The following is a 64,233-nucleotide window of genomic DNA, read 5'->3' on the forward strand; positions in this document are numbered from 1 at the left end:
CGTACCACTGATGATTAAAAATAGAAAGATACAAACTTTACATAGTTTAATACATTTATTTTAAATAAAAATGTAGTAAAATACTACAATATAATTATTATTTATTTATTATTACAAATTTATTAGTGTTTAAAAATTAAGGTATGAATTCAATAACAAATTTTCAAAGAGAGCCGTGGATCTGAAGATTTAATATTAGCGATGAAATATCTGGTTCAGTGTTACTGAAGGCTTTCCGTGTGCCAACATGTAGTCTTTCGCATACCACAGTTTGGGAACCACTGATATACTATATACATCCATTCGAAAAACAACAATATACCTATACTCAATAGGTATTGTAAACATTTAGGTACGTATTTATCGAATGTTGATACCTAATAAAATGTAATATTATCGCTTTAACAACAATAGAGTTTGGAACACGAAATCGTAACCACTATAGAAAAGCAACCTTGTAAAATTGTCTTGAGGACAACATAATAATATGATAAATCAAACAAATATCTTGTAGGTAGGTTAAACATGAATATTGTACAATATCATTGTAACTCAATTTTAACCGTTTCGTGAATACGTGACATGGAAACTCATTAAAACTCGACATGGCATGGCTATCAAACTGAAGTACAGTGGAACCTCGATAAGTCGAAATTCGAGGGAAATGAAAATTCTTTCGACTTGCTATAGGTTTTAGGTTCGGTTAGGCAATTGAACGGCATTTTATTCGACTTACCGAAGTTTTCGACTTATCGATGTTTCACATAATATAATACATTATAATTATTTTAGTGTATTGAATACTTGAGTATTATATAATGTTATTGTAAAACGACAGGGCTGAATCAGACCCAATAAATGTATTAAATATTATTTAATCTATTATAAGTTATAACCGTAGTCGTACTTTAACGTCGCGTGTTGGAGTACTATCGGACCGATTATGTCGAATCGACCAATATAATATAATCCTATACCTATACATATATATATATACTCGGAAAGTCCAGTAAACGCTGCACGGGTTCACGAAGAACGTCCATTATAATTTATTAATTTATTAAGTTTATTACTTCCAAAATACTTTCTACAAAAAAAAATCCAAATGAGCAGTATTTTTTTGTTATACCATATATATTATAATATATATCATACTTTAATTACTATATTATCTATTGTTTTTGACATTTTATATGACGCAGGGATCGTTTTCAATCAACTCTGGTACCATGTCGATTCTTATGCAGTATTATGCTTTATAATAATAGCATTAAGATGATCAATTAGCCGAAATAGTTTGGACTAATGGCTAATAAAAATTAAAAAAAGATGATCAATGATTATTATAGAATGAGTGGAGAAAAAACGCCATTAAAGGTTAAACATAGTGTGGTAAAGTAATATTTATCTTAAAACTTAGTCGTCTGGTAAATACTTATTCCAATACCTACTTATTTATCTATAAGTACACTGGACTACTAGATCCGCTGTTCTAGCTAGGGTCAGTAGAGTAGGTTATAGTGATAATGATTTAGATGTGTCGACATGTTTCTGTAGTTTATGCATAAATATGCTTACATTGATTTTGGATGAAGAGAAAACCTAAACCTAACAGGTAGGTACACTCAACCTGTCAGGTTAATCGAGTTTCCAAATGCATGGAGAATATTTTTATTTGACATTTATCATAACCGGCGGGGCCCCGGAGGCGGTGTTAAATATTTTATACCTATAATGTAATGTACAAAAAAAAATAAAATCAAAATTAAAAACACTTAATATTTAACATAATACCTTTGTCTGCTGAAAGTAGGTGCCTATATATATATAATATATACATATATGTGTGTGTAGTGTGTATAATATGAGCTGAGCATAATACGCGCGACGGACCCGTGAAAACGGTTTTATCGAAATTAAATTCGAAAAACAAACACGCGGGCGTCGTTCGAACGCATGATACGCACCTCACTAATCACTATAATATGTGTATATAATATACATAGGTATACAATATGTAATAATCGTCTGACAAGGTCGATCGATTATTATTATTATTATTATTGTAGGATTGTCGGACTGCCCGCTGGGATTTCGGTCGTCGAGACGATTATTCACGGACCGCGGGTGTCCGACCTTAAGACAAACGCAGCGTCAGATCCATCTTTGGGTAAAGACACGTCGAGACGGCTCGGCGGTGGCGGCGATAAACATCCGACGGACTTGTCAACTTCCTAGGAGATCGGACGTGTGAAACCTCACGTCACCTGGAGGAGACGCTGGTCCAAAAGCGTAGGCGTCTACAAAATTTTGGAATATTTAAGTAGGTACTGCACATGTATAGGTATTTTATTCGAGTACAATTTCGTACACAACCCACAAAAATCCGTTTAGGTCTGATCAAAATTAACCAAACCGTTTTTTGGCGATAAAAGGAAATTCCCCAATCCCTCTGCGAACCGAGTATATAAAATAGTAAATACACAGTAGGTGTTGTATAAAAATGAATTACTAAGTGTCCTTAGAAGTAGAGACTGTGACATGGCATCTCCGCTCACAATCAATTTTCGTGTGCGATAATTTAGCAACGGGTTCAAATTTAACACATTTACACATATTTTATTTTTCACATCCATTAATGCTCAGCACTGCACTCAATGATGAGGTACACTTGAAATTCATAACTCACCACAGTGGTTAAGGTATAGACTCGTATAGTTCTTATTTAGAGCAAGATCGTGGGTCCTATTTGATTAAAGTCTCCAAGTCCTGGAGGACGCTTAACAAGAAATTTACTTACGTGATATTCAGTATAAATATCAGTTTTTATTTATCTTTTTAATCAAAATATAAAAACAAAACAACTATAGAATTGAAACGCTTTTTTTTGAACATGTAAGGCTATGAATTGCAATTTATTTTTACTGAGCAGGCATAATATGTGTATAGGATCAATTTTCTTGATAGGAAAATATTTTTTTTACATCCTATTAACATAAACTTTTTATATGAACAAATATAAGTGTGTAAAAGGCAAAAATGACGGAGGCTTAGACCTCGCGGGCTTCTCAAAACAGTTTGGTTAGATAATATAAACTTTGGTAAGAACTCGAGAACACTCCTGAATGTTTGTTGACTCTCGTCCCTCTTCAACATTTTTTCCGACTTTAACCAGACCGATTTACCATAACCATATGCAGCAAACTGACTTTTTTCCGTTGTAAACGCAATTTAGGTAAGTACATAAATATAGTGTACCTACATTATGATAATATATCTACTAAACATAAATGTTGTAAAACGAACGAGAACACAAGTGTCACACACACAATACAACATGGTTTCGCGACCACCGTCATTATCGTTCGACGTCGTACAATTTATATCATAAAATAACGTACCTATTTCATGCGGCCGCGTAATGTTATTCATTATACTCTGTAGACTATGGGTCGAGTAGACTGGTGCGTGCGGCGCGGTAAAAATATAATATATTATTATTATTATTTATATACTCGTAGTATTATAACGAACGGGCGGACGAGCGGAGAGACTTGGCGCCAGGCGCCAAACGATGTCGTCGTCGGCGGTGGCGGCACCGGATCAAAGGGACCGCTGAGCCGTAACGGTTGCAAACGGTCCGTCCGCTGCACCGGTGCGGTGTGGTATGGCGCGTCGTAAACGGTCCGAAAAGGCGACGCGGCCGATTTACTCTCCGAACAGGATATGTGACGACAAATACGATGATGTGCTCGCCTCGGTGCAACAATAATAATAATATTAATTATACACACCGTACAATATGTGATATTATTATAATGTATAATGACGATGTTGCTCACCCATCCGACTTATCTCTCCCCGTAATCGCTCCAGAACGGCGTCGTCGACCACGTACAATAATCATATTGTTGTACTCCGGAGTCTTCCCAGCAGATGCGGTGAATATAATTAATGTTTCGTAAAAAATATTTTTAGATTATATAATTTTATAATAATTTTTGTATTATATTAAAAGACAGCGATCTTTGCCTGGTAACCAATACCAATACCTAACCTGTACCGTGAAACCAATATGCACCATGCGTACGATGTACAGAGTTTTTCTTTTTTGACGAGGAAGTGTAGTTAACGAATTGGCTAGTACGTGGATCCGAAATGGTGTTCATTTTCTAATTTCACGTGTTGATCGATTGCACGTCTCGTCAACTATCACACTGTGTAATACGACATAAGCTGATTTTTTTTTTGAAAAAAACTTTAGAATTTGCGATTTGAAGAAGTAAATATTTTCGTCGATTTAATAATCGATACTAGATGAGAAATTCTATTTTTTACCATCCCCACTCTCTTTGATCAGCCACCACTATAAATGTTTGTTTTTATTTTTTTATCAATTTCAATCGATATAAATCCCATAAATAAACGCTTGAAATAATTTGTCTTGAATCATGATCATCGTCCGGACTCACAGTCCAAAATGGCAGCGGCCCATCGGTACAATTCCCTCGTCCAACTACCCTGTAAGGCCGTACCACAGCATAGGCACTGTGCCGGAAGCCCATGAAATTGTCCAAGTATTGTATTCATCATAATATGTCTCCATATCGTGAATAAAGCGCTTAGGGTCCCAAAATGAATTAATCCGGACCTGTGCAATATGTAGTATTGTATAAGGTATAACGCAGTATTATTCGATGCGCGTAACAGATATAACTAAAATAATATTATATTATTTCCATTAATTATTTCCATCGCGTTTGATTGGTACTCAATACATTATTATTATTAATGTATAATAAGTACATCATATTCAATTAAACATTAATTTAAGATATACACGTATAGTATCGGTGTACATAAATGTATGCAAAAAATTGTTTTTTTTCCTCGTGGCGTCAAAACATAATTTTCTTTTTAGATTGTAGTTTTTTTTTTTTTAATTACCCGATTGCCATTTAATGCGACATTGATTCAAGAACTGATATAATACAAATACGATATGTATGGCAACTCTGATAATTAATATACTACTTTTTTTTATATTCGTGCCGTTTGCGTAAATTGTTTTCATATAATATTTATTTCTTGGTAAATAAAAAAACTGTTTTTTTTTTTATATTTCACTCTAAAACGTCTGCTATATATGATTTTTAACTCGAAGTCTAGAACGTATTAATTGAGTACCTAACTTATCATCTATGGGTCTACGTCAATAACTATTTTTTTTACTATTTATGATTTATATCGATTGCGATATTGATTGCATATTTGATGAGCTAAAGATAGATTATAATACCATTATAAACCTTTTAGAAAAAGTGGATCGAATGTTGATACCACTTGCTTGTATATAAAAACATATCGACTTGCTGTAAAAAATAAAATAAACGTCTATAATGCATAATATAAATGTATTATATGTATAAACACAATACAATTTCTTTACTTATTATAATTGACTAATAAATAAGCAAGCAGGGTTTTGGTTTTTTTGTTTAGTTGTTATTGGTATTTCTTTGTAAACGCGCTCCGACCAGTTTATATCATAACCACTTGTATGGATAACTAATTTTTCGTATACTTATATTACGTCATATTAATATGCGCAGTATATTATATAATATTGTTACAATTATTATAGCTAAATGAATTCTGAAAATCACCAAAACGACAGACATTTCCTAACTATCTTTGCCGTATTTTATATATAGGTGGGTGTGAGTGCACACTAGGCATTCAAAATAATCAATTTTAACATCACTTTTAAACAAATATGATGAATACAATTTTATCATACAATTTTAATATTATTTGACTACTATTATTAAATATTGATCATAATATATACACTATTCTGCAGTTGAACATTCACACGTGGTAGGTACACATAAACACATTTACATAAAATAATATGAGGTGATTTTTAAAGCACGATCAACCCTATTTTTCAATTTAATAATAAATTTTATTCAAATACTGATTTATAGAATTTTTAACTTTTAAGTACACCTAAAGTACATATTTTCGAATTTTTCGACTTGGATACATCAACATTTTCAGAAAAAAATCTTCTGAAAATCAAATACTCCGAAACCTGAATAATTAAAGAAAAAAATGAGGATTCCTATTTGAGAAAAACAGAAGTTTCTTCGTGTGTATTTGACAATTCCAAAAATCAGAAAATTTGAATGTATGCATAATTTAAACATAAAAGTAGAGTGAGCTTCTGAAGATGCTTAAAAATCGTCTTGTGTGTACACATACATATACATAATATACAGCGTGTAACAGAAAGATATGACAAATTAGATAACTTTTGTTCTAATTAATATTTTTTTATTTTTTCGTATAATTAATAAACTCTTGCACTACACCTAATAATTACGTATTATTATCTATTAATTATAAAAAAAAATATTGATTAAACCACACGTTATTTAATTTGTCCTATCTTTCGCTGTTACACCATTTATATAATATATATACAAGCGCACACAATACAAATACAATAAATTTAAGTTCACTATGCACATCATGTTGACGACGGGAGTAATAACGATTTAAAGGAAGAACGTGTATCAATATACACAAATAATATATTATGTTTGCCTGAATGCCTGATATTATGTATATTGTCTTTATATAATAGTGAACTTAGCGTTTTTATAAACCTTCATACAAGGTCAATACAAAATATATTATACCCACAAACAGTATTAGAATCTAATATTATTTGCTTTCAACTTCATCCACTTATTGTTTTTGTGTATTTTTTCCATTTATATACTACATTGATAATATTAAATGTACACTCTCAAAACACTTAAGTTCAAACTCTAAATAGGATATCCGGACATAGGTACATAAATTATTCAAACAAGACCATATCAATTAGTGCTAATAACTTGGTCACATCTTTAAATTTCAAATTAATTTTGCTGAACAAGATATTGTCAAAAAATCTTGTTATCGTTAAAAGATCCATTTTCTCACACCCATCAACTCATCTAAATCCTACGATGAGGTAACACATTTTTTAAAAATGAATTATGTAAATATACTCAAAGTTAAGTACTTACCTATGTTACTCATCGGAATCGAGAATGTTGATTATATTTCAGGTAGTACCGAAGGTAGTCAATATAGACATAAACATCTTCAATGACAATAATTAAAATTGTTTCATAAATATACTAAAATAATAATAACTCACAAACATCTCATAGTATAGATGTTTTAAATAAATAAGTATGTAATGACTAATGGTGTAGGAGAAGAATATGTCATGAATATTTACTGATTTAAAATTATGCGATATTTTATATATTGTCATAAAAATTTCAGTTCTACAAAATTTTTTTTTCGTCCTTCCAAATAACGTTGAAAATGACTGAGAAGTTTTTACTTTTGACCAATGTACCAATCAAATCTAATTTTCTACCAGATACTACCCTCAAAGTTGAGAATCGAAGCATTTTTACTGTACCTAAAGTTGAAATCTAACAAAAAATAAAAACACATAAATCTTTGTAAAATAGGGAACATAAACTTTAAGAATAGTGTATGACAACTGAGTTAAAATGATGGCATATATTATTTTGTCGTGATGAATAATAAAAAAACACTAACAACTTTCATAAGCAATAACTACTAAATTAAAAACAAAATTAATACATTTGAAGAGAACACCTGGACACTACCTACATATTCTACACACCGATCTATTTGAAAACTGTGATCTAAAACAAAGAACGTCAACTGATCGATCAGCCCCAGATTAATTCTTAATTCTTTAATCTTTTATCGAGTAATATATGTATGAAAAAATAAACAATTAAATAAAGTCAACATTTTAAAAATCACTGTTTTAGTCATGAATATGTTAACAAGTATGAGATCGAATTCTCAACTCGGTAAAAAAAAAAAGTATACAGTGGCGTATATTATAAAATTCCATATTCATTACCACAAATAAAAAATACAATTTTTGACAATCAGTTATAAAAAAAAATATTCGTGTAATTGAATAGTTGTCGAGCTGTCATAGTAATTGATTATAAAAGCTTAATAGAAAAAAAACAATAATCACTACTCGGAAAATGTAAAAACCTTTTATTATCTATAACTTTAAAGTTTTATTTCAATAGAATATTTTTCAAGTTTTAGACACAAATACAAATGTATTTCAGTTGACAGCAAAATATATTTATAGGCTTAGACATCCTCGTTTAATGAACTTACATTTTGTAGATTTTTCAATTGTAAATTATGTTTAGAAGAGCACATAAACCAATTTAATATTTTCTGGTCAAATATGTATTAATTTATCATCACTAGAAAGGGAGTGATCGCAGTCCTCACAACCAACCAGTCAAAATTTCTCCTGTGACTTTTGATTTACCACCTGGTTTCTTTGGACTCGCCGACCGTTTCGGAGATTCTGGTTTCAAGTGTTTGACACCTTTATCTTTTTCTTCTGATTTACCAGCGTCTTCCGATTTACCAGCGTCTTCCGATTTACCAGCGTCTTTTGATTTACCAGCATCTTTAGATTTATTCGCATCTTTTGATTTATCTGCGTCTTTGGACGTATCCATGTCCGATGCTTTATCTGCATCCTTTGCTTTATCGGCGTCGCTTGTACTACCTGTGTCTCTTTTCTTGGATCCTTCGTGCTTTTTTTCTGTCTCTTTTGGACTTTTGCCTCCCGAACCAGACGGTTGAGATTTACCGTCGGCGTCCTTTGCTACTTCTCCGGACGCACCCGGTTCCGGTTTCGTTTGTGACGGTCCTTTTTTTAACACGCCCGGACTAACCTTGACGGCGTCACCCCCGACAGACGCCGGTGCACTGTCTTTAAGTTCCGTGGTCTTTGTTTTCTGGATCGGTCTGACTTGCTGTTGACTCGCGTCGGCTGACTTGGTCGACCCGGAATCGGTTGGCTGTTTGTCAGTGCTGGTCGATGGGTACGGCAACGCACCGGCAACAGGTGATTGCCTCGCACTCTTCGGTCTCGGCCGGGCGATCGAGCTCTTTTTCGTTTCGTCCACAACGTCCACCGTGGGCGCGTTATCGAACACCTCGTCCTGTCCCATCGTGTTCTCCTCGTACTCCTGTTTGATTTTCGGTATCTTGAAATTGGCGTACGCCACACGGGCCGCTGGTGCGATTTCGGCCAACAGCGGATTGTACTCGACCAGACGCTCGGCGTCCATCGACATCAGACTGTCCTTCTGGTGGTCCAGGATATACCGGCGCACGCTCTGCCTGTGTCGCCGTTCTGTGCCCTCGGCCGTGCTGCCGATCGGGTCCCTGGCCAGACTCTTCTGCCTCACCACCGCGTTCCAGTCCTTCTTCTTGCTGCCCTGGCTGGTCCGCCGGCCAATGGCCTTTGCGATCTTGCTGAACACGTCCTTTGGCCCCTTTTCGTTGGACGCTATCGCATCCTGTATCAGTCCCTCCACCAAACCGATCTGGAAGTCTTTGAGCAATCGACGTTCCATCACCCGGCCTTTCTTTCCTTGGGCTGTATAACAAACAAATGACACTCACATTAAATTCGAGTACATAATTATTATGTGGGCGCAGGTAAAGTTAATATAGTTAATCTATTGTACACTTAAACTACAAACGTGCACAGTCGGTAAGCACATTTCACCGGGCCAAGCAAAAAATATGTAATGTACCTACTATTTTCAAACATAGCCCGGCTTTCAGAAAAACAGGTAAGTGAACAAAACTGTTCTAACGTGTGAAAGTTTCAATTTAGGTACTATATATTATAAAAAAAATATATTCTCTGTTAATATTAAAATAATATCTATTAAAAAATCAATATAATATTATATATTATTATATAGGAATACCTTATAATATTATTCAACATTAAATTATTCACTATATTATTAATGATTCCATAAATGTATGAACGACTGAAGTTTTTATAATAATAATAATAATAATAAATTGTAGTAACAAAAAAAAATAAATATAATTGATCTGATATATATTATTCATATTGGTCACCATAATAATATATTTTATGGAAGGACCAATTAAGACTTTGTAGGTTTTCGAAGTTGTTAAAATATTCGGACCGAGAAAATTACCGATGTAAATATCTATATAATATAGTACATTCGCCCTAACATGTATTTTAACCGTTTCTAGCTCAGAATTAAATAATTTTAAGTTAGAATTGTTTTTGTGAATAAACGATTTATTCTTACCGACATTAGAATCGTGTTCTTTTTTGGGTGTCTTATATCCATTTTGCTTGAATATATCGATCATCTCGAACTTCATGGACGATATATCTTGTCGTATTTCCATCACATCGTCTTCAGTTATTCCAAATTCTTCGCTCTTGCGTTGTTCCGCGGTCACATAGCGTCTCACCAATAACCGCATAACAATATCATGCCGGGCTGACGCTTTTTCCCTGGACTTAAACTGCAATCGAATACAATTAAACCACTATTAGTAGATAATGCAATACAATTTTTTTGAGCATCATTACAATCATTGACCCGGATGTCCGCTTTTCCTTATCGAGGCCTATCATGCGTTTGACATTTTTCAGAGAAGGAAACAGATTGAAAGGAGCCGGTACGGTGTCTCCGTCCTCGAAGTACGAAATCCACAACGAACTACGAGCAAACTTCCATTCCATGTCGGACCGTTCCTTCAAGATAAAAAAAAATATTATTTGTGTAGATGCAAATAAATTGAATTCCGAGACTTACCGAAATTATCTGATACGAATTGGACATCATAGCGATAAGCATGTTTAGCAAAACGATTATGTTGATTACTGAGTACGATCCAAACAGCAATAGACCCCAAAATCTAGTGAAGCTCTTAATTCCGGTTAGGTCAAACGCTGTCAAATCGACAAGTCCAAAACCAGCCCAAAATAGAGACTGAGATGTTTCGAATATACTGTGGAAAGCGACAGAGTTTCAACATTGAGTAACGTTATAAATATAATTGCACAAATAGCACACAAAAAATACTTATTTAACATTTGTATGCATACGTACTATCGAGTTATATTTAAGAATTTCTAATAGACACCAAAAGGGATAGTAAGAAGGAACCTTATTTAATGTTTCCGTTAGATGCAACGGTGAATGGTATTTTGTTATGTCATAATAACATATTTATAATCGTTAATCAATTCAAGTTGGTAAGAGGTATTCAAGTGTGCATTTTTAAACATTTATATTTGTTTACAAATATAGCATAGAGTACACTAGGCGTCACTAGCCTAAGTAGTAAGTAAATTACCTATCTAGGTGTGTATAATGCATAATCTTAGGAACCTACATGGCGTTGGGTGACAGTATTGTGCTAAACAGTTCCCACCCGTTCCCGGTTTCAAAAGGAATAAAAAAAAAAGGTACCTACATGGCGTAGATAATATCAAATATGGACTTATATGGTGCAGATTTCTCTAATAATTTGATTGAATTAATAAAATAATATGTTACACAAAATATGTGTTAATGAGAAACTTTACATCACTCATTTTTATAAAATTCCCAAAAACTAGCAGAGCAACCTGAACAATTGTTTCTTTCACTATTTCTATAGCATAGACTGAGCGAAACATTTAATGCGTTAAAAATGTGTTTTATAATGATGTCTTTACTTTTTAGTTCAAACCTATACACGATAGTAGAAAAATCCTTCGATCCTCAATACATTGAGGGAGGTTTTCTGATAGAAAATTAGATCAAGTTATTGTTACTTTTGAAAAATATACTACTGTGAAACAAATTGAAAATTTAATATATCCTCATAAGTTATTAGTTTATTACTACTTATTACTGGAATAAAAAAAAAAAGCTTATTCCATAAAATAAAATAATATTACTTATGAGTTATGACTTATGAGCGTTAGATATTCACGCATAAAATAACGATATTTAGGTTGTTTGTTGTGACTTAAAAGTATAGACTTAGAAACTTGAAATATTCTTTTGTTACTTAAATAATCATTTTCTATTCTTAATGAAGTTTTTAAAATATTTAGACTCAATTTCAGCTATTTGTAGGAATTTTAAATTTCCGGCAAAAATTAATTGAGCCAGTAGGTTTAATATTACGATTAGAAAAATAAATTATTTTTATAGCAATAATATTTAAAAATATGCTAATACATAGTAATTTAAGCTGACAAATCATTTCCTAAACTCAGAATTATTTTTATATGCAATGATTTTTCATTGAATTCAAATTTAACACATCTATTTCAATGACCTACTCAATGACGAGGTACACACTCGAATTCTAAGGCCTACTGTACAACCGAGTTATCTAACCGAGGTTATCTATAGTTAGGACTTTTAAATTTTATAAATTTATGATTTTGTACTTTAACCATACATTAAAAATGATCTAGCTTAACATTTTCAAAACTTCACTGTAATAGTATTATAGATATGACGAATATTTCATATTTTAGGTAGGTACCTTCATTATCTATTTGTAATATTACACAATCACAAATAAATACTATATTCGGCATGTCATCGTGCCGAAAAAATAAACACAATTAACTTTTATATGAAAAACTATTTTGTTCATAATTTTTTGAGAACCCCAAACCATCATTCGCAACCCCCATGTTGAAAACCACTGATATAAATTATAAGCTACTGACATAAACAACAGCTATTATGCCTAAATAATCATATCTTATAAGACTCATCAATAAAAATCTCTATTTGCTTATATTATTATATTATACACATTATCCACAAACTACAAAATTTTACTCATTGTAATAGGCAGTAAGAAATTTGCGGATTTAAATTGATTGATATCATTGGGGTACTTAAATATATTAATATACATTAATTTATACTCTCATGCCAAACAAATAGTGTAAGGTACAAACTTGGCAAATCGCCTCCACGTCGAACAGGCCTTTTCTTCTCTTTCGAAATCAGCTATGTCACTGTTGTCGTGGTAACATTTTTTCGACTCCAAGTCCGCGTAATACCAAAGCAACTGATTTAAACCTAACACGGACGAAGTAAAAAATAAAAACCAGAGTATCAGCTCTCTTCATAGATAATTGATTAAACTTTAATATTATTACAGTCTATATAAAATAATACAATTATTAAGAGGATGTCAGCTCACTGTTTTTTTTCTCTCTGGCTGATGCACGATATAACAACATAGACAAAACACATTTGAGCAAGCAGAATAATTTTTTTTCATGTTTTTGAGTAATTTTTGAGTAAAATCAATCATTACAAAGATGATAGAGAATAATTTTTTTGGGGGTTAGACTTATCAATTTTTCTAAATATTGTATCAACACAATGTTGACATCATTTAAAATTAGAACATTTTTGATTTTGAAAGTCAAATAATAATAAAAAATAATGCTTTCGAAAATATTATCATCTTTAATTTTTTGTAATAGTTTATTCTACCCCAAGATTACTCTAAAATCACAAAAATAATTTTAGGTGAAATCGTTTTATCTATGTTCCGCGTTGGTCTGAGAGAAAAAACAAATATTGCGCTGACATCCCCTTGAATATAGAACGTTTCGTCAATCAATAATTCACCGTAATTAAGTAAATACCAAGTTTAATATATTAAATATTACCGCATCCGAAAGCGCAAAGCACCAGTGTGTAGATGAAAAAGAATTTTATGATGTCGATAATCATACGACCCAGCGATATCTGAAGTGGTCCCAGGTGAGGGTTCACGCTGAATATATGCACGAGCTTTAAGAAACTATAAAACGTCAACGAAATATTAGTGTAATCTCAGAAGCCATATGGATTATAGCTAACCCATCTTTGGGAAGTACATAATATAATATATTGGCTTATTCATTATTATTATTATATTATATGGGTAGATACGATTTTATGAGGGCTCACGCATCACGCGAATAACGCTTTTCGATCTCATCACTCATCAGTAGGGCTGAACTACAATGTGTTACACATTCTCTAAGTATTTTAAAAATGTCAAAACATTTCATTCTTACCTACCAAGCCATTAAATTTATTGAAAAAACTATATTTCATATCAACTCCGAAAAAGGTGTTTTCAATTTTTAATTTTTCGGCCCAATTATTATTTTATCGGATTTTACGATAGACAAATAAAATAAATTTAATTTTTGTTATAATTTCATAATTAATACTTAATTCAAACAAATATAATATTAGTTTTTTTAGCATGTAGGCACTCTGATTAGGCAATACTTGAATTTTTTATCGGTTATCTTTATAATTCCGTCTATGACGTTCTTAAATTTAGTGGCATAGGTACGTATGTATTCAATCTAAATTTTATCCAAAAATTTGGTGGACATTTTTGAATAATTTTTACGATTTTTTGAGATTCTCCAAAACCACAGCTAAGTTCATGTTTAGATCTAAGATGCTTAGGCCTAAAATGTTTAAGTCTTAAGTGTGTATTATAGCTATTATAAGTGACTGCTTAATTTTCAAACATAAATATTATTTTCATAATAATTAATAATATTGTATATCCTTCGCAAGGTGAAAACACAAATTATTAAATATTTTACGTTTGTAGGTACCTGAATATCATGGCGGCTGCGAACGCTCCCTCGGACACCAAGTGTGGGTCGAATTTGTCCCAGTCTTCCCGCGGCAACCAAGGATCATATCCTTCACTGTATTCTCTCTAAACGACCAAACAAACCATATTAGGCACAAGACATACACAATTTACTGTTAAGAAACCTAAGTAGACGGGTAGGTAGTAGGTAAGCATTATGCCTATTATTATGCGTGTATAAATATGTGATAATAAGACTTAGCATTGTATAAAACCCTAAGCGTCGTCCGTCAGAGGATTATATCAATATTGAAATGAAGACGTTATTTATATTAGTCCTCGAATACCATCTAATTCCTAAAGTTATGGAACATTATTAGTCCGCATGCACAAACTTAGTGCCCTAACCTTGAAAAAGAACATTACAATTAAACTAAGAAAGTAATTCGACAGTTTAAATCTAAAACGTTTAAGCAAAACCACTTCTGTACCAGCTAACATTCTTATTTCTTCTTGTGTCCACAGAAAAGGCAAATTAACTATTCAGCAGGTAATAAGTACCTACCTATAAGTACTACCAAAATGCAATAGCAAATAAGCTATTGTAGACTACCCAGATATAACAAGATATTATTTTTTTAATTGTTAATATGTTTTTTTTTTTTTAATGATGACATTATTATATAGGTACCTAATTATAGTATATTATAATATTTAATACACCCACCTACTGCTTAATACAAATGGTTGACATTGATTGTGTATCAATTATCAAAAGTCCATAATCGATGTCAAGCGAACCGTAAAAATATAAAATCTATTTCCAAAACTGCAACCAGACTTCATTTTTGAAAACAAATTGAGTGTTTGAAAAACCAACATTTCAGCCTTAAAAATGTTTAATTCTGAGCGGATAGTGATGAATGTATGTAGGTACCTATTGATAATTGATTTAAGCAATGATGTGTGATTTTTGTCTATTGTTTTGATTTTCAACTTTAATGGCGATTTCTGATAATACCTAAATTGAACTTAGCTATTAATTTCAAGAGATTCAAATTGAAAATTCACAGAACTTTTCAAAGGCTACGGGAAAAACAAAAAAAGTTAAGCAAAACGAATAACCATAGATACTTCGTACTTCGTAGCAAGGTACAGTATACCAAATAGGTATACTGTAAGAAATTGTTAATGGCTTATATTTTACTTTTAATATGTACCTAAATCGTATAGTTACAAGATAAACAAGTCGGATTTAGGAGGGGGCGAAGGTGCTTGCGGGAGCTTTATTATTGTCTATGGCGCCAGCTTCGTTTCGCATAGGATGGTAGGTACAGAACTTTTTTTATTTAAAATTTTTTAGATATCTGCAGTTGATATAGTTATCATGTAAGTATACCTATTGCTAAACATGTTAATTGTAGACTGTACTACCGCGAATAGATTAAATTTGGAGAAGTTATACATAATAAGGAGTTACCAGCTGAATAGGAATAATCTAAGGATTATAAGTTAATAGTTATAACTATCCAAGTAGCACACTAGATAAAAAAATCCTTGATTCGTCACTATCGTTGTACCACTAAATCCGAGCTCATAACCATGGTAGTTAGGTAGGTACCTACTACCGTTCTTAACTTTTATTTGAAATACATTACAACCAGTAACTACTGTCAAAGTGCTAGCTGGGTATAGGTACTTCAGTAATTATTTACCGTACGTATAATTTTTCTGAAAATGTCACATCAGAAATTCGAAGAAATACCTACCTAGTTTTTGAGCTATTCAAATTTTTTTTCTGAGATTTAAAATGTTAATTAATATAAATCTACTAATATTTATAGTTTATAGAAATGGACCAAGTATAATAAATGCTAGATCCAATATAACATATATTTTATCCTTTTATACTATTCTAAAAACATCTTTAAGAACTGTTATCGTTAGAATAACTGAATAAACATATGAATAACTGGGAAATTACTTGTTCGAATTGTATCAACATTCTCAAAAAAAATTATCCATTTAAGAACTTACAATAAAAAAGGGTAATTTGTTAATTAAAAAAGGGAAGTTCTCATTAGAAAAACAAGTTTTTATCGACCTCAAGCAGGTAGGTAGTTCAAAATAAATATAAGAATTTGAATAAATCATTACCTGTTGTAGAGGAGTGAGAATGCTTTGCAAATCACTTTAAGTAGGTTAGGTCTTATACCTAAATAATAAATAGGCCTCTTACTAATAGAAGGTATATTTATTACCTAGTAATAAATTGTTATCTACCTACTTTTAGTATAAAGGTCTATGGGCAAATAAAATATTAAAATATAATAGTGGTTTATGGGCCTTTATTATTTCTAGATCATATTAGATACTGTAAATATTATTTTATAGTTTAGGAGATTAACTAAAATAATATTTTAAGTTCATTATTATTTACTACATATTTGATTAATGAAATTAATTTTATGTTCAGTTTTAATAATTAATTATGAAATACACACAATAGTCATATTTAATCTATGACAGTATAATATTAAGATCTAAAATTGTAGTTAAAGAACGCTCAGGAAGTTGTAGGAACCAGGAACTGTTGCAGAATATTGTACTTAAATATATCACATATTTTATTTATTTATGCTATATTTAGTAGATACTTGTCTCATTTTTCATTTCCTATCCAGAAGACCTAATAAATATTTTGTATAAGCTGTAGGGTAAGAAATTATCTTATTTTGTTGATTAACATCTAACAATAAAAAACTAAACATTTTTATATTAAGCAATAAAATATAGGTTAGGTACCTTCCTTGTAGATTAGTATTACAACAAAATGTTACATACTGGCTACCTACTATTTATGATTTTGTAATCACTACTAAAATTAATGTCTTGTATAACAACACATTGATTTACCTCATGAAGGCACTAAGTCTCTTGACACCCCAAAAATTGTATCCCCTAAACAGGGAGCACTTTTAAATATTACAACACTAGGCATAGGTCTTTATATAGGCGTTAAATAAACTATATACTATAATCTTAAATATACAATGATCAATAAAATAATAATTGTTTAACTGGTTACAAGAAATTATCTCAAGACACAAGACAATCATAAACAAAATCTGCCTGTCCAAAAATAGTACACAAGGAATACAATTTTTAAGTAGAAAAAAACATTTATACAAATGTACATGCACAAATAAAAATATTTTAAAAGTTTTCTTTTTTTTATACAAAACTAGACTTAATACATAACAATATTTACACATAATAATAATAATATATTAGTGATTTATTTCATGCCAGTGACAAAATACATTTCTAGGTATAGTATACCTATCGTAAAAATAAAAATCCAGTGATAGTTTTTTTTTTTTTATAACACCCCGATTTAAGACACAAAGTTAATAATCAACTTTGTCTACAAAAAACTGTTTTTATGCTGCAGTTAGACATTAGGAACGAATTTAAACAAACATTTAGACATTAAAAATGCCAAGTGGTCCGGTCTAGTTCATATATGTCTTGTAACAACTCTATTGTCTTAACACCAACTTTGTTGGCAATTTCATTACGCTGTCTAGCATTCATACATGTCACATACATCCATACGAGTTCACCATCAATTATCCTCCTAGCCTGATTCATTCTCTCAGGAGCAGTTGCTTTAAAACTGCGATAAGCTTTTGGGTTTAATCCAGCTAGATGTGTTATATTCCGCACCAACATGTTTTGTAATGTTAACAGCCTTCTGTAGTTTTTCTCATGTATTGGTACAATATACCCAATAGAACCATCCAAGGTGGTGTACATAGTCACATGTCGTTTATCAGAGCCAATAGCCTCTCGTCGTTCAGATGCCAATGTGGATTGTTTACAACGAAGTCTAAAGAATGAATTTACATTGGACCCTATATTAAAATCACCACGGCGAATTAAATGTTGGCCACCATAACTTTCACGAGCCATTGGCTGGTAAAGGTAGAGAAGCAAATTTTGATCTCTATCCGAAGCCAAGAAACCAAGTTCAGCATTGTCAATAAGAAAATTAATATCAAATACCTCCAATGGTTTGGAATCACGACATACTAAAGACAATGTACGGTATTCTTCCTGAAATCGCAGTAGTGTAATGGATTTGAAGAGATCAGCAACTAATATTAAACTTTTAATGCTTAACATCTGATGGACATAGACTTCAGTGTCTATAAATGCTATACCAATTAAATCATTATCTTTGAGCTGCCAAATATAAATTTTCTGGCCCACAGCAGTCACCAGAAATCCAACTACATGAGTAATAGCTGTTACAGGACCTTTTTGTTCTTTAGCATAAATCATTTTTATTTTATTTTTTGTCAACGGTTTACCAGGTTCTGGGACGACATCAATAATATCAAATAAAAATATACGCCCTCTACTAGTGATGTCTTCAGAATAACTATAATTTGTACCCATTGCTATATAACCCTTGAGACCACTCCGGGCTCCCTCATATGCCAAGGCCACATTTTTCAAACAAGTAATATGTTCCCAATCTTCAGTCTCAATGCTTGTATCTGGTATCGGTTCCCAAGACGCAGGGGAAAACAGCTCCAACGTAAACACTTCATGACTGGGTAGCGGAAACAGAGGATCACGTTCTTCAGTAGTTAGTTCTTTGTCTTCACCGTTGAATCGATAATATGCAGCAGAAAGTTCAGATGAAGAAGTCACCACACAATAAGTTTTGGTTTCCAAGTGGTAAGCTATAAAATGTGGTGTTTTACGAAGTGGAACCTAAATAAAAATAATTATCAGTAATAATCACAATGAATGAAATTCATAATTAAATTATCTTGCAAACTATATACCCTACAGAGTAAACTAAATTTTTTGTAATTCTTAAACAGCTCATAGCTTTTCTGTGAATGTATAAATGGGTAAGATTTTTTTTCATTACAAAGATAACAACATTTGTTTATTTAATTTAAATTCTTTCTTTTTACAGATTTTTTAAATTATATTTTGTGATAAAATGATAATGAAATTACTTTTGTGTTTTAAGCTATTATACTATTATGATTCAAAAACTGTTAATTTTATTGATGGACTCTATAGTTAACAATTTTTTTTACTGTCTTTCATGCGGAAGCACATATACTACATATTTAACATTATAAAATCACAACTAAACAATTTATTTAATACACAGTATATATAATAATTAGTACAGTGGAGCGTCAATTATCCGCACTACAAAAGTTTTGTGTACAAATTTATTTTTAGTTTAATTTAACTTAGTTTTATCATTCGTTATGTTCCTTTTATCATATACTATTAAATATAATGTTATGTTATATATATTATTAAGTTATATTATGAAATACGAGGTTATTTTATTATCTACTAAGGCTCACTCCAATGTAGATAATATGTTTGTACGTTGCAATCTTAAATTTAGTTGGTTCGTTTGAACCTAAATAATTTTCAATGGTTGTTTGATTATCCGCAAAAATAGATTATTTGCACCCCCTTCAGTCCCAATTAGTGCGGATAATCGACGCTCCACTGTATTTTTTTGTGTAATTATGGTTGATTTAATAAAATGGAAATCTAATTTAAATAAAATATTTTAATATTAACTGACAGAAAAATATTTGCAGATACTGCTTTGGAAACTGTAATAAGTCTTTCTCATTGGAAGCTATTAAAATATTTATACTTATTATTCAATTATTTAAACAAAATAACACATGTCTGTGCACAGATATTGCATAAACTACATTGTAATTTTAATATATTTCACTTATCCTGAAGTAATAGTTAAGTGTACAGCTAAAAAGCAATAAGTATATGAAACATTTCCTCTTAATAAAACTTTAAAGAATAATTATCTTATATCCCACATTTTATGTACACTTTGAAAGAACATTATTTTCTTTAATAAATTTAAATAAATATAATTATTAATGTTGAATAAAAGTGGTTAATGTAAGATATTATGCATATTTCATTTAATACAAATGAATAATGATGTTGAATTGCAATATTAAGAATTTATCATGAAAAATAATTCTTTCAACCATTTATACATTTACAGATTGATGGATTCACATAACATTTTTCTTTTTTTTTATTTAGGAATAATATATACCTTTCTTAATGGCCACGGTTCATCATATGATAAATGTGTGGGCAAAATAGAAATTCTTAACTTGTGTTCAGAATTGAAGTACAGAAAACCTTGTGAACAATTAACATTATGAAAAGGAGCAAAACACATAATTGGTCCATCTATATGTAATGGATGACACCGTAATTCGCCTCGTACAGTGAGTAAAATTAAATGAGGATTTTGTCCACAGATAAAAACACCGTTGTGACCAGCTACTTTACTGAAATAACGAAGCAATGAGGTCCCTTCCAGGGGGTTACCCGATCTTGATTGAAAAGTTAGCAATGAAGTCATTTTATGAAAACGCATCTTTAATGTACCTTCCGGGTGTCGATGTATACCATAAATAACCACCTGTAAGAATTTAATATTAATTTTAAAAAACAATAAATAAATATATTTAAATATCTAATTACCTCATTATCTAATCTAACAAACATAATAGGTCGTTTGTCTTGATATCCTAATGGTACTATCAAAATTTCTTTTATTATTTCAGTTTTTTTAGGAAAATAACAACCTTCTTCTAAACTGTCTTTAAGGATCATAGGAGATTCATCAACGTTGGCTGCTCGATATTTTATTTTAAAATCAGGTAAGGTGTAAATTTCCATATATCCATTGTCTCGGGTTAAAACAACCCAATATGTCGGTGTTGGTTGTTCTAAGAACTTTAACCACCACATTGTGTTTTTGTTAGAAACTGAATTATGAGGTATTTCTCTAGAGGAAGGATCTCTGGCATCACCATACAACATATCTTCTTCGTCTTCTACAGAATCACTAACAAAATGTTCATGCTGTAATTTTGGACCTGCCAAAGGAATCTCAGCTTGAGGCATAGTGCTTGAAAATAAGCCACTTACATCACGGTAAACAGCCAGAGTCTTTGTCTGTGGTATTTGTTCAAAGTTAGTAGGTCGCATGAGTAAAATCCTTCCTGTTGATTTCACAGTTAGAACTATTATTTGTCCATCTTCAGTCAGCAAAACAGCGTAGGGATTACAACTTGATCCGTGTATTATCGGAGAACCAAAATCCAAGGAGACACTTTGCAATTGTTCAGAACCATTAAGCAATCTTACAGAATACCTTAAGACTTGTATAACAAATTTACTCATGTTACATACAAATACTGTATGCTCACGTGTAGCATAACCTGACGAATCCAATTCATTAATTTCTTGTCCAGTTTGAAGAATTAAAGTTGAGTCTACGTTTGTTAATATCATAAATGTATGGAAATCATTTTCACCATTAACAGTCCACATATCTTTGTAACCATCTAAATGAAAAGTAGTGACTAATTGAGGTTTAATGGAACGATGAAGTACACTAAGTGCTCCATTTTTGCCATGACCAGATGTACATAATAACTCTACATCGTGTTCATCACTACTAAACTCGTCTGATATATAAGCTGGCTCTCCTATAGATGCTTGACTACATGGTCCTATATTTATAATACTATCGCACACTTCAAAACTATAACTTTCTAAACAAATTGATGTCTGTACTTCACTGCCATATACTTCTAATTCAACGAGATCTTCATCAGTTTCGTCAGTTTTTTTACGCTTTATGGTGGGTTCGTCATCATTGCTCTGAGACCGGGCATAATATCTCAAAAGTAATGAATTTCCTAGTCTAGACCCAAGAAATAAATACGAGTCCAAACATACTGTTATACATGTAGTTAAAACACTAGAAGCACATTTTTCAAAATGAAAACTTCTTACTGCACGCATGCTATCTGCATACAGTGTGATCACATAGAGATCACCATTACATAAAGATGTCACAAGCTTATCGCTTGATATGAATGTGGCAGTAGCACGATCCAAAACAAGATTAATGTCTTCTTGCTGTCCCAAAGGAAAATTAGTTAGTGTTTTAGCTATGGAATTAAGAGCAACGCCAAATGGAGGTACACTTTGGTTGAGGTAGATTAGTGAATTAACAGCCATAATCAGAACACCGCCTATTGGACGAGATACAGCAATCACTTTTTGACAATCATACGGAAGTGAATCCAAAGACCAAATTACTGGATGGACGTGCTGTTGAATATTTAGTGAAATAGCCACCTGTAAAATATTTTTTTAAATGCTATCAATGTTATAATTACATGTAATTATTTTATAAAACTTACCATAGCACATGTATCTTTCCTTACTGCTATACGTCCAGCAAAAGTTTTAACTGGCTCATAGAGAATAAGTAAAGTTGGTTCATAGTATCCATGTAAAAAATCAAAGTCCATAATATTATTCATTTTGGGATCTATTGTAGATATTGGTATTGTATAGCTAGGCATAACTTGAGCACCTTTAGCATTGTCATCAATTGTACGGCCAAATGGAAGAACAACAAAATAACTGCCATAAACTAAACCGACTACACACCGACCATCTGGATCTACTCTAATCAATGGTGGACTCCAATGTTGAGTATGGCCATTTTTAAATTTATCGTCTTCGAAATAATGCAACGACAATGTACGTAGACTGTGTGTGTCCCGATCATACTCAACCAAACTGAACTTGGCCTCAGAGAAGCTAAGTAATAAAGCATCTGGTGAACTCGGACACAATGTCACGGATTGCAGACACATGATATTACCAAACAACGTGTATTGGGCGAGACATTCAAATTTGGTTTTAGGTGGTTGACATGTCGTATCGGTTGGTACCAATCGATAAACCCGTAGAATGTTGACACCGGCCACCACTAAACATTTCTCCACACGATTGAAGAAATAACAATAAACAGCATGCTCCACGCAAGTTGGTATACGAGTTTGTTTGCACAGCGAAAACATTATGGTCAATGAAACAAAACTTCGTTGACTAGTGAATTACTAACATCGGTACAGACGTTTACGCGCCGTACGCAACAAAAGATAAAATATAATTTAATAACACATACTTATAGTGACTTCAATTAATTGATAATACAATTATCGAGAAAATTTAAATAACGAATGTTTCTTTGAAATAATAAACAAAATAATTTATAAATTATGAGTTGTAACTAGTAACTCAATCGTCAACGGACGATGAAATAATTCAGGTAATATTATTTAATGTTTTGTTAGCCGCTTCGTTTTTATCATTTATTAACGTAAACATAACCTTAAAATAATGATAACATGGGTAAATGATAACATTTCGTTTTTAATCATTTATTAAAATATCCGATATTGAGATTTGTGAATTGTGATTCATTACTTATTACAACTACATGTCCACAATATCACAATCAACGGATTAAAATAGGTCCTTGATATTCTGGTCCAAAGTGTGGATTAATCGATTCAGTGATCCACCTTGATCCTATTATCAATAATCACTAGTCGGTTCTCACCACTTTGAGACATTCATCATAAATTAATTTATAAGGTAGGTATTGAGCCATTTTAAGGTTTATAAACTATACATTTTACCCACTTTACGTCTTGACAGCCACGGTTAGTGTCCAATAAAATTGTGGGCTGGGGCACTGTGCTGACTAAATTGTGCACCATTGAATTCACGATATAGACTTTAATAATATGATCTAAAAAATCGATGGGACTCAAGTCCACGCAATACGTGAAATGTTAATAGTAATAATATAATGTATAATCATAATTCATAATTTTCATACTTTTGACTTACGACATTACATCAAGCGCCTATCGAGGTTACTGTCTACTGACAGTCAAAAATTACAATTATAGGCACCTTGTTAAGACTATAATTAATTTATAGTTAGGTAGGTAGTATGGTACCACTACTACCACTATAGAACAATAATGTACCATGGCTACTAATTACTATCTTAAACCGTGGTAGACACCTTACATAGTTTTTTTAGTTAAAATTAAAAATATAGAGGTAAATGGTAAGTTTTTATGCAATATATTGTGTTTATATTTTTAAATCGATAACCGTGCATCAGGTATCAAAACTACCTAACAGACAAGAAATTACATTTTGTATTGGGTTGGTATACTTATATTTTTGTTCATAATTCGGATTTATGATTCTTAGGCACCTACCTCATTTTTATTTCATAAAATATTCCCACTTGTTTAGCAATTGTTTCCTCTAATAACATGATTTTAGTGTAATTATTTTAAGTTGGTAGAACAAAAAAAAAAAAAATATTCCAGTAGGACAGTTAGTAGCTTTGTAGTTAACCTATTATAATAATAATAATAATAATATGACCACTGATCACTGGGTATATTAAATTAAAATAAATTACAAATAAAATACCTAGGTATTGTATAATTAAGTGATCTGTAAAAAGCGTGTTGCAAAGATGATTAATTAACATAATTTGTAGGTAAGCGTACCTACTCAAACAAATATAAATTATATAAATATATTTTCGTATAAATTATAAAATTGAATAAAAATGTAAATTATTAAAAATCGAAAAATTGAACACTGGGCAACCTTTTTTTGCCATTAACTGCATTGCCTACAAGTCTGCAAATATTTTAATTTTTGTCAACAAAATAAAATGGGTAAATATTGTTGAATAATCCAAAGTGACTTGACTTGAAGACCTGATGAGTTAAAAAAAAACTAATTTACAAATTTCAAAAATTATGCACTAAAACAACTATATACTTTTAAAAAGCCAAGAATTGTTTTTTATTTCATTTTTACCTACCCAACGCATTTACGGTGGCTTCGTAATGAGTGCAGATGAGGAAAGAAAGCTTTTTGTTTTCTGTTTTAGACATGTTTATATATTGCCCTAACGCGTATTCCCAGGGTGGAATTTTTACGGTTTCGTTATTATATACTTCAAAAATACGAATTTATTCGTTGACGTTTTAAAACTTTAATACGATTTGTATGACTGCGCCGTGATACTTACATATGTTTAGCTTCAGGACAAATATACATATAATATTATAATGCCATGATGGAATAAGTAGTAAGAATAAATATAGATAAACTTGAAATTCTATACTCGCATAAAGTTTTTATTTTTTCCAACAAATCGGGAAAACCATTATAGCCTATATATCCGTAGAGATACATGGTAACAATAATTTTCCAGGTCAAAGTATTTTGCACATTTAAAAAATTTAAAAACCTATATAGGTACCTACCCACCCACCTAACTTTCCCTGAGCTCGCTTGTAGTAAATTAACAGTCAAACTTACTTGAACAATGTACCAGGATGAAAACCGCAAACTTATCCACACCATATAAAATACGTTGGTTATGAAGTCTACTATGTTCCATAAGTCAGCTGCATAGTCCACCAGACCGTCCGAATACAGAGAGTGCGCTTCTCGCCATATTAAACCTGCAGCACACACATTTTACGCACATTTTAACGGTATATATTTTGCACAAGCATATAACTTCACATTTACATCCATCCAAAAGTTTGATCACTAAAATATTTTGCCTTTATTCCAAGTACATGTATATGGCTATATTTTATACACGTCCTTGGGTAATTATATTATTATTTCTCTACCGTTGACTTTTTAGAAGGTTTTCAATATTAATAGTATAGGTATGTGTCTATACTCTATTAAGCGTATAAGTATATAAAGCTGTATACAAAAAACTGTAACTATTATAATATGTTTATCATTTACAAACATGATAAATATGAAATGATAATAAACTCACTTATGATGTACAATATGATACCACATTCTATGGGGCCGGGTATAGATCCTCTTTCTTTTCTAGTCATTTCCTCTAGTATCGATTTCGTCCAATCGGTGTCAATCCATTCCAGGGCTAAAAACTCGGCTCTTTGCGATGCTAATGCTAGTAACGCTGTATTATAGAGAATAATATAAACATATTAAAATTAGTGCAAAATGGATACAGCTGTAAGGAGAATGCCTGAATTCTTTATATATTTGAATATTATATACAATATGTATTCAGTGTATCCAAATTTAAAGACAACACTAAATGGTGCGACTAAGTGGAACGACCTATATTATTTTTAAAATAACGGGAACTTTGTGAATCATAAAATTATATTATATTTTGGGGGGAAAATAGTTATTTTTATTTCAACTTTAAAGATTATTTTTAAAGAAAAGCTAATTTTTTATTACATATGCAATTTAATACATTTTTTTTGTTTTTAAAGAACTTAAAAATTGTCCGTATGTGTGTTTGACACATTTTAAACTTTTATATTATTATTTATGGGAACCCGTGGCAATATTGGCCTTTGGGTGTGGGGTAGTACTGTAAGGGTTTTTTTGTATATTTTTGTATAAAGGTTTTTGAGCTGGTAGGTTACACGTGGTATTATATATGTGTGCCATATTTTGTTGCTAAAAACCAGGGTGATCATACATCCGGTAGCTTCAGCAATCTTAAATGATTGCGATTAGCAACTGCGCCATACTATGGCACATTTTTTAACTTTAACTATTGTTTTCTGTATTGTTTTCTACTTTTCTTGCTTTATCTAGCACGTGCATCGTACACACATCACCAAAATATGTGAAAATTATTAAAAGTTTTTCAAAACATGTATTACAAACTATATTGTCCTATACCTTTGTGAAAAACAAATATTTAAATGTTTACTTTTTATATATAGGCACATAGAAATACCAATATATTACAGTATTATTTCTAACTTTAGTAAGCTGTATAACTACATATTAAATACTTTGACATACTCAGAAAAAATGCGTACGAAGACGAATGGCAGACGAATTTTATAAACGGTTTCTTCATCAGCTGGCCCATTTTTGAATCTGGATTTAACATGTACATTGAACCGTACATCGCGAACATTGCACCAAGTTTCCCAACTTCGATCATTTGTCCGACCATACTCTTCCGACGAAAACCAGGTAAACCGTCGTACCAGATGGCGGCTAACAATTGTTGAACGTTTGGATGAGCTACAAACTATATATTAAAAAAATACAGACGTAAAATGTTTAGTACATTAAAATGTGTTGCATTTGATTTATACTAAAAACGTTACAATATTATAGTATGTCATATGATTTATGATTTTGAGTTGTAATTCGAAGAATCCTTTTATACTGATGAAACAGTGTTATTGTGTATATAATATTAAAATTTATTTTGCGCAATAATCACAAGCAGAAAATTATTTATGTTATTAAACATAATACCTACCCACTTATTATAGTTACCTACTACTTATTATAGTTACCTACTACTTATTACTTTATTGGGGAACGCATTGTGCACATATTGTATAATTAGTAATACAGTATATATTGTAAGATATAAAATGAGCACATTAAGGTACACCCGTATTATGCTTATAATAGGAACAGGCCTGTTTAATTTTTCAAGAATATTCAATAAAAAAAAAAAAGTTTTTGTTCATAAACTGACAAGAATAAGGTATTATGAGATTTAAAATCTTAAGTTTATACCACTATTGATAAGCTATTTCTAATTTTTAGAATTTAAAGTCTTCATTATAGGTAATAGGTATGTATATAAAAAGTGGGAAAGTGGGTACTATTCTGATATTCAGTTGGCATCGAGTGGGTTATTGTAATGGATGTGTTAAATTTACATTCATTTTTTTTTTATTTCACAATTTGAAATACACAATCTATACAACATAGCACAATAAGTATATATGATATTATATTAGTAACATGAATATCTTGAATTAAGAAATCACCCATTGGTGACACTTGGCTGGGGAATGAATTACATTCATAAAAAATTAATCTGCCTTTCCAGTAAACTTTTTTTTTTCTTGAAAAGAGGGAAAATTTATAAGGAATATTGTATTACATCTTCAAATCTTAGATATTACAAAACAATTTTTTATGAATTTCCAACACAAAATAGTTTTCAAATGTTCGTGTTTTTGGTGAATTTTGCAAACAAAAAACAAATTGATCTTGTAGAAAATTAATTTCGTGTAAACATTCCCCTCTTTTCTGATTTTTTTTTGTTTTTTGGATGCTTTCGAATAATACATAGAGTTTTTAATAACATTTCAATAGTACTAACTAGTTAAAATTAAGTATCAGAAATTACACTCAAAGTTGAAAACCAAAGAATTTTTTTTACTACTTTTCGTGTATATAGACACAAATAAAAAAAAAAACACACTCGTAATAATCATTGTAAAATCAATACATTCAGAATATAAAATTATAATCGATTTATGTATCATACATGATATTTATTTTTTTTTATAATTGTTTTATAAGAAAAAATTGTAGTATAGTAGAAATCGTAGTATTGAGAAACCACATATTTGATACTGAGAACTGATGGGTACAGAAATAATTTTTCAATATTTGATTGTCAATCGTTTAAATCATTTGAAATCATTTGTAAAGAAACAATGTAAGTTTGAAAAACATCAAAATAATGGATGTTAAAACAATAATAACTTTTTTTAATAATAACGATGTAAAAATAATAACAAAAACTATGACATAGAAAATGCTCTCCTATTTATGTATAAATTTAGTTTTAACTATTACGGTAGCATATTTTCGAGGTAGTATTATTTTTCAAACTAAACCGTTTTTCTTTATAATTTTGTAATTAGCAACAACACCAATAACAATGATACTAATATGGGCCCACTTGTATTTAAGTTACTTTTATTTAGTATTTAAATCATGTCTTAAGATTTAGAGTCTAATAATATTTGTCAAAATGCCATTCAAATAGCCTATATCAAATCGCTAAAAAATAGGAAGATCGTCCTTTTAACAGTATCATAGTAATATTACTTAATCTTAGTCATATATTTAATACTTACAATTTTATAAATCATTTTGTATATCTTTTTGTTTCAAAACAGGCCCAGCTTAGTGTAGTTGATTTTGTTTTTGATTAATGATTTATGTTTTAATTCAACAATAATTAGTAGTTTTTCATTATAACTTTGTTGTTTACATTATAAATATAGGTATTTATCAAGTAAATTCGTATATAAAATTGTAGGATCAATAATAAAATTAAATAATATTACAGTCGACATTACAATTATATTTAGTAGTAAATATGACCTATCAATTTGTTATAATTTTAATAATTCTTAAGTGCAGTTATTCAGTGGCGTAGCGTGTGCGTATGCTGTGTATGCACAGCATACACTTCACAAATTGAAAAAATATTTTTTTTATATTAATAGTTTAATATGTTTATAAAAAAATGTTTGATTGTATTAATATTATATTTTGTATATTTTCTTCTAAGTTTATTAGGATTAATCCGCAACACTACGGCCGCCTCGCGCTTTTGTCCGTTATATTTATATCTAATAGCTATAGACCTATAGTACATGACGTTCATTACGTACGCAGTATGCACGTAGGCGATTGCATACGGGTACAGACATTTGGCGACAGCTATTTATATTTCTTATCGATAATATTAATAAACAAATAGTTATGTATTATTGCATGCAATTTGTATACCTAGTCTGTTATTAGAGGAAACTGTTGCAACTTGCAATCAATATGCTATTGTGTTTTTAATGTAGGTAATAACATCAGTACCTATTTTAGATTAAACAACAAAAGAAAAATATCCTTGTTTTAACTAATAATAATAATATGAATTATAAGTTGATGTTGTTGAAAAATCTTTGTAATTAATTCTGCAGAAATGTACATCATCATTATTCTATATAATACACAGCCAGTGGTAATTTTTATACATGTTTGTTATTTTTATTTTCAACCTAAGCTCTTAATAACATTTTTAATGCTTGCGGGGTGTGACGTGCTTACAAGTTTTTCTAGGACAGTATGTTTACTGTTTTTTTTTTGTAAAAATTACTCAGAATCAAACATGGAAACTAATTTTAATTTATATAGTTATTATATTAAGATAATTCTAAAACGGATAGTATAGTATTTATATTATTATTTTATTATAATTTATTGTTAAAATAATAATTTCCGTCAATAATATTACCGCTTTCTGCTTGTATTTGATAGCCAATTTTAAACGTTCCAGGGTCAGTCTCTCGCCCGGTTCCCACGGATCACCTTTAGGATTATGGTTCAACATAATTTCCAGTTCGTAAGACGTCCTCACGTGATCCAACAGTGACGTAGCAAATGTCTGAACAGTATTTCTCATTTCCTATGTACATACACGTTATTGAATAATATAATAAGTACATAAATTAACGTGTATAATTGTGGATACCTATACAAACCTATTATCTATACATTATAGCTAGAAACAGCCAATTAGTATACTCACATTATATTCATTCCTGAATTCAGATTCCATGGTGCTAAGTCGGCGAAGCTCCCAACTTAATTCGAAAGCGGTCAACAGTGGATCTCTTGACGATAGGGCTATTAGGGATGGAGACGTAAGCGCTTTGTATGCGTTTATTCTGGAATGCGAGTGACGAAGTGAATCATGTGTGTTTGACATGATACACTCATCACAGCCACACCTGAAATAATAAATTCAGACAATCTTAGTTTGATATTTCTTCTATGTATACACGTATTTAGGTATATCTAATCCTAATGACAACATAATTTATGCATTAGAATAATTTCCTGAGGTCGAAGTAATAATGTTTAACGGGATAGTCGAATTGCACTTATTACCTACAAATGAATGGTCGAATTGCACTTGGATTGAAAAAAGGTAATGGTCGAACTGCACTCAGGTAAAAAACAGGTAGTGGTCGAACTGCACTCGTTCAAAAAAAAAAAAATTAAAATGGAAAACCCGTTAAAAATATTGTGAATCGAAAAGAACGCTACGGTGTACTTATTTAATAGCATTATATTATATTAGTTCATGCCATTTAGATAATGCATATAAGATTAATACTTTTATTGTATACCGTATGGCGTGTATTATGTATCTATGTAGACCTATGCAAAATACAATTATTACACACTTTTACGTCGCTGTGTAAATATGAACAGTTTAAAAATTATTAAAAGTGAACGAGGCCGTGACTTAATCGTGTATCAAAATTATACATTTTAGAAAGAAAAATATGCAAATGATGGTGTTAAATGGTGTGGTACCTATCGTGGTTGTCTTTCAAAACTATACCTATCTAGATGAATTTTCTAGAGTAATTTTTCGGTCTGAATTGATACATATTCATGAAGAACCACTTAATTTACCTCGGAGAATGATTTCAAATTCAGCAAAGAAAAAAGCTCTTCAAATGCATGATAATTTTATTAAAATATTTTTTTGAGCCCAAGTGCAGTTCGACCACTACCTGTTTTTTACCCGAGTGCAGATCGACCATTACCTTTTTTAAACCCAAGTGCAATTCGATTAAAATAAGTGCAATTCGACCATACCCATGTTTAACATTTGAGGAACTCTTTGCGACAACATACGAAATTTGGGGGGAGGGGGCTTAAGTCTCCTTCTCCCCAATCTACCCAGCCCTATTTGCGGCAATGGCCATATGCAATAATAATTTCCGTGTCTTATAAGAATATAACAAAAGTATGCCACTTTATACTTAGGTATATATAGCTTGATGAACTTATTGCCGACCACTAAATGGCAATTTATGAGTATAATTCATTAAGATCGGCTTTAGAACATTAATGGTTTTTGAACCACTTAAATAGCATTTGTCTAACCTAACATAATCCTAAATATTTTGTAAAAACATATTTTTTAGAAAAACAAAAATATTTTTAAAAAATGTCATCTGATTAATAGCCCCCCCCCCCCCTAAGGGTACATTTATGAATTTTTACAAATACCTATAGTATATCATTTTAGTATAGGTGAGTTTAGAATTCAAACCAGCTAAAACTTAGAAAAAAATATTGTGTTGAAAATGCTTTTTTTCATTATTGCATTTTATTGAGTTCTGAGGCTACTCTTTACTCAACACTAATTGTCAATACTATTCGACATTTGTACACTTATTTTCTTCAACTAAAAGCCAGAAAATTATTTGGTTTTTTAACCAGGTTTCCCCCTTCGATTAACTCCGTTTGTAAAATACAAAATTAATACGACGTGACTGAAATCTGCGAACCCGTATGAGTGCTCGTCACATTTAATCTAATATTGTATTCAATTTTAAACGTATATAAATCATAATGATTTAGTTTTTCAATGTATATAATTTATATTTTATATACTATTTGGGTTGTTCTTAAACATTTAATGTCAAAAATAATTACACATTTCACAACCAACAAATTACTTTACTGTCTTTGGTTCAACATTATTTAACACTTAAATTAACTCTACCATAGTCTCAATAAATATAAAATATTGTAACATTTTATGTATAAATATCAAACTTAAAAAAAAACCTATTGCCAGTTACTTTGTGGAAGCGTAGGTGGCCGCTCTGTAGCAGTATAGTCGTTTCCATGCATACTTACTATGCATCAACCCATTTGCATAATACTACCCATTAATTAATTCTATTCTACGAGCGTTTTTTGGCGTCCATGACTCGCGTCATATAATTTAATTTTAACTAATGAATATAAAACGTTTGCGAAAAACATATATCATATTGTAATTTGTGTAGGACGAACATACCTGACGTCGTGTGGCATGGGCAATGTAGCACCTCTGTCCAAAAGGATCTTTAATATTTCATAGTTGTTCATGTGAGCTGCAAGTGTCAGTGGCGTTATGTCGGGCGTAAACGTCGAAGCCGACGATTCCACTGCTTCCCAAGACTGTAAACACATAATATAATATACTTAGATGATGATGATGATGATGATGATGTGTGCGTGTGTGTATCTTAAGTTGTACTCAAACTCACGTAAGGATCTCCGACGACGTGTATCTTTTCCTCCCATTCCAGTAAAAGTTCCACCGCTTCCACGTATTCTTCCTTGATAGCGTGCAACAATGCATCTTTAACCTTGATCCCGGATTTGAGCAACAACTGTATCAAATCCATGTTTTCATTTTCGATGGCTGTTATCAATGCCGATCTGTTCAGAGGGTCTGTGCAGTCGATGTTGAGTATATCCGGCTGACCTTTGTGTTCGTCCAATATCCTACATCATAAAATATTATAGATATCGTTTTTACCCGATTTCAGAACTTAGCGTGGTAAAACAGTACATCAAACTAATGCGTAGGTAAAAAAAAAATACCAATAATACAGCATACATAATGGTATAAAAATAATTTAACATATAATCAAGCGCTTCAAGTTATCGTCTCGTTCGTTGTCTTTTATTATAATGTGTCCTCATAATACACGATATTAATTATAATTATTATTCCATGTCATCTTATACGCATCTATAATATACAACTAAACATTGTATTTTATAACAACAAAATTAAAATAGAATACATTCTATACCGATAAAATGCACCATTCCGAGGATCAATTTCATGGTAAAGTTTTTTTTACAATTAATTTATAAAATTAATAGTAAGAAAGAAAATATTCAAGTACTTATTATGGATATTTTCTTCGAATCAAAGTATTTTCTTTCGTATTCAGTGTAATAAAAATTCCAGGGCAAGCATTTTCTTGGGATTGTTCCAATAATTTCTATGACGTAATTTACATACCTCTGAACAGACGCGCAGTCTCCCCGCTCAGCGAGCAACAGAAACTTTTTTTCGGTGGGTGATAACACATAATCGGGCGGTAAGACGAATGATTTACGATCTCCACGCAGCTGCTCTTTGGAGCCAATAAGGTCTTCTTTTGACTGAGATTTCGTCATTATGGAAACCTGGAAATACACAACGTCAGCATTGCGCAATGTGACATGTGACCTTAGACAACGCTATCAGCTGGTCTAATATTCTATTTTGTTTCATTTTTTTTACTCACGCAAACGGGGAGCAAGCTATAATATTCCCCGAGGAGAACCGCATAAACGATTACCTAAAATGAACTGTCCCATTAAAAAGCACCGAGCCCTGGACGCCGGTGGAAACCTTACAGCTAGTTATATTATCTATGCACTTTTGCAGCTACACGGGCTGTTTGTTGACCCGCGTTTGGATTAGTGTTATTGACATTTGAGCCAATTCATTCGCTGTCGTATACTATATCGTATAGGTACCAATGTGGTCCGTCGACGGACGGCTTGAATTCAACAAGAAATCCGTTTCGAATTTTAACGGTATGTACGTGGAAAAAAATACCCTAAGCACGACGTGAAAATAATAAATTACCCCAAAAGGATTTAAAGAGTATTACCGTTTCTTTCACTAAAAAGGATTTCCACCGCGTGTCATTATAATGACGGTAAAAAATAATAATAATAATAATAATTCATATTATATATAATATTTACACCGTCATTAACAATGCCCGTCTGTACAATGAAGAAGCGTAAAAAAGTCAGTTCACGTACAGAAACGAGTCTAGAATATACCTACGGACTAGTCGTCACGTCGCGTTAATAACACCGGATTTGGCGAGCGGGTGGACATAGAATGGACGAGAGTATATTAAAGTAACAATAATAATAATAATGGAGTAGTGCATATACGGGACCAGCGTTTGAAGAAAGGACCGGGAAAAAGAAACTATATTTTCTACTCACAAATTTTAAGCGAGATGGGTCCGACCTTAAAATTATGTACACAGCGGCGACGGCAACCTGCCATTATACCATATCCAATTAGAGAGTATAAAATTCAAAGTCCATTAACAGTCGAAGTTTCGTTTAACTTAAGGGGCGTAGGGTTTAATATCCGTGTAATTGTCCAGGGATGTAAAAGGAACTGGGGTGGGCACGAATTACCCGTAGCGCGAGCTTATCAAAAGAGGTAAAACCACGTGATCGAGCGTAGACAAAGCAAGACCCGGACAAGCGCCGGATAAAGAAAATTTGCACGAGAGATGGTTCCAAAGTTCACGTAGCCCATGCACTTACACATTGTTCTTCGGTCGATTACACATAGATGCGAAATGTAATTTTATAAGACTGCATACGCGTATACACCTGCAATATGTCGTAAAAATTGTACATAATATGTGCTGCAGAAGATTTAATTATGTAGGCTATATTTCCTACAATATATTGTCTCGTTCAGTTTTTTTTTCGTTTTTATCAAACACCTGAATAGTTTATTAAATCTAATCAACTCGTACTGTAATATTATAGTGTACGCACTGTTAATTTTAATAATGTTTTAAAATGGTTTAAGATGTTAAGACTTTAATGTTTACTGAAGACAATATTTTAGCATCCTAAATACCTAAGCTTATAGTTTTTTTTCGCAGTCATTGTCCTTCTAAATCTAAAGGATTTGGAGTCAATTTTAATACACTACCTATATCGTATAATTTGTTGCACGCCACATAGTCAGCTGCATATATTATACAATGTGTTGTTGCGTGATTTGTGTGATTATGATTTAACTACTTCCGGTATAACTTTCCACTTTTCGGACAAAGAAACAATAATAATGCAAAAATGAAATAAAATAAAATAAAATGGTAAACAGTTATGAAATCAAAGTGGTTTACCGATAGATCAAGTAGATGGGGCAATAGAAACACAGGTGCTGCAGCTCATTGCGATTTCAGAACATGTAATGTTATATCTAGTATTACATTTAGTTAAAATTTTTCGATGGGATTGAAGTTTAGAATATACTTCTAGACAATATAGTTTAATTCTTAAATTGAAGAATAAAAAAATTAATAAATTCCACAGGTTACGTTCTTGCAGTACTCTTATAGATAATGCCGTCAAAATGAGTTTATTTATTTAAACTATTATGCTTGTCGTTAGATGGTATCTGAAAGCTAAAACTTTAAACTACATAGTATAGCATTACATTCGAATTGTTATTAATGCTTAACGTTCAATGTTTATATTGTATATCAATAACGTATACCGCCATACGCATTGATCATCATATAAATTTATTGTGTAATATGTACTAATGTTTGCCATTTAAATTGAGTACCCACATTTAAACAAAAATAATCTCGATTTGTCTGGTAAAATCATAATAAGTTTTTAAATAGGTAGCAATTTACATCAAAAAGTATTTGTAATTAAATACAATTAATAAAATTCTTATTTTTTTAATATATAAAATGTTGATAATAATAATATTATTATAATACTACACAGAATTGGAAGTTGGACAATCGACCCTTGAGTACGTGTCATCGACTCATCGTGTCACTCAATACTCGTAAAAATCGTAGCGATATCGTACTTTCGTACTGTATTATATTGCTATTATTACGGCTCAGAAGTTTATGACCGAAAAAGTATGAAATAGTGACCTAACGGCTAACAATAAAATTAATGGTACAATTCTATATAGTATATTTATGAAAACGTTTATTAGGTAATATGTCTATTTTTAATTAACTTGATTAATTTGTATACTGCTTAAAAAAATCCAAATTATAGTTTCAAAATGAAATTAGAATGATTTGATTTTAAATTACATAATAAATTAAGGGGGAAATATTAATCGTTTATACAATCATGATACTGAAGCAGTACAGTTAAACAACAAAAAAAGAACACTTTATTAAATATAAATGAATATAATTTACCAACAACATTGGACTCTAAGTAATAAATACAAGTAATCTTTAGTTGGAAAATGCAAAGATACTTTATAGTTTATACCTATTCATATTTGTTTAATTGCATTTATCAATAGTATAATAATGTTTATACTTACTTTTTATACTTTTATATTTATACATTTATTAAATAGTATTATAATATTACAATTGTATTTAAAATTGTATTTTTTTCGTCTATGGGAGAAACTACAAAATAATATTAAAAAATAAAAATAATAAACCACTATATATAATATGAACTTTGTATGAAGCATGATTATAACTTATAAGACAGTAAATGATAAAACTAATATTATTAGAAATAATAAATCGTAAAAGAATAAATACCATTACATATGTTTAGTGTAAAATTAGTTAGTTGAGTTCATACAGACAAGATAATCCGCATTAATGAATAATGATTAAGCACAGCCAAATCCCTGTAGGTGCATGGTTTTTATGATTAGCAGTGCACTATACATGTAGTATTTCTTCGACACATGCTTATTTCAGCTAAACTGCTCAATCATTTTTACCAAGTGAAAAATAATTAAACGAAAAACTCAAAAGACCTAGCAAGTTATATTATACAAAAGTTTAAAATACGAATCAGATAAATTTCAAATTAAAATGATAATTATTATTTATTTTCTAGTTTCATCAGCTTATAAAATTATCTTAAGGCATATAGGGTAACAGCATATACAGAAAAAATAGGTCCATATTCGTCCGAACTTTATCATTTAATGGTTTTAGAAAAAAAAAATGTAAGCATATCCTTAAATATGATTTATTGGAATTTAAATATTATACGACAGTGTTGTCTATACAATTTCCATTACGGGTAAAAGTTTAAAAACGTTTAAATTATAATATTGAACATCTTCCGATTTGGTTTGAAATGTTTTATAGGAATAAAGTGACTTTACATACCTAGTTAAATTAATTGACATTCACACACAAACTATGGATAATTTACATGTTAAAAAAACAAAAATTAAAAATTCGTCTTTGGTACGTTATAGTGACGTGTGTAATATTAAATTTACCGATATCCAAGTGCAACTCCACATGTCTCATACCAATATTTGATCCTAGACAGAAAGAATTCAAAGCTTTTAAATCGTAAATAAAAACTGAGTTAGAAGAGTCATTTGGGCGTAATCTTTAGTTTACTAATTTAGGACTCTGGGTGGATATATGATTGACATATTGATTTTACAATGATGACGTATGTTTTTAGTATATTATGTGTACATGATTTATAACAGAAAATATACTTTGATATTCAACTTTGAGTTCTTGTAATAAATTGAATCTAGTTGGTACTTTTGGGATGCCGAAATTCCCAACACTGTTCTAAATAATCGGGAAAAACAAAAAGGAAATTAAAGAAAGTACAAGCAAAACGAATTTTCGACAAAATTGATTTTCTTATTTTGTTGAAATTCAGAAACGAATAACCTTAAAATTTATTTCAAATATTTATATTATTATTAGCATTTAGATTTTTGTAATATTATAGCAGGTAGTATATAATTGTATAATTTTCATTTTGAGCTATTTATGGACATGTTAAATTTTTGATTTTTTAAAAAAATTATTTTTCAATAAATATCAATAAAAATATTTTCACACGGTCAAATACCCTGAATGTAATAAAAGATTTTATATTGCTTTTATTATGGCCAATTACAAAATATTAAAGATACGTTTGCACAGTCTTATAAAGAAGCATATTTTCAAGATCAAATTTTGCAAAACCATGAAATTTGATAATTATTTTTGTAGTTAAAATTTATAAAATGATCAATTTTTACAGCTAAGGCTTGAAAAGTTAATACAAGGTTCCTCACAAGTATTCCATACTGGAAACCATACGTCAGAATATATAATTTTTTTAATGTACATTATAAGTTTAAATCTGGACGAAATTAGATATTTAAAGAAAGAGTAAGGTTTTAGATATTTTGCTGTAATTCAATAATATTTCACATGGGAATTTGAAACTTGTGCATGTATTATGAAATTTTGTGTAGGTACACAATGTCACAAGGATATTTTCAAAATATTTAGATTAATTTAATACTATTGCTGAGTCCTAATTATACCACGAACCTATTCACACGGTTCTCCGATAAATCTGTTTTCACTCAAAAGTTCATGACCATAATATATTAATAATATGATAAAGGCAATGTTTTCGGGGAAAATGTAATCAACCCATCGTAATACTAATAGCAAAATAAATAATTTTAATACAGCAATATCATAAAACATATCATGAAACATACTTATAGTATAATTTATGCTCATAGTCAATCTTCCCTTAGAATCATTTTTTGTATGCCATGGTTTATAACTAATACATTACACTGACTTACTAAGCTATAAAGTGCATTTGAAACCTACAACTTTAAATAAAATATAGAGGTTACCTACTTTCGATTTTTTTTCTTTAAGAACTGTCGACGGAATAGTTATAATCAAATGTTAAATGTTTTAAATAATAATTGCAATATAATTTTTAATGGATTTGGTGAAGTAACAGATTTCGACTTAGAAATTTGAATTATTTATAGTAGGTATAGAATAATATCGATGTGTATAAAATTAGCTATTACCTTAATTGTCAAACTTATTTATTTTGCAGTGAACTATTTTGAAGCTTTGTATTTAAGATTTATAATTACGGTAGAGTAACTCGAATCTCATGGGGAATAAAAATGAATTCAACTTATGTATTTGTCAGCTTGTAGATAACATTAATAAACCACAACGTAAAGAAACAATTTAAGGGGAGAAAAAAATTTAAGTTATCAAGATTCGACTATATATTATTGAACACGAATTTTTTTAAAATTAAAACACAATCTAAGAAATCCAAAAACAGTGCTGCATGAATTAGACGAGTAAGTGGATATGTATAACCTATGATTTATATTAATTACACATAGTTTTGTAATTAATAAAAATGAATACATTTTATTTATACATACTAGAAATAAGTTTAAAATAACTGATTATACAATATCGAGTATCACAATATAAGAACATACAATATAGGATAATGGGTACCTTGTTAATATTTACATGCAAATCGTTAAGTTAGGTACAGGAATTCATCCTTTATTATAACATAGAAGCCAGGGTTTAGTAGTAATTGGCTAGTTTTGTAGAACGTAAGTGTAAATAGAGAACAATATCATATGATGTTTTCTACCACTAAATTCTTTGGCAGAGTATAAAGATATTGTATTCCACAAAAGTTGTTTGAAGTTTAGCAATCTGATGTAGTAGGTATTAAAGTGCTTTGTAAGACCACAACTGGACAATATTGTAGACACTCGCAAGAGGTAAAAGATATTTATCTGTACGCCTACCACTCAATTTAATAAGTACATAACAAATTATAATGCTTTAAACTTTTTTTTCAATCATAACATTGCCAATTTTTTTTTTATATTTATTTAAGTTGAAGCCTCGAAACAGGACCATTTAAATTATCTTTTCACAATTACCTGTATATCATTTTATGTGAGTATAATTTAGTGTAATGATAGTAAAGACCAGCGTATAATAAACTAAACTTCAGTTGTGTGAAAAATAAGTGAACATACTATTATAAGTATTTTAAATATACCTACGCGTATATAATGTAATATAATACAGTCGACTCTCGGTAACTCGAACCTCGATAACTCGAAATTCTTGATATCTCGAATAAATAAAATTCCCCTTCAAATAACAATAACACTTAATGTTTAAATAATCTTGTTAACTCGAAAATTAATTTGACAAGTTTTTGATATCTCGAATTTTCTTATCCAAATTTAGTACTAAAAATAGTTTATCAAGGCGATTATTTTTCGTAAAACCCGACCGTAATTTAACTCTTGATAACTTTGATACAATCAGTTTTAGTTCTGCCGTCTGTTCGTTCGGTTAATCGTTTATCGTGTGAGTGTGACAGTGTTAATCAGTGGTTATTATGGCTCAAAAAAGAAAATTAACAACATTATCACTTGCAGAAAAAGTGAACTTGCTTAAAATTATTGAAAAAGGCGAAAAAAAAAAACAAGACATAGCCAAAGATTTTGGAATTCCGGCGAGTACATTATCTACAATAATAAAAAATAAAGATGTAATTTTAAAAAACTTTAACGAAAACTCGGCAACTAGAAAAAAAATGAAACTAGGAGAATACTCTGACATAGAATCATGTTTATTAAAATGGTTTCAACAATGTCTTGACAGAAAAATTCCAATTAATGGACCTATTCTACGAGAAAAAGCTGAAGAGTTTGGACATAAGTTAGGGCATGAATATTTTAAAGCTAGCAGTGGATGGTTAACAAATTGGAAAATCAGAAATAGCGTTGTATTTAAACAAGTTTGTGGTGAAAGTGGCGCTGTAGATGTACAAAAATGTTCCGTATGGATAAATAATTTACCGAAACTCATCGAAAATTATTCACCAGACGATATTTTTAATGTAGATGAAACAGGATTATTTTTCAAATGTTTACCTGACAAAACATTCATATTTAAAGGCCAATCTTGTTCAGGTGGAAAACATAGTAAAGAAAGAGTAACACTTCTGTTAGGGGCAAATATGTCGGGCACAGAAAAATTAAGACCACTTCTGATTGGTAAGTCGAAAAAACCACGATGTTTTAAACAAATAAAATCATTACCATTAGATTATTATGCAAACAAAAAATCCTGGATGACGTCTGAAATTTTTAATTTGTGGTTAATGAAATTAGATAAAAAAATGGTCTCCGAAAAAAGAAAAATCTTACTTTTTATTGATAATTGTACTGCACACAATTTAACCTCGACTTTTAATGCTATTAAAGTGCAGTTTTTACCTCCTAATACTACGTCTGTATTACAACCATTAGACCAAGGTATTATAAATAATTTTAAAATATTTTACAGAAAAGAAATGGTAAAAAAAATTGTATCGGCTATAAATGATACCAATCAAATTGTAATAAACATATTGGATGCTATACGGCTATGCGATAAAGCATGGCGACACGTAAAAAAAGAAACGATCGTAAACTGTTTTACAAAATCAGGTTTTAGAACTTCGACTGAAAATATTCTAGATGAACCTTCTGATGATAATAACGATGAATGGGATCAATTAAATCTTAATGAAACTTTTACGTCATACGTCAATGTCGATGAAAATTTGGAGATTTGTGGAGAATGGACTGAGAACGATATTATCTCCGATATATTAGACGAAGATAACGAAGAAGAAATTGAAGACCAACAAATACAATCCACCATTACAAATAAAGAAGCGAAACTTGCATTAGAAACATTACGTAAATATATTGAAGGCAATGAAGGTATGGAAGATTTATTTAAACCACTAGGTACTTTAGAAAATAGAATTGAGAACAATGTTTTAAATAAACAAAAACAATTAACTTTACACCAATTTTTTAAAAATGATAATAATATGTAAGTAGGAATGTAAGAAAACATTTTTTTAATTTTTTTAATGTATAATACTTAATTTAAAAATAAACATACTTTTTAAAAGTTTTTGATAACTCGAAATTTTTAGTAAGTCGAATTTTTTTTTTCCCCCTTGAACTTCGAGTTACCGAGAGTCGACTGTATACTATTGGATATATCAGTGTGTATGTGCGTGTTTTCATAATACGAATGTATCTTTACATAAAAGGCGGGGATTACATCATTTTGACCCAGTATATATGAATAATGAAGTCAAGTTGCGTATATACTATTTTGGTGTGATATCATAATTTATAGGAAAATATATAAGTAAAAAATATCTGAAACATAAACATGATATGAATATGATTGATATGAATGCGTATTATAACAATATTAAAATGAACGTGGGTTTTCCCCTAAAATAAAACAATGTTTGTCAATCTATATATAAAAAAATCGTTTCAGTAAAGTATACAACGTAAAGATAGGTCATTCAGTAAGGACACTATAGACCCCAAAATTTGAGTCAAATACAATCAAAAAATAGAAGACATTTTAAAAATAAAAATAAAAAATAGATACCATTTTATTGAGAGTAATTTTGCAATTTCAAACAAAAAACTAGAACTAAAATTGAGCAATTGTGTAAATAACAAATTGTGCGTTCTTAAAATTTAAATATAATGAAATATAACTATATAATGTATTCATGATGATTGTCAGTAGATGTATCATAAGAAAAGATAAATATTATTTTTAGGCCGAAATAAAACTTTATAGGTATTCGGAGAAATAAAAACTAGGTAGAAAATAAAAAATTAATTTTGGAACCATATAGTCCATAGCCCATGCGACACGTTCAAAAATGAAGTACCTATTTATATATTCGGTAATATTGTTTATCATATTAATATGGAAAACATAAACACAATAGATATATTATTATCTTGCATTCAGGCATTCTGTATATACGTTGGAACATACTTTTATTGTAAATAAAAACATTTTAAACCTTAAAATATTTTGAAATTATTTTAATTTTATATTTTTAAAATGTGTTGTATTAATAATATTATAAAATTATTATGACGTGGTTGAACACTATAATATAGTATTAAGAGGACGTAACACTAGTATTTGTTGTCTCCGTCTTACCAATGCGTAATATAGCAAAATTACGCTCGGCAGAACACTTGTAGCTCCTTTAGTTTAAAAATTAGAGTGAATCGACCTATTATGAAACTTGATGGTAAGAACATTATCTGTGTTTTTACGTTGGTTTTTTGCGATAATTCAATTTTTAAGTGAGTTATGATCATTTTTAATTTACCGTATATTATATACATATAACTTGCTAAAAAATTGAATTATCGTAAAAAACCAACGTAGAAACACAGATGATGTTCTTACCATCGAGTTCCAAAATAGGTCAATTCACTCTAATTTTTAAACTAAAGGAGCTACAAGTATTCTGCTGAGCGTAAATTTGCTATATTACGCACTGGTATGACGGAGACAACAAATACCAGTATTACGTCCTCTTAATACATTTAATAGTCTTGTAAATATATTATTGTTTCTACACACTTGTGTACCACGTTTGCCTATTCCAGACGCCGTAACTATACTTAATCATTATACTAATCTATTTATTGACCGAAATGTTTGCTTATCTAATAAATAATAATTGATAAGTGCGATTTGTAAACTAAGTTTTACTATACTATTAATATGAACAAGAGCAAACGGACTTAATGTTAGCCTTTGTCAGTCGTAAAAGTTGTTGAGCAGGTTTGTCGTTTCAATAGGCGTTTGGTACAAGTAATAGGAAACGATTATAATATTGTGCAAACATAATAATATCGTTGGATAACAATTTCACACCAATGCCACAGAACGAAAAAAAATCCGTTGGTATTAGCGAAAAAATGGTATGTTGATCATGCTCAGTCACTATTATTAGTAAAATACCACTACATAATTAACTATAAAAGAAATATACCAACATTCGAGTTGTCTTCGTAGTCCGACTCTGTGTTACTATGGCTTTTATAGGATTTTCCACATTAAATCTGTTGAAAGTGTAATAAAATGTCATGTCTACAACAAAAACAGGGTGCCGAATCGTCAAAACTATGGACATCTAAACGAATTAAGGAATTAGGAGATGTGAATAAATTGGGACTTTGGAGGATCGTGTGAAATTCAACACAACAGAGACCAACAAATTAATTAATCATTGCAATAATCGTCATTTCACGTATATAAAACAATAAACCACAACAAACTCAAACTTTTAGCTGTCAATAATACAAATCGATTGAATCAGTGAATAAAAAACAAAACAAAACAAAATGTAACAAACTATTAACTAATCTATAAATGTATTTAGAATGGACCTTTTAAAAACATGTGAAAAACAGCCCCTCATATTTTTGACAAACAAACTCCAATCTACTATTTGATAATAAAGTAACTTTAATGTGAATTATAACACTTATCAGTACAGACGAAAATTGCACACCTGCAAAATATATGTCAATACACTAAGTAATTATTTGTCATTTTGCCAAGTTCACAATATTTCAGCGTTAGGTATGGTACTTGTATAAATGACAATTAACAATCATAAAAAAATTTCTCACAGACTTAAAGTTAATTTTTCTTTTCTGGTGAAATTTGTCATACAACCACAATCTAACACATAGTCTAAATAAAAATGTATTTTTTCACCGTGATAATTTACAGTAAATATTAAAATGGATATGAATACCATCTAGTTTCGGAGCTATTGACATATATTATGACAGACGACCAGTATAAGTGTGGGACAACTAAACCCGGCCACCTTTACATAAAATACACACATTCGAGACTGCAGAGACAATCTATAATATTTTGTGTCCCCGATACTGTCGCTCGAAAACTAAGTAGATAATAGCATATCGAATTAAACGTTACCTACGAAAACGAACATAATAATACATGTGATGATAAAATAACCCGGTGGTCGTTAATTATAACCGCAACCAACGTAGTCGTGGTGGTATATATTATGATAATAATATACGTCCAATTAAAAGTGTTTCACATACGAATAAAACCGTATCCGTTTTCGGTAATGGGAAACCAAAAATGTTATGTGCTGGAAACGCAAAACATTATAACACGACGAGCCTGCCACTCATGTATTATTATGTATTATAATTGTATACTTATATTATTATCATATAAAATATCCCGCCTCGTCAAGAAATTGGAGGGGAGTGCGGGGTGTGCGGTTTTTACCTATTATTTCTGGAAAATATTTCGGTGCATTGAATGAGATTCCTAGCTTTTGGATTTCTCCCTTTTCGCGTTTTACAAATGGATTTTTTTTTTTTTACTGTCATCGTTCCGATAATAAGTACCCATTGCCATTTATACTTCGTCGGACGATTCGCACGTTCTCGGCGGAATTATTTGTCGAAGCGCCCGGCGATGGGTCCCCGCGGGGGGCATGCGTGCCGCCCAAAACTGAAAGAAAACGAACGTACAAACGTGACACAAACCGCGCGCCGCGTATATCCCTATAAAAGGAGCGCGCCGACCGGCCGACCGCCTCCGTAGCCGTTCCGCACGCGTCGCCCGCGGGACAACCGAGTCGTCCTGATCGTCGTCCTCGTCGTCGTCGTCGTCGTCGTCGTCGTCGTCGTCGTTCCCGTTGCAGCCTGGAACAGAGCCTTTTCGGCTTTTACGCGTCCGATCCGCCCGGAAACGGACCTTTGAGTATCCCCTGCGACCCTCTTCAGCGGCCATTTGAGTGCATTTTTTTCCCAGACGATCATCGTGCGGTGTTCTTTTCAACCGACCCGCTCGTCGTGCCAGCCTGTTGCTGTCTGAGCGGACCGTCGACTATAATATTATTATTACATATATTTTTTTAGATATATATTCATAGTATATACCTGCACTGAGTCGTGTCGTCGTTTGTCGATCGCCAATATTCTTCTATCCCGCACATTCTACATAACATAATAATTATATTATAATTATATTTTATCGTATAATATAATATAATATTTGAAGATCATTAGCGGTAAGACATTATAATAATATATAATAATAATAATAATATTATAATACTATATAATACATTATAAATAAAGACATAATATTCAACAGTATGTAAGTACGCCTATGTTATGCGTGAGAGGAAGAGCTTGCGAGTAGAGAGCGTAAATCGGTTATATATTTCAGAAATGCGAGGCCCGAGCTAAAATAGTTTATTTAGAGGATGTCAAAGCATTTTTTTTCCTCCAGTCCACGAGCAACATAGCAATTTTTAAGTTCACAGTAATGATTATTACCATAATAATTTCCAAAATTAGAGTGAAATGACCTCTTATAAAATATAATGATACGATTATTGTCTTGGGCATCTCGTATGCTTTTTATTATATTTTAAATACTCTTGAAGTGATTATGAGTATTTTAAAACTGTAATTTTTCTGTACGTCTTAAAATACTTGTAACTCGCTTTAAAATTAAAACAAAATAAAAAGCTTATGAGAGGACCTAGATAATACTCTTAGCTTTAAATTTTATAAGTCATTTTACTCTAATTTTAGAAATTATTATGATTATAATCATTATTGTGAACTTACAATTTGTTATGTTGCGCGTGGACGAGAGAGAGAAAAAAAGCGCCGACATCTTATTAAGTAGGATAAGACGGAATAGTATATAAGTATTGTTGCAAATATAACAAAACATATTATAATGTTGTATGAAAAACAAATATTTTAAGTATAAGTAATACATATTAAAAACCGTAACTGTCAATATAATAATAATGCATATTTTATAGCATTTGTCGACGGTTGTTTGTAAACGGAAATAATACTATGCATTTATTCAGTTGCTTTACAGTGTTTTTTCTTTATTTTATAATTTTCGTTGCCAATTATAAAATTATTAAATTCAGTACGATGATTTGACGAAAATTAGTTCAATCTATCGTATTGTTATAATTGTAACATAAATAAATTATAAAATATCATTTATCATCATTGAATTTGTATATTCAACACGTCCATTACAGAGGTTTACTATTAGGTAAGCCTAATATACATCAGAGTGACTTCCCGGTTTTTATTATTAATTTTTTAAGATGAATCGAAGTTTTAAATTCAACGATTTTGAAAAGAATATAACTGACCGATACCCGACCGAACATAATCAATCTTATAACAAGACTGAACCGAACTTATAAAAATTCAAAAATTAATAAATTATGAACAACTATAAATATATTATATTATATTTTGCGGTGGAACCCGGACACTACAACAATTATTTTATTTTATTTTATATCGATCAACATCAATTTACTTCAGTATGAATTTTGATTTTGATAGTTATGAATCAAACAAACTATTAGTCAATTGTTGGTTATTTTTTCAAGTATTTGTAATGTTTAGTTCGTTTTTCAATCAGTTCATAACATCACTAATGAATAATGTTTATCTATCTATATATATAAGAATCTAACTTGATTTTGGAGACGAAGGAAACCGGTTTTGAACCCTCATTATAATAACAATAATAATAATTAACTAATTACCAATTATTTTCATATATTCACCGATAACGATGTCTGTTTTTTTTTTTTTATATAATCGTTGTTTTATTTGTATAGCCAAAAAATAGTCTTATGTTTTTAAATTAAATTATAAAAAAATAATTTCTTCCGGAGGAAGATCGGGCAGCTAGTCGTTAATAATTATCAATGTAAATATAGTACACAGTACAACAGTATAAGCACGGCTATAGGGCGATATTATTTTGTCATTAAACAATCATTTTCTTAATAAATATGCGTAATTTGAAAATTTTCGTTTAGATGATTTTCAAAGATTATTATGACACAATATTTTTGAGAAAAAATCTATGTTTTTTAGCTTTTTATGTTTTTAAATTTATTTTAAACTACAACATACAATTTTAACTTCATAATATTATGTTCTTCGAAAGTTCTAAACAAAACACTTTAATTGATAAATCATTTTAATAAGTATTGTAATTTAAAGAACATGAAAACTTCTGTTGAAATTCAATCCATATACTGAAATTTCAATTTATTTACTAAATATTTATATATTTAATTTAATTTCAATATAAAATGTTATGTATAGTTAGTGCTAAACTATGAAGTTATGTATATTATCCATTTCAGGATTTTTTTTTTGTAATTATTATTTATAGACATTTATTATATTTCAACATATTTGCAAGTTAAATTCCAGTGTAATATTTTATGAAAAGTGCTCAAATCCCGTCAAAGTTGGACTTGATTGGAAAATATGCTCTTTAATTAACTTATACAGTTTTAAATTGTTTTGAAACTTCTATAGTTTTACGCTTTTCTTATATTTACATTTTAAATAATATATTATGTTTATTAATCACAAGAATTGTTTTTTTGATTCTATTCTAACTATTTAGGTTATTGCAGTATACGATTTAAGACAAAAACACATCGCTGTCTTCCTTAGTTGATTTAAAACGGAATACCACTTAAACTTATTTGTAATTTAACCAACTAAAATAATAAAATACCTATAAGAGACTTATAAAGAAAAGAAAAGGTGTAACTTAAATTCAAATAAAAATGAGACTGTTATATCGTTATTTTTCAAGTCATCTGCGAACTACCTTAATGTAGTTAAGTATCGTGTTTATTTATAGAAGATGTTATTTCTAATGTTAAGAACTCATAGTATAATAAATTTGAAATTAATTGTTTAAAATTCGCATAAATATATTATGTTAAGACTTAAGCTGAAAGTTAGACAACGATATTTTATTGCGAGAACTCTGGATTTGTCTTTACTGTTTTTGTTTACCTCAAGATAAACAATTTTTTTTAATTGAATATGTCTGACCATCAAAATAATTGTAATATGAGTATTATTTAACAACCAACAGAATATAAAATTAGTTAGTCACTACAAAAATATAAATTGAGCTCATTAATTTATTTTTTAAGTAAACAAAAATGCCTTAACGATTAGACATTAAAAATTGTCATTTCTTTAACCGTCATATTAATATTGAACACCATTTTTTTTTTAGATTGTAAATTATATTATATATTTAGCATAATATATTCTAGGTATCTTAACATAAATTGATAAATAATTTAATCAGTGTACACTTGTATGGTTTTTTTTTTTATGTACCAAGGAATCAAATAGTTCTTTTTATCGCAGTCATGATGCCGTGATGGTAATTAGCTAACAGTGTAATTTTAAATTTGGTAACCTATATCTTAACCAGAAAAAAACGTACAATATTGTAATTACATTTTTGTTTCTAAAGAAATCTATTTATTTAACAATATAAGTTGTATGACTTGTGTTAGGTTCGAGGGGCTGATCCTGATAGACACTAAAAAAAAATTGTTTATTACACGAGTATAAATAGATTTGTTATATAATTAAGTATTGCAAACTCATATTTTAAACTTTGATTCAAAACAATAACCACGAGACAGGTTAGATAATGTGCTCATACTGAGTGCTGACACAACCGCGGTACATGACCCGTGTATACCTTTATAAAGTTAGGATATATATAACTTAAAAAGCTATTTGTCTTAATTTTGAGTTCTATCGCTCTTCTCGAATATTACAGCGGGATGAAATAAATAACTTTACCAATAGTTTATTTCCATATTATCTTTATCCAAAGCCTTTCTTATCTCACAAAACACAATTCATATAGTATTCATACTTTTCACTCTCTCGTCGTTTGACAACTAAAGTATTGTGTCAATAAAAAAGTAACGTCCTCGCAAGAATCATCGAAGTTTTGTTAATAAAAATAGCAAATAATTGTTTAAAGTTTTTTATATTATAATATACATAATTTATATGTTATCATCAGTGTACACAAACTTTTGAGTATTCTTTTTTGTTTTACTTTCTTAAAAATGATATCAAGTATAAGAAATACCATGAAATATAAATTGCAGGTGTCGGGCAGTACATACTACCTATATCATATACATACGAAAATCGTTATTTTAAAAATAAAAAAAATTGAACTCAGTGCAAACAATACGTTAACCAAATTATAGTGTGAATCAATTGGTCATATTATGTATATTTAATAATTACAAATTACAATAAGTTATGATATAATGAAATATACTTTACATATAATAATTTCTAATAGTAATAAGTTTTGGATTTTTAGTCTTCAGTCAAATATACTTTACATATAATACTTTTATAATTAATTCTATGGTATATAATCATTACATATATATAACAATAATGGGAAGATATTGATAGATATTAAAGTAAAAATATGTTACGAAAATAAATTACTCATAAAGTTATAAATATATAAATTTAATTCATATCAATTTCTTACCTATTATTTGAAAACCAGTTAAACATTACTTACGTCAAAAAATAATTAATTTGAATATAATTTAAAACGGAACTATATAGGTCGGTAGGAACGTATTATTGTATTATAGCCATTATAATATGTAATCATTCCATACAAATTTAAATGTGTGTATAATATGCATAAATATAATTTTTATATACGAAAAACATTTTACTTAGAAATTGAACTTTGAAATTCTTCTATACAGACAATATTATTAATATAGCCAATATAGGTACATAAATGTAATACTATTTAGTATTTTCAATTATTATTTCTGTCAAGGTATACACAGTTGTAATATACATTTATAGTGGTTTCATATGAAACGACTTTTAGCCTGAGGGTCAGAATGTTGTTCAAAGTATATATATAATACATATAGATCAATATATTATTTACTTTAATTTTGATATCATTTGTTATATTTATACAAATTTTTAAAGAACAGAATGTATGTAATGTATATTAGTATATTGTATACAAGTAAACAACATAATATAGGTCATATCTATTATATCTAAGTGATTATACCTAATTTGATGTTTTAGTATTCAAAAAATCATATACTTTATACCTGCTTTCTTAAAATTACTTGTACAATGTACATTATGCACTCTAATTTGAACAAAATATTTAAGATAAAAAAATAGTTCAAATATCATCTTTTTTGTTTATGTTTTTTTTATTAAAAATGTATAAAAAGAGCCGACTATACACATAATGATACTTTGGTCTGGTTAAAAGTTTAAAAAAAATACATTTTTCATCAATTTATTTAAAAAAACAATTATCATAAATAAATAAAATAATTTCTGTCTGTATTTTTCTTTAACGTTCCTCAATCAATTCTATTAAGATTCTTCAAACAAAATCCAAAAGATAATAATATAAATAAAATTTTAGGCCCTTATAATATATATTATATACACTATAAGTGCCTATGTTGTTAATTTATTTTTGATAATATTTTCATAAATATTTCTACAATGACTATAAGAATTTGAACTGTGGGTACCTACTTTGTATAGTTTAAAAATAATTGTTTAATGACCTAATTGTAACAATATTTTGTATACGAATAACAAGTGTACCCTTGTTTATTAGGATCAAGGCCTAGCACAGTATCACTAATGAACTTTTATACGAATTTTCAAGATTATGATTATCTCACACGGCAGTGGTCTAGAGTGATAGGACCAGGGGTAGTCATTAGTCATCTATTCTATATTATGCAAAGCTAGGTGGTATGAGTAAAAAATGATTGACGATGCCACCAAAATAATTACCAGACTACAGAAACATCAAACATAATATTAACAATTGTCATTAAATGACAAAACTATTTTAAATCATATGGTGACAACAACGTTTTTCTTCGAGGTTTAGATTCATTTTTAAGGCTCGAGACGATATTCCTATTCGTTGTTCATTTTCCACTTCTGTCCATACTGATCTAATAAGCGTACATTATTTATAATACTAACAAACTATAGTACGTTATTACATCATATTATTAAGATAAATACATGGATATAACATAATATGCTTGTTTTTTGTTGTTGATTGCTCAGGAATATTTCACTTTTTAGTATTATGGTTGGTTATTACCTAAATATTAATCGTTTACCTACTCATAAATTATGCAACATAGTTACATTCCACAAATGCCTTTAGCAAAATAAAATTGCTTCGCAGATTGCACGCACAATGCACATCTACGCCGTTTCCAAATACCAAGCATTACGATTATTGGACAATATTATAAGTTTGTTACTCGAACTACAATTACCGTCATCGGACGGGGTTTTCGTTTTTACGGAATATACCATCTACATTTGCGGGGAAGTGACGGAGAATTAACTGTTCTATTTCAGATTTTTTTAAAAGCTTATTTATATGATAATATACACACCGCGCTGTGTTATAAGATTTCGATACATAATTGCGTTTACCAGAAAGGGGAAAAAATGCGAAATATTAAACGGAAAAAGAAAAATGATGAACTTTATATAAATACACTATGCGCGCACCTAATATATACTACCAACGCGTCATTTTTCTTTGTCTTTGTTTTCTTAATAATTATAAAAAACGAAATACCTCCGCCGCGGGATGGGTCGTTTTTCACGTTGCGGAGGCGGCGAATTCCTCGTCCGCGGCGGGCGACGAGCGGGTAGGCCGGAATATAGGTAGATAGGTACCTACCCCTATATATATTAGGTAGCTGGTCCAGGTTTATCGGTATACCTACGGAATAATGTAAACGCGCCGGTTTTGTGTGGTCGTTATTAATTCGTCGCATTACGGTGGTCATTATTCATTCGGTAATATCGCAACGGTAATTGCACAAATAGACGCCTCGGAACTAATAAGTTTTGACAGACCACGTATTCCGATCGGAGATGTGTCGCGCCGTGATTGAAATCTCGTAACCCTCGAACGACAATAATAAATGTGTCATCGCGCGTATATGTAAATATAATATGAGTGGGACTGTGCAGGGAGACCGGGTCGGTTGTATAGTAATATAGTCACAATATATAGGGGTTAGTATTGTCACAGTGATGTTAACAACTCTGGAACTATAGAAGACACTTGTTGTGTTAGCTATATATGTGTATCGTATTGATTTTGGAACGTTTTAAAACCCAATGATACAGTAAAGTTAATCGTCAAGATTAAAAATAATAGTTTATTATCTCGGTGAGCTACCGATTGTACACAGTCGTATGGCAAATTTAAGGAGTAAAATGTGAATTTTTAGTCTGTGAGTATAATCTTATTTACGTACTTACCTACATTTAATATCGGCCATTTGTATGTAAACTTAGTTATTTAACTCGACAAACATCTATTGGTGTATTGATGAATATTGTGGTGTGTGTTTACTGCTTTTCGACTGTAATACATTACAATATGAGATAAGTGATAGCTCAAACCGTTAATTTGTTACCAACTAGTGGAATGAGGTTTGTTACCATATTGTGTATTTAAAAGGTTGAGCTAAAAATGACTTAAATTTATTACATTTTATTTACTGGTTGTTCATTATTTATGGATTTAATTTATTTTCATTGAGTAATTTTAAATTTAATACAAATTTAACATTAAATACCACAAGTTATATTTTGGTGTTGTTTATCATTTAATTTACCAATAACAACTAACCGCGAGATTGTATGATAACCAACCCTGAAACGGGATTAGTCATCATAAGTTATGTATACATTTTGAACTTATATATTTGAGTGCTTGATCTTTTTTATAAGTTGTTTTCAAGATTGCATTTTGAATAATTTGATAAACGCCACAAAATAAAAAAACAACACTGTTAAAAATAAAAATATTATATAATCATTATATAAAATCATAACATTTGTTACTTCTGGTCTCCCCTGTGTGGCTAAATATATTATTGTTGAGTCGTATAAAATATAATAAAATGCATAGCATAGTATTAGAGTACGTATAGTGAACAATATATATAAATTATATTTTATTATTTTATTTTTGACTGCCGTACATTTAGGTATGTACAGGTGGTTCGTTAACACGTTTACGGCATCTTGATCTGGTTACAAAAGTTTAAGGAGAGAGATTTGACACAAAACACTTATCCCGCTACAACTGTTCAACATATTATATAATATAATAAAGCCTTCGAGGGCATGCCTACGATATTTGTTCGATATTTTGCGGTGTATGTCAAAATATTATTTACGAAGTACTTATGTAGTAAGTAGTCTCACATATTTTTATAGTACTGAGCAGAAAGGTTATTATGTATTATTATTTTATGGTATATTGTGTACTGCAGTTGATTCAAAAATCAAATAAACAATAACTAGGCATTATAACAATTTTATCCCAGAGTATAATATACATAGTAACCAAAGAACAAAATTGACAATAAATATACTGACTGAAAAGTGTAGACATGAAATCGAGTCACAAAAAAGCAGCTAATCCGTAACATTATAACAATTATTTGTCATAAATTCTGAAATTATGAATTATGAATCATAATAATAAATGTAGAACTATTTATACAGCAATAAACCATAATTTGTATTAGAGGAACAATATCTGCTCCATTACTTACAATCTACCTAAATCTAACCATTTTTGGTGTGAACTGATTTTAACAAAATGCATACCTAATGAATATGTATCTAAGTCATTTATTTTTTAAGAATATAAATTATTCTGTAATTCTTTAAGATCATTCATTTTTAATCTACCAATAAAAAAAATTCAGAAAATTAATCAAACTAAAAAATACATATTTATAATATGACAAAAATTAATTGACCTTAATAAATTTTCATAATAATAATAAGTTGAATTGTGTTATGTATTTTATAATATTTTTTTTTGATGATAATTTACAAACTACAATTTTAGTAGGTTCAATAAATTATTATAAATAATAAAATTAATAAATAATTTATATAGGTACTTGATACGTCAAGTTTGAATTAAAAGTATACCCATTATGAATAATATTTATATTTTAAAAGTTGTGTTAATAATTTATAATGTTTAGTTTAATTAGTTTGTCTGTATTCAATAAAATTACGTATATAATACAAAGAAATAATAACATTTGGGCATGCAAATCGTGTACCCTATAAGACATAAATGGTATATTATATATTGGGCGTATTTTAGAAATGACAGGACATGTGTTAATAATTGTTAATTAAGATAATAAAATATGTGTTTAAGTACAAAGTGTTCTAAGTATGCTATATGCCATCAGGTTATTTCTAATTTACAACTATGACAACTTACTACATAATGGCGTCTATCGTCGTCTATAGCTGTACTATTACAAAATATATACAATATACTTTTTAAACGGAAACGGCAGTATTGGCACAATATTTCATAACAGGAATATGGTCTGTTTTTTTTTACGATTTTCAAGAACAAACTCGAATAAAAACTATAATTTAATGGTTAACACGTTACATGCTCAACATATTAGTCCATTTAAAGGAAAACTATGTACTATTAATTTTATGCCTTTTTAGTAGTATAAACAATTGTGACACTCTGACTACACTAGCTAACTCTGATACATTAAACAAAAATATTTGTGAATAGAAGTAGAAAACAGGGTCAACCAAAAAACAAAAACACGCTGTTCTTTTAACAAAAAATATTTGTTTACAGTTATTTGTATGAATAATTATCTTAATTAATTATTATTTATTTATAGTTGAACTGTAAAACAATTTTTTTTTTAAATTCTTATTTGTTTAACATTTCTATTGTACATAAAACGTTTTAAATATATTATTCAGTGTCTTATAATAAATAATAATTATAAGACACTGAATAATGACATATTGTCATGACAACCAAAATAATAGTAGTATAGTAATAATTAAAAAAAAAACAATTACAACTAAAGTTATTTAAGTATTGAAATATAAAAAGCATTTAAGGTAAGACATCCGGGAGGTTGGCGAACAAAGCGAGTATACTTTGAACAGTTAAGCCTATTTTAATATCAATAATTTAAAACTATAAAGTATAAATATTAAACACTTCAACAATGATTAAAATATAATATAATATATTAATAGTAAAACTATAGAACTAATCGCTTAAAAATTTTATTTGGCCTTTACAAATCAAATTTTACAAAAAAAAAGTTTTTAAAGAAAACTTTTAAGAAGTAATCGTTATGAATAATTGTACTCATAATAGTTATAGAAATAGTGGGATATTCAGCGGATACAAGTTTTGAATAAAAAAAATCTATAAAAAACAATTTTTCTACATCAAAAATTATTTTTAACAATTAAGCTAATTTTGGCTGTATTTAAGCGTTTTCAATAACCACTGATGTCTTATTGACAAAATTGCTTATCAATCATTTTCGTTCTAGTGCCCTTCTGTTGCCACCAAAATACAATTTTGAGCACACTTAATCATTTTTGACCATTGTTTAGTAATTGGAGGAATGTATAAGAATTTGGAAATATTTGATTAATATGATATTTGCATAACGTTTCATCGGCTTCATTGCGTCTTGTAAATTATAAAGATTAAGATAAAAAAGTCTTAAAAGGAAAAATTACACATGTATACAAAGTATAAATTACATTATGATTACCATTAAATAGACCTATATCACTCTTGATCAAATATGGCAATTGGAAAAAAATTATTACAGCACTGAAGATCCATATATTATGGGGGAAGGATGGGTAAAGTTGCTGCCTCAAGGTTCTATGACTTTTTTACACTTTTTTAATTAAAAAAGTTATAAAAGAATAAACCAATCTATAACCTCTTAAATTTAGTGTTAAATTATGCTACTTTGTTTTTTTGAATTTGGTTTGATTTTAATATTATGCAAATGTTCGATAAAAAATAATCCTACTTAGAGGCCACTTCACCGATACTAGAGTGTAAAAACTAATAAGTCCCTGTAAAGATATTATTATAGGCCTATAGTTTAATTCAAAGTGCATGTTCCATTATTAAAATAACGATTTGGTTTACCAAAAATGGTTTGATTAACATTTTATTAAGAACAGTGAAGAGAAAAACCTATACAATATTTAATTACTTTTCCGTGCAACATTAGGTATCGAGTGTACCTCACCATTGAATAGGTCGTAGTAATAAGTTGTGTATTCAATTTGAATTCAATATTAACAAATACATTATGGTATACTATGAAAAGAGCAGATTATCTAACAATCATTTTAAAGAGTACTGAAAAATTCTACTTTTACTCTACCTATAAGTACAAATTTAGATTAAAATTGCTACCAGAAATCTCCTTCGAAATTGATGATTGGAGCATTTTTACTACTTGAAAAGGACGTGTCTTCAGACACACAAATAAAAAAATAAAAAAAACTCACCACTGTAATTCAATAATTTCGCTCAGTTAAAAATGTAGTTTCGGTTATAAAGTACATAGGAAAGTAGTTCAATGGGTCATTAGTTTGTTAGCTTGGAAACGATAAGCCTTTGAAATAATCTATTCGGTTGGTCCGTTTTTTTTTTATGTCCGCAGGTGCAATAATGCTTTTGTGTCTGTTGCCGGTGACGCTGACGTTGGCCGCGTTGGTCACCGACGGGACGGGCGACACGGCGGCCGCGGACAAGCGTTTCGCCCTGCGGCCGGTGGACCCGTTGACTAGGCGCAGCGCCATGGACAAGAACTTCATGCGGTTCGGGCGGGCGTTCGGCTGCAGTTGGACGGCGCCATCCGCGTCGGCGGTTGCCAAGCGCCTGGACCCGTCGTCGGCCGTCGGCCGCCGCGTCGACTCCAACTTCATCAGGTTCGGCCGCCGGGACTCCAACTTCATCCGGTTCGGCCGGGGCGAAGTGTACACGCCCGGCGACAACAAAATACCCAGGCGCAACTATGACGTGGACGTGGACGGGCTGGAAGTCCGGTTCGGCCGGTCCGCCGGGAGCATCGACCGCAGTCCGTTCGCCGCAGCGCTACCGCCGCCGTACGACGATCGCCGCTGAACGACACGATATCATAACATTATTATAAAATAATACCCTAATACATATTATATACTATTACTACTATACTTGCTATATTTAAAGTATTACTAAAAAATAAATACGTAATGACATAATAATATATTGTATAATATTCTGTACAATTTTCCGTCAAATATATTATACAAATTATAATACACATACATAGGTATAACTCTCTAATGTAGTTATGTTCATATAGATCAAATCTTTATCAACACTGATAGCACCTATGTAGATCATTTTACAACTCTACTATAAACGAAACTACGAGAGCACTACTTGTCTCAAAAACAGAAAATCAAAGAGAAAATAACTTTTCATTCATTAAATCTGTTTTACATGCACAAAAATACGAATACTTGAGATTGTTAAATTAAGAGTGTGGGTTACCATTTCTAGTTCAACTTGACTGTAAGCTTATATCTACATGGGTAAAAAACAAATTAGACAATGCAAGTAATTAGAGTTGTACCTATATATTTATGCGATGTGCTAAATGGGTTATAGTTAAATGTGCTAAAAAGGTAAATGCCTAAACAACAGTGAACAGATTACTAACACTAAAAGAGAATTAAAATCTCAACAATTTCTGAAAAAATGTTCAAAATTAAAATCAAATAATAATTCATAAAAAGTATTCTAAAACACATTATATATTGACAGAAATTATTTGAATAAAAAGACTATAAAAATGAAAAAATCGAACAATTAAATAGAACTAAATAAAGATTTGAAATTGAATTCATCGGTATGTAATTCAATCTTATAGTTATAGTCCACAATAAAGCTTAAAGGAATGCATTTTCCTTCGAATTCACAAACCTAATGATGTGTGTTTACCTTTAAAATAATTGATTTTTTATTATTTTGATTATATACATACATATCACAATGGCGGGGTAGTGGTACTTCCGTAATTCCTGTTTTTATGTATATATAGATTATATTATATTTCAGTTTGACTTGTGACTTTTTTATGTTGTTGACTAATTTGAAAAATAACGAATTGCAATAAAAGAAATTGAATTCAAAAATTTTGGTGGAGACGGAATAAAGGTTTGCGACAGCTAACGTTGGAAACTAGTTCCCACTGCAGCCCTGCCACGAACACAACTTGGTACGATTTCTCGGACCCCGTTATAGTTCGAGAAGTGAGCGAACAGTCAATGGAACCAATTTTGCACGCTACATGACATGTACATGTGCACACGCCACGCAGTCCTTTTTTTATAATTTTTTTTAAGATCCTAACGAGTACGTGGCGCGCATCGAACGGCTTTAGGAAGAGCGGTGAGGCATGGATTATCTGAGGGGTAAGAATGTCAGAGCGTTCTTGGGGAACACCAACACACACCCGCCAAAACAACCAACCCCCTCCCCCGTCCGTTCTATGACGCGTCAGCGCACAGTGAGCCATACGGCCGATTTGACGTTTCGCCGCCGCGCCCAGTCCCCGACTGCGTGGAGTGGATTGCGATTATATATACGTGCGTTCGCAGTGAAACGTAACACATGAGAACCCGACCGAAATCGTTCTGTAAATACTGTTTTACGAACATAGTACAGCGGTGCGCACTCTACCGATGTAAATGTAGACACAATAAAACTATTAAATAATATTATAGTTGTTACGTCCATTGTCTATAATAAATGGTTTTATAATTTCGTATTCACCCTAAAATGTTAATAAAATAAAATATAAAAATAATAATTTTATAGTACCATTTGTAAACTGTAAAAGGTAATAAAATTATATATTTAATAGGTTCACATCATGACAAACATTTTAGTTATTAAACCTTATTGCAATAGGTACCGATTCTATTTTATTTTAAAAAAATATGTTAAAAAGCATCATGATCAGTGGTTTAATAAGGGTTTTTAACCCCTTCCCCTAATGACTTTTTTCTCCTTAATAAATATATTATTTACACCCCCCCCCCCCCATTTTATAATCCTAATCACCTGGTCATGGTTCAAATTAATCTTACATTCAATATGTTGCCTTTCAGTGCTAGCGGTATTTCAGTATTTGGTGTTCATAACAGCTGGTGTTTCTACTTCTGGATGTCATGAATATTTCTTGACAAAACCAGAACAATGGACTGTTCTCTAAAACAACGTTGAATTAGCCTAAAAGTTTAAGCCAATTTATATTCATAATTCATATGTCATCATATTTCTAAATGTTAGAAAACCCTCGACTACCTTACTGCAGTCTGCGATCCTCCTTTCAATTACAACATAATACCTACAAAATTACAAAATAATAATATATTTTTTTATAATTTTTGGAAAAACTTACAGTCTGTACATCAACACGATTAGAAAATAAAAAATAATTAATCGGAGTAAAATTATTTGTACTGTGTCAGTGAGTCTTAATTACATTATCACATTATTACCACTCAACTGTGGAATAATATTACGAGTATATAGGTACATATATCTATGAGATCATTCTTTAATCTACTCATTGTATTATAGTTCACTAAAGAGATCGTTGTAGAGTCTGGATGTTCCATGTGATACAATGAAAGCATTTTCAATATTTTGAATTCAAAATTTATAACAGCTCCTGCAATAGAAAACAAGTTATCAAGTTTCAACAATTGTGGATGAAATGTACTTAATTGAAAAAAATGTATACCTATCATATTAAACTTCACAGAATGACACATTCACTGGTTTTGAAGATAATATAGTTTAAATATTTTTTAAATCAGCTGTCAATATTTTATGGCATGGATGCCTATTAATTATAAATTATATACTTACCTATACCTAATGATTACCCTAATTTTATTATGGAAATAAATATTAAGATTTTGAATTTTCTATCTCCAGTGGTCCTGTATTTTGGTTGATCATCAAAATTCTAAAGTAAATTGTGATCAAAAACTAATAAAATGTAGTTTGATTCCAACTAATTTGTGACTAAGAAATAAGAATCAAATAATATAAATGTGACAAATTGGTTTAGGATAACCATAGAAAATCAAGTCGCCTACTAGTTACATATACCAAAACCACCAACAAGAGCTGCCTATTCACATTTCTAAGGTCACCCTTAGCAATCTTGTTTAATGTTTCTTGTGTTGATGGAAATCAGGATTGGTATCTGAAACATGATCCTGAGCTAGCCAATTTTCCTAGCTACCATAATGATATAAGTACAAAATAATAACTAAAATCCTAAAAACGCTGAGCAATGCAAAAAAAAAATCTTATCAAAAAGTCAAAACTAACCGTGAGATTGAAAGTAAATAAAAACATAATTTTATATATTTTTAATATAATTAAAAAAAAAAAAAACAATTAATACTCCAACAAAAACACTCAATCATATTAAAAAAATTCGAAGTAAAAAAATAAAAAATACATAAGAATAATTTCTTTAAAATGCAGAATTTATGGTATAATTTTGGTTAATAGTCTAATGTTTAAAATACATTTAACAGGTAAAAATTAATCCAAATTTAATAGAAATTAAGTATTTATATTTATTTAATAGATGAATATTATATTAGGTGAAATTAATTCAAATTTAGTTAACTTGGCCGGAATATTCAGCCTAAAATTGTATAGTTAAGCATTATGTAGTATAATAAATAATGCAGACATTGTTTAAAAAAGTAGATTTGTTTCCGGCCAAGTAAACTAAATTTGGATTAATTTCGGTTAAAATAATCGCTTAATAATTCGGTTTATTAATAAATAAATATACCTAGGTAAATAATTCATTTCTATTAAATTGAGATTATTTACTACTGAATGTATTAATTTACTCATTTTGCATTATTACTTATATTCAATTGTATAGGTAATACACATTTTAATGCAATAATTATTTTTATGTTTTTTTTTTTTTAGTTGGCAGGGAGTTTTTTTGTGGATTGAAATATCCTAATCAACATAGAAGAATATTATGATGGTTATAATATATTATATGCTTTTGCAACACACTTGAACTAAGCATACCTATCACTGCATTATTAAAATATTCAATTGAAGAATAGTTACTGTAAAAAATAAATATTAAAATAGATCTGAAAAAAAGTAATTTACAAAATTTGAAAAAGATATAATGAATATATGTACTAACAAATATTAATCCGCTCTAAAAAAATATTATAAAAAAAAGCTGATACATATAACATATGTTTTGTAAAATAATGTAATAAAATATATATTTATTATATTATATTTAAATTCAACTTATTTTGTTAGTAATTATACAAATACGCAAATACTGTAATTTGTAGGCTAACTGTAGGTACCTACTAATGTTGTATGTTTAATAGGTATAGTATTTATATCAATTGCATATCAATATATAAATAGAAGCAGTTAAATCAATAAAAAAAAATTTATCTACTGCTTTTTTAATATTATATATATTGAAAATTGAAATACGTGTAAAATAATTGGTATTCGTTGAGCATGTGACCTCCCTACTTAATGAATACCCAATATCATAAAATATGATGTATAACAACTATATAGACCTTTAAACTAATTTTATAGTTTATAGGTCTATCCAACTATGTGTCTAGGACCTAGCTACCTAGGACCGTGCTGTTAAGGTTCTGTTCGCTTGTTATCAGTGATAACATATCACCATAGCCAGTGTCCTTACTCCATAATAATAATAATTGTTGTAGATACATAGGAATTGCCCAGAATAGGTGAAATATGATCTTTCGGCTCGTGTAGATGAGGATGAACGGCTCCGCTCCCGCAAGTGCACGAACGCCACGAACCTAAATGTGAACATCGCAATACATTTTTTTTCTGATCAAGAGTATCATTCTTTTGCCAATTATTGAATCATATTAACTATAAGTCTATAACTACTTATTCATCCGATAAAATGTATGTAAAACATATTTGAATTTGTCATACAATTTACATGAAAACGACTTTCCTACGTTTCAAAATTACTCTTTCCACTTCAATATTATTAACATTGAAAAATTCTTAATAATCAAAATTTTAAAGGATTAAGAAATTTAAATGTTCAATTACAAAAAGTGGAAAGGACGTTTTCAAGAAAATGCTGGAATCAAATATGTTTTCGATTATTAGGCTAGTCAGTCGTCAGTACAATTGGAAAAAGATAGATATGTTTTAGAAGAAAACACAGATGGGCCGAATTCCCTTAATATTTCAAGTTGATTGGAGGGCTAAATGCCCACCTACACTAGGGTACTTACTACAGCCTGAGAAGGTGAGAAGTATGCAAAAGTATCAGCACGACAGCACGATGATTGCTCGAAATTCCATATTTTTATACAACCGATATAGGTACTATATAGTTATGTAGATTCTATATTCGCCGTCCGCACTCTGCAGCTGCCGGCCTTGCAGCCTTGGCGAATGGCATTATTCATTGTATTGTAAATTTACTTCGTACGACGTACGTAGTACCTATATACCTAATTTGTGGTGGAACGTTGCAATCGCTATTTTTTTTGGCAGAGTACGTGGTAGTAGGAGTAACGCACCAATAATTATTACGCCACTGCGTCGCAAT

At 30.1% G+C, this 64,233-nt stretch overlaps 4 protein-coding genes across 5 annotated transcripts; 2 read left to right on the forward strand and 2 right to left on the reverse strand.

Annotated features, from left to right (window-relative positions):
* Positions 1-7,574: 7,574 nt before the first annotated feature.
* On the reverse strand, positions 7,575-34,609 carry LOC111038006 (transient receptor potential protein). 2 transcript variants are annotated; one of them, XM_022320914.1, is made up of 16 exons: positions 34,527-34,609; positions 34,259-34,425; positions 33,489-33,729; positions 33,257-33,399; positions 30,959-31,160; positions 30,665-30,835; positions 27,403-27,637; positions 26,381-26,533; positions 25,900-26,045; positions 14,588-14,694; positions 13,634-13,767; positions 12,908-13,031; positions 10,749-10,944; positions 10,523-10,687; positions 10,233-10,455; positions 8,361-9,529 (listed from the first exon to the last, which is right to left on the reverse strand). In XM_022320914.1, the coding sequence occupies exons 2-16, from the start codon at positions 34,414-34,416 to the stop codon at positions 8,361-8,363; spliced, it is 3,567 nt and encodes a 1,188-aa protein (XP_022176606.1). In that variant the 5' UTR covers positions 34,417-34,425; positions 34,527-34,609. The 2 variants fall into 2 exon arrangements, with proteins under 2 accessions (XP_022176607.1, XP_022176606.1); XM_022320915.1 differs by lacking the exon at positions 34,527-34,609 and having other exon boundaries at positions 7,575-9,529; positions 34,259-34,416.
* Positions 17,194-23,824, reverse strand: LOC111038005 (cleavage and polyadenylation specificity factor subunit 1). The gene is made up of 4 exons (XM_022320912.1): positions 22,884-23,824; positions 21,148-22,818; positions 20,711-21,085; positions 17,194-19,353 (listed from the first exon to the last, which is right to left on the reverse strand). The coding sequence occupies exons 1-4, from the start codon at positions 23,550-23,552 to the stop codon at positions 18,061-18,063; spliced, it is 4,008 nt and encodes a 1,335-aa protein (XP_022176604.1). The 5' UTR covers positions 23,553-23,824; the 3' UTR covers positions 17,194-18,060.
* A 6,319-nt stretch (positions 34,610-40,928) lies between the features above and the next one.
* On the forward strand, positions 40,929-42,738 carry LOC111038038 (tigger transposable element-derived protein 4-like). The gene has a single exon (XM_022320969.1). The coding sequence runs from the start codon at positions 41,236-41,238 to the stop codon at positions 42,727-42,729; it is 1,494 nt and encodes a 497-aa protein (XP_022176661.1). The 5' UTR covers positions 40,929-41,235; the 3' UTR covers positions 42,730-42,738.
* Positions 42,739-46,299: 3,561 nt separating this feature from the next.
* On the forward strand, positions 46,300-58,775 carry LOC111038037 (FMRFamide-like neuropeptides 1). The gene is made up of 2 exons (XM_022320968.1): positions 46,300-46,803; positions 58,213-58,775. The coding sequence occupies exon 2, from the start codon at positions 58,221-58,223 to the stop codon at positions 58,674-58,676; it is 456 nt and encodes a 151-aa protein (XP_022176660.1). The 5' UTR covers positions 46,300-46,803; positions 58,213-58,220; the 3' UTR covers positions 58,677-58,775.
* Positions 58,776-64,233: the final 5,458 nt, after the last annotated feature.

The sequence above is a fragment of the Myzus persicae genome, unplaced genomic scaffold (genome assembly GCF_001856785.1).
Source record: "Myzus persicae strain clone G006 unplaced genomic scaffold, MPER_G0061.0, whole genome shotgun sequence".
In the NCBI taxonomy this organism is placed as follows: domain Eukaryota; kingdom Metazoa; phylum Arthropoda; class Insecta; order Hemiptera; family Aphididae; genus Myzus; species Myzus persicae.

What these genes read in the sequence shown, in the direction of transcription:
- LOC111038005 (XM_022320912.1), bottom strand. Translation starts at nt 23,552, where the DNA reads ATGTTTTCGCTGTGCAAACAAACTCGTATACCAACTTGCGTGGAGCAT. An exon ending in GGAAAGATACATGTGCTATG is followed by an intron (nt 22,819 to 22,883) that starts GTAAGTTTTATA and finishes AATATTTTACAG; the next exon opens with GTGGCTATTTCACTAAATAT. An exon ending in AACCGTGGCCATTAAGAAAG is followed by an intron (nt 19,354 to 20,710) that starts GTATATATTATT and finishes ATTTTTATTTAG; the next exon opens with GTTCCACTTCGTAAAACACC.
- LOC111038006 (XM_022320915.1), bottom strand. Translation starts at nt 34,416, where the DNA reads ATGACGAAATCTCAGTCAAAAGAAGACCTTATTGGCTCCAAAGAGCAG. An exon ending in TCAAATACAAGCAGAAAGCG is followed by an intron (nt 27,638 to 30,664) that starts GTAATATTATTG and finishes TTTAATATATAG; the next exon opens with TTTGTAGCTCATCCAAACGT. An exon ending in GCAGCCGCCATGATATTCAG is followed by an intron (nt 13,768 to 14,587) that starts GTACCTACAAAC and finishes GACGTTTTATAG; the next exon opens with TTTCTTAAAGCTCGTGCATA.
- LOC111038038 (XM_022320969.1), top strand. Translation starts at nt 41,236, where the DNA reads ATGGCTCAAAAAAGAAAATTAACAACATTATCACTTGCAGAAAAAGTG.
- LOC111038037 (XM_022320968.1), top strand. Translation starts at nt 58,221, where the DNA reads ATGCTTTTGTGTCTGTTGCCGGTGACGCTGACGTTGGCCGCGTTGGTC.